The 59,693-nt window shown below is 44.7% G+C and overlaps 2 protein-coding genes and 1 long non-coding RNA gene across 3 annotated transcripts; 1 reads left to right on the top strand and 2 right to left on the bottom strand.

Moving 5' to 3' along the window:
• Positions 1 to 740: 740 nt before the first annotated feature.
• Positions 741 to 2,353, bottom strand: LOC120227431 (small integral membrane protein 10-like protein 2A). Its single transcript, XM_039225547.1, has 2 exons — positions 1,729 to 2,353; positions 741 to 893 (listed from the first exon to the last, which is right to left on the bottom strand). The coding sequence occupies exon 1, from the start codon at positions 2,332 to 2,334 to the stop codon at positions 2,101 to 2,103; it is 234 nt and encodes a 77-aa protein (XP_039081478.1). The 5' UTR covers positions 2,335 to 2,353; the 3' UTR covers positions 741 to 893; positions 1,729 to 2,100.
• A 7,245-nt stretch (positions 2,354 to 9,598) lies between these two features.
• On the top strand, positions 9,599 to 27,033 carry CT55 (cancer/testis antigen 55). Its single transcript, XM_039225545.1, has 5 exons — positions 9,599 to 9,692; positions 12,270 to 12,451; positions 17,616 to 17,760; positions 25,756 to 25,868; positions 26,629 to 27,033. The coding sequence occupies exons 1-5, from the start codon at positions 9,599 to 9,601 to the stop codon at positions 26,821 to 26,823; spliced, it is 729 nt and encodes a 242-aa protein (XP_039081476.1). The 3' UTR covers positions 26,824 to 27,033.
• A 26,107-nt stretch (positions 27,034 to 53,140) lies between these two features.
• LOC120227432 lies at positions 53,141 to 56,529 on the bottom strand. Its single transcript, XR_005527253.1, has 3 exons — positions 56,477 to 56,529; positions 56,204 to 56,281; positions 53,141 to 53,521 (listed from the first exon to the last, which is right to left on the bottom strand). It is a non-coding gene; the product is annotated as an uncharacterized LOC120227432 (long non-coding RNA).
• Between the last annotated feature and the right edge of the window lie 3,164 nt (positions 56,530 to 59,693).

The raw sequence follows: 59,693 nt of genomic DNA, 5'->3' as shown, positions 1-59,693 counted from the left end.
GGGCCTGGGGTCCTTCCCGGCTCCCCTCGGGGCCCAGCCTGGCCGTCCTGGAACACGAGGAGCAGCGCGCCCGGGGCCTCCAGGACCGTCCAAGCCCGTCTAGAGGAGGTTCTCCCGTGCGGTCCTGGCCTTGGGGGGCCACGCCTGGGGACAGAGAGATGGCGTCATGCGTGGGACCCAGCCCCACCCCACCCCCAGCTTTATCCCTTCACCCTCCTGGTCCCATCGTGTTCCCAGGAGCCACGCCCACCCCCCCCCCACCCACGCTGCCACCCAAACCGTGGGGCTTGTGCCCCCGGACTGCTGAGGAGTCGTTGGTCAAGCCTGGGGTGGGGCAGCAGGGGACGCCAGGCCGTGCGCATGAAGCCCTCGGCTCCACAAGGGTTCTGGGCCCATTTCAGCACCGACTGTCTCCCCTGTGACCTGCCACCCGCTCCAGGGAAAGCCAGGTCCCCGCAGTCCCTACCCTGGGCCTCTTCTCCCCCTCGGTCCCCTGGGGGCCTCGAGCTGCCCTCCCCCACCCCGACCTGCCCAGGCCAGGTTTTCTGGAAGACTGGGAACAGAGTCAGCCCCACCACTTCTCATCTGTGTGACAAAGGCAAATGAAGCCCGCTTTTCCCATCACAAGGCGGGGAGAACAGCACTCCCTCAAAGTGACGCTACGAGGTCTAGTGTGGAGGTGACGGTCTCGTCCTTCCCCACGCCAGAACTGGACCGCTGGGCACCCCACCCCTCCGTGCCTCTGCCTGGGAGGCCCTTCCTGTCCTCCTGGACCAGGCCCTTCACCCAGCAGCTCCCCAGGCAGCCCTTGGGCCAGAGGCGCCCCTGGACGGGGATCTGAGTCTCTTGACAAGGCCAGAGAAAGGGCGGTCACCACCTACAATCACTGGTTCCTGAAAGACAGAAAGAGATGGAGACTTGACAGTGGCATCCTGGCCCAGAACAGCCCCTTTCCCCAAGGGCTGCCTCCTCGCCAAGCCCCTCCTCCACCTGCCCGCCCCGCCCCAGCCTGAGAGCTGCCCGCTGCTCAGGGGGATCCCACCTTCCCCAGTTCCTCTGGGTGCCCAGGGGCTGCTGGAGGAGGCACTGGCTGGCACCTGGCAGGCAGAGGTAGGGGCTGGAGGGAGCCGGGCTGCGATGGCCGAAGAGCCAGACTGTGGGGGCAGGGACAGGGCGGAGCAGCCTTCAGGTCTCCAAACGTCCGATGTCCAGCCCCGAGGATGCCTGGCCTCAGAGGGGGAGGGGAGCGGGAACAGGCCGAGAGCGGCCCCCCAGCCCCCTACACAGGGCAGGAGGCAGCTCTGCCAAGGGCTGGGAGGGAGCTGTCGAGACCCCGGGGGCCCGAGAAGGGGACTGACCAGGGGTTTGGCCAAGAACACAGCCACCCTTCCTGTCTGGCCTCACAAGGGGGTGAAAGATGGCAGCATCTTTTCCTTCTAGAGCCTTCCCCGGCGCTTCCCCTAGCCCATTCTCTGAGGTTCAGGTGGCAGCCCAGGGGCCTCTAGGGAAATTGGCTGGGATGGACTGATCCTCTGAGATGCCCAGGCCACCGCCGCCCCCTCACCCGTCTGGGAATGAGGACCAGGGAGTCCTAGGCGCCCGTGCCCCCCCCCCACCTGGGCAGCTCAGGGGCTGGCTCCCTCGGATCCCGTCCACTGTTCCTCCCAGCCACCAAGATGTCATAGCAATCGCCCCCGCCGCCCATGGCTCCAGCCTCTGGCCTCCTACCTTGCTGATCGGGGCCACTCAAGTCCCTGCTGCAGAATTTTTCCTTTCTGCTTCCCCCACCCCGGCCAACGTGAGGCAACAGGTCTGCCGCAGTCAAATGCTTTTTTTTTTTCTCGAGCCCGACGAAGAGGACCCGTTTGGTGAGGTTCTGTGCAATCGGCCATCGGCCGCGACGCGTGTGGGCGGGTCGGGGCCGGGCCGGGCTGGGTAGCTCGGTGGCCCGCGTCCTCCCGCCGAGGACTAGGGTGCGGGGGGCCCGGCCGCGCCGCCTCCTGCCCCCGCCGCGCGCTGGCCGCCGTCCTCCATGCCCGCGCCGGGTCCGTCTCGGCCGGGCGCGCGGGACCCTCTGGCCGGGGCTGCGGCGGCGCGCGCTCACTCGATCCGCACCTGCAGGCGGACGTTGAGCATCACCGAGGCCACCACGTAGAAGTAGGGGAAGTTCATGCGCAGCCGCCAGGCCAGATCGAAGAAGGTGATCAGCGTGCGCGTGAGCCCCCTGCAGAAGGCGCCGTACGAGCCGCGGGCCGCCGCCGAGCGCGACAGCCGCACCGCCAGCCCTGACAGGGCCGCCGCCGCCGCCGCGGACAGAGCAGCGGATGCCGCCATGGGCCCGGGCCCGCGCAGGCCCCGCCGACTGACCGGAGTGCGAGCGGCCGGGCAGGTGGACTAGAGGCCTGCAGTGCCCCGCCAGCCGCCGGCGCCCTCCCGCCCCGCCCGCCCTCGGTCACCTCTCCACTTGCTGCACCCGGGATACACCCTCTGCCACCGCCGCCGCCTCCGCCACCGCCCCTTCTTAGCAGCTCACCGAGAGCTCCGCCCACCGAAAACTCCGCCCCTCGCCTGCTGCCGGAGCGGCCCCGGCCACTATAACCCCGCCCCTCTCTTGGCCACACCCCTCCCGGGCGCTCGGAGCGGCGGCCGCTGTGTTAGACCCGCCCACGGGACCGCCCCGTCTGCAAGCCCCTCCTCCTCCTCCTGGGCTCCCAAGGGCAGAGCTTGAGCGCAGGAGTGCGTTGGAAGGTGTTGCTCCCCAGGGACTGCTTTTGCGGTGTGCCCTTGAGCGGAGCGGAGGGCCAGGGGGTCTAGACCGCTATACTGATTCTGTATTGAAGGCCCACTGGGAAGACTCCACCGGTTTACCTTATCCTCCTGCCCCACTGTCTCCTCAGAAAACCCCGCGGGCAACCCATTGCACCTTTCGTTAATTCACATTTCTCTGCTAACTCAGCAGTTTCCCCAAACTACAGGTGTATTTTTTTCCTGTCTGGTGTATTTGCTGGTCATGCATATTTCTTTATTGAATTGCCTTGTTGTTGTTTTTTAAGTTTAAAAAAATTATTTATTTTGGGGAGCCTTGGTGCCTCCGTCTATTGGGCGTCCGACTTCGGCTCAGGTCATGATCTCACGGTTTGTGGGTTCGAGCCCCGCATCTGGGCTCTGTGCTGACAGCTAGCTCAGAGCCTGGAGCCTGCTTCTGATTCTGTGTCTTCTTCTCTCTCTGAAATAAATTAACCAAATGAGCCAACCAGGTGCCCCTGACAATTTTCTTTTTAAGACAAATTCTCACACTGTCTCTTTCTCTCTCAGAAATAAATTAAAAAAACGTTAAAAAGTTAAAAATAAATTATTAATTTTGAGAGAGTGAGAGAGAGAGAGAGAGCATGAGTGGGGTAGGAGCAGAGAGAGAGGGAGAGAGAATTCCAAGCAGCCTCCCCACTGACACAGCACAGAGCCTGATGTAGGGTTCGAACTCTTGAACTGCAAGATCATGACCTGAGCCAAAATCAAGAATCGGATGCTTAACTGACTGAGACACCAAGGCACCCCTCTGACATGTTGTCATTCTTTTACCTGTAGGGAAGTAAAACTTTCCCTATATACTCTTAGATTCTATATGTACACACCTCCTAGGTGTATGAAATAAATCGGCAGTAGGCAGATTAACAGCGAAAAGGTATACACCTTTATTAATTTTTAATATTACCTGCACGAGGACATCACAGGTAGAAAAAATATGAACACCCTGAAAGGCAATGTAATTTGAGAGCTTATATACCATTTTAATAGGGGAAGGGCAATGGAGCTACAGGCAATTTAGGGGAGACTAAGTGATTTTTAGGAAACACGAGTGAGTTCTTAGTAAAATAGACTGGAGATTGGATAGTTTGTGAAAGATTTCGGATGTGGTGTGGATTTCTAGTTTTTCCCCTTGTGGTAAGAATCAATTTCCCTGGTTGATGAAATTTCTTAGGAGGGGTTTTCTGACAATTGAGTTACTTCTGGAGGATTTGTCTTTAGGCCCATAAGGGAATGTTAACCTTAAAAAGAAAATTGTCAGGGGCACCTGGGTGGCTCATTTGGTTAAGTGTCCAACTTCAGATCAGGTAATGATCTCGAAGTTAATGAGTTCAAGCCCCATGTCAGGCTCTGTGCTAAGAGCTCAGAACCTGGAGTCTGCTTCAGATTCTATGTCTCCATCTCCTCTGCCCCTCCCCTCTTTGTGCTCTCTCTGTCTCCCTCTCTCTCAAAAATAAATAAACATCAAGAAAATTTAATAAAAAATAAAATTATCAGTTATTTAGCAGCAAAAACATGTTTATTTGGGAATAGGAGAGAATTACAACTCAGGACAATTAAGCAATGTCTTAATGGTAGGCATGTCGGGAGAACAAAGGAGAGGAAGGCTCTTGTAGAGGAAAGGGGGAAGGCTGTTGTAAACAAAAGGCACATTAGAGTAAACTGGGAGTTTCAAGTATAGTAGTTTTTCGTTGGCTGAGTTGTGACTGTCTTTCATTGGATGGGTTGTTGGGGGGGCAGTGAGGGAAGGAGAAACACCTTTCTTCCTGCTTGTGTAGTAATAGCGAATGTAGTATCTATTTGAAAGATAGGTCTCTTCCTCTTAGGGTCTGCAATATACAAGGAATGGTAGGACAGAAGATCTCCCCCTTCTGGTCTCCCATGAGGTCTCCTTTTATTAATTTTCAAGAGATTTCAGAGAATGCCTCTCCTTGCATTCGCTGTGCTTCAAGTGCTTCTAGCTCAAAATAATATACCAAAGTGGCATATTTTGGCATGGTATGTACTGAACTTCAATTACATAGTGATTTCTAAACACTCCTCTTAATCCATTGTTTTTCCTGGATACTGTACAGGATCTTCTCAGGTTTTCATTTGCCCTTGTTCATGGCATTTCTTAATGGCGCACTTGGAAACACTTCTGTGGTTTCATCTAATCTTTATTCTAAGGCAAATCCAACTCAAACTTGATCATTCGTTAAAGGCGATTTAATAAATTGTGGAAACAGTCATGCTTGCTTATACCATAACTTTTATTTTATTTTCTAATTTTTGAAGTTTATTTTGTGTGGGTGTGGGGAGCGGGAGAGGGGCAGAGAGGCAGGGAGAGAGAGAATCCCAAATTCTGGATTTGAACCCATGAACTGTGAGGTCATGACCTGAAACCGAGAGTCAGATGCTTAACCGACTGAGCCACGCAGGAGCCCCTATACACATAACTTTTCAAAAAAAATCTGTCTGGGGGTGCCTAGGTGGCTCACTTTGTTGTCTGTCCACTGTTGATTTTGGGTCAGGTCATGATCTCAGAGTTGGTGAGAGAGAATCCCAAGTAGGCTCTGCACTCTAAGTGAAGAGCCCGACTTGGGATTCTATCTCTCTTTCCCTCTGCCCCTCACTCACTCACACATGCACATGCTCTTCTTTCTCTCTTAAAATAAATAAACTTTTTTTAAAAAACTGTCTGCAAGAAGTAGATTCACAATGATCCCATCTCAGTTTCACAAGGAGGGCTGGCTTGAGTATTTAGACTCTCTCAAAATGCCTGTTCAATACCACACTTGAACATCTCTGTGGCATCTCTATAACTGTGTAAGGAGCTCAGCAAATTGATATATACTGATCTGGCAATTCCTACCTACATGACAAAGGGAAAAAAGGGCAAACCTGAAGCATCAAAGAAACTGAAGGAGGCAGTAAGGAACAGGACTAATGGGTGGTTCACTTTACCACCCAAGCACAAATTCTATCTCTGTTAATACATCCTTCAGAAATAAAGGGGAAATAAAGACATTCTGAGATGAAAAAAATTAAGAGAAATTTTGATCAGCAGATATATCCTTAAAGAATGGCTAAGGGAGGTTTCCTAAATAGAAAGGAAAAGGTTACCTGAGGGGGATGGCACTTTAGGAAGGAAAAAGAGTAATTGGAACAGGTAAAAATAAGAGAAAACATAATAGATTATCTTCTTGAGTTTTCAAAGTTATTTTGATGGTTGAAGCAAAAATTATAATTTCATCTTATATGGAGGAAATACTTGACATTTATATTTAAAAGTGAAAAGGTTAGGGGTGCCTGGGTGGCTCAGCCAGTTAAGCGTCTGGCTCTTGATTTTGGCTCAGGTCATGATCTCACAGTTCGTGAGTTTGAGCCCCACTTTGGGCTCCGTGCTGACAGTGTGGACCTGCTTGGGATTTTCTCTCTCCTCTCTCTGCTCCCCACTCTCTCAAAATAAACAAATACGTTTTTAAAAAATTATAAAAGTGAACAAGTTAAATAGCTCTAAATGGAGTAAGATTTCTACACCTCACTGGAAGTGCTTTAATTTGTCAATGGCAGTAGGCTATGGTCAGTTATCATGTATATATAGCATCCCGTTTTCTTACTGTTGCTTCTTACCTTATTTTCTCCCTATCATTCTTGGAAAAATAATGCTTTTATCCACATTTCCCATTCTGTTACATAAGAGGGAAACCTTTCTGCCTTCTTGATCTGTTCATGGTGTCAGAAACCCCTTTGTCTTACCTTTAACCAATTTGTCCTTAGTTCCAAATATCACTTTCAGTTAAACCCACAAGCTTATGGGTGTTACCTATCAAGTTATGCTACTGTGGCCCAGTGTCCCCATACCTTGTCTCCCTCTTTCTTCAGTCATAACTGTACTAGCTCAGTGAAATCCCTCCATCTTTGCAGATTGTATAATCTTCAACACCTTCCCTCTTCTTTTCCTTATCTAACTGTGTCCTGTCTCCCTGCGCCCAACGGAAATAGAAATCAGATGAATCCTCTTTGCAAGACTTTTAGAAAGGACTGTTTTAGGATGAGATGACCTCTCAGAGGATGTTCTCCCAACTCCTCTGATTCCTGGCTTGAAAGTGTCAATCAGAAAATTCTGGCTAATGGATCTATCAATAACCAGACCCTAGCTAGAGTAGTCTGAGTTCCAGCTGGTTTCATTTTTGTCTGTGGTGGATGGCATTTCCCATGGACCTAACTGTTTAGGTAGCTGGTGAATTGGAGGTGAATGTTTATTGGGATGTTTGGCTGTCCCTGTCAACATCCATAGCAAATCAGAAGTTTCCCATTGGTCCATCCCATTAAAACTCTACAGTTGCCTTAAATGGGAACTTCCAGGAGATGAATGTGACTCTGGGTTTACCTCCATAGTGAGAGCCTTTCTTCCTTGGGTCAGAATAAGTGCCAATGAACACATGATCAGAAATCTCTTTGTAACATTAGGAGAGGTAGCTGATTCCACAGCCAATGGAGTGGTAGCTCAGCAACGATCACTTGACTCACTGGCTAAAATAGTTCAGTATAATCATGCAGCCTTTGATCATCTACTTGCTGAACAAGAAAGTGCTTGTGTGATAGCCAATACCACCTGTTACACTTGGAGAAATTCCTCTGGGGAAGGAGAAGCCCAATTGCATAAAATGAGAGAACGAGCACGTTGCCTACAATGAATTTAACCTAAGGATCCATGGTCCTTTGATCTCTTTTAGGTAATCTCTGATTACCTTTGGGTTGGGGTTCCAAGTTTAAAACCATTGCTGAAGCAGGATTTGTCGTGTTACTTTCAATTCTACTTTGTATAATTATTTCTAAGCTTTGTATATGAGCCTGATAAACCTTTGTAGAAACTACATGTGGAACAGGGTGATACTACCTCAGTGCTTTGAGATGATCTCCAATGCTTACAACCCTGATATGATATACACTTTAGATGTGAATGCTTGAGAGTTTTCCTACCTACCCTTACTTGCTATTAATGTGATCTCAACGTTTTTCCAACCTGTGCACTTTTCTTCTGATGTGATATGGCAACCATGAAGGGCCCTTCCTGACACTGAGGGACAAAATCAGTAAATGTGGAAAACCTGACTCTTGATCAGTGCTGCTTTAGAGGAAAAGGATCAAAAGGGGGAAATGTGAAAATGAATCCTCATTTAAAATGGAGTGGGAAAGCCCTAAAGGGAGAGCTTTCACACACTACTGTTTGTCAACAACATCTGTAGACCCCAACAGGAAGAAACTTACTTTCCTACCCCAGCAGGAGGAAGGATGATTTCCTCCTTCCTCAGCAACAACTCAGCCAATGAGAGGCCATCACAACCCTGGACTCTCACTCTCCTCCAGTGACTTTCCTTCAAAACCACACACCCCAAATTCCTCTCCTCTATAAAAGAAAGCTCTTGCGTGTACTCTGTACTTGCTTACAGTTCACTATAGTTCATGTGTCCTGAACTGCAATTGGTAAACTCATTTTCTTGTTATAATAACTGGCTACTTTATTTATTTTTTTAAGTTTATTTATTTATTTTGAGAGACCGGGGCAGCACGAGTGGCGGGGGGGCGCAGAGAGAGAGAAGCAGAGGGTGAGAGAATCCCAAGCAGGCTCTGAGCTGCCAGCACAGAGCTTGACCGGGGCCCGAACCCACTAAACCATGAGATCACAACGTGAGCCGAAACCAAGAGTCAGACGCTTAAGTGGCTGAGCCACCCAGGCGCCCCACTGGCTATTTTAGTTTTAAGGTTGACAAAGACAACCATAAGTCTCATTTAAAATTCTTAATATGGCATCTGCATGATCTCCAAAAGAAAATAGTAGTGGTGCACCTGGGTGGCTCAGCCAGTTAAGCGTCTGACTCTTGATTTTGGCTCAGCTGATGATCTCACAGTTTGTGGGATTGAGCCTTGAGTCCAGCTCTGCACTGTCGGCACGGAGCCTGCTTGGGATTCTCTCTCTCCCTCTCTCTCTCTGCTTCTCTCTCTCTCAAAATAAATTAATAAACTTAGAAAGGATTTAAAAAAAAATAAGTGGCTCCTGGGACTATAGTGCATAGTGAGTGCTTTGGCACCGTTGGCTCCTTTCCAAGAGCAAGACACAGCCTATATTTTGATACATATGTAGACGTGCAAGTTCAGCTTTCCAACAGTATCTGTGGTATCATTTAACATTGAGCAGAAAGCCGTTGCTTAGAGCTGCACACTGATCTCTCCGTGGAGTGAGTGTAAGGGTGAGGTGGTAATGTTGGTGGGGTGGGGGCCAGAGTGGGGGTGGTGGTGGTGTGTGGATGGCGCCTAGAGAGAGACAAAGGAAAAGAATTAAGGTCGTGAGGAGTGAGGATTACACATCTGAGAGCAAGGTCCTGGGGCAAGTTGCTGTGCCACCTTCCAAGACAGGCATCAGTCCCTCCCTACAGAAGCCCACAAAGACCCTCTACTCGAAGAGGTGCAAAAAAGGGTCACACTGGAAGTGATTACCCATCAGCCACCGCATTTCTGCCCTCGCCTCTGATAGGGGGAGCCCCATGAAGTCCCGCCCATCATCTTACGGCTTCTCATTGGCTTCCACTGAGCCCGCTACGCTCCCATTGGCTGGATGGTGGGCGCGCTTAGGCTCCTCATGTGGCAGCCGGAACGAAGGCTCTCCGAGGCATCTGACTAGGCGTGTGGCGGTGCCGAGGAGCGGGCGCGGCGTCCCAGCAGCTCTGTGATAAGAGTGCGGCTGGGAGGCCGAGAAGCCAGCTTGGTGCAGTGTCTGGGGGGCACAGGCTGCCCTGACAACGGGACCATGCTTCGGTTTATCTCCAGGGCTCTTGCCTTCTTCCGGAGGAAAATGGACTCTTCGGAGGCCGAGAGGGAGCAGTATATGAGCCTCCTGGAAGGTACTCAGTTCGTCTCCCCCCTCCCAGGGGGATGCGCCTAAGGGTGCTCCCCTATCCTGGTTCAGAGCCCCAGGGGCTCAGAAGGGCAGGCACCGCATGCCTGTGGCAGCGCCTCCTTTGGCAGAAAGGCGTCCTCGAGTCCCTGAGCACGCCCCGAACTCTCCTGCCCAAGGTGACGGTGGTGTAGACTGGTGTAGCTGTACCCCACCCTTGCATTTCCCCAGATGCCCTTGGAATTTACATTGTGCGTATGCTATGCAAATGTCAACCAGATGCCTTTTCATATGTCCAGTAGTAGCGGGTCTCCCCAATTTGAGGGCGCATTTGATCTCGTTTCCCAAACACTCGTGTACTTGAACCCAAGCGGTCAAGTCTTAAGTCGGCTGCTGCTATACGGCCAGGGGCCCCATTTAACATGCTCACAGTTGTGTCCTGAAACCCTGCCCCGGAGTCTGGCACTGGGGGGATGACTCAGGGGACACCAGCGCGGGCGTCATCGTGTTGAGGGGCCCCCGTGAAAACGGACAGGGTTTGCTGGGGTGGACGGCGTCCTTGCTCTGAAATGCGCTCACTGAATGAGCCGAGCGCTCGTCTGTGCCAAGAACGGGGCTCTGGGCCTCAGGGACATACGTGCCATCTGACGCTCGGAAAACCCTCACGAGGGAAGTCAGGGGACTGTCACGTCCACTTTATAGCCGGGTCAGGGCCACATGCCCAGGGGGGAGCGGGCACGCGGCTGACGTGTGTGCTCCCACCTCAGAGGCACCTCCTTCCACAGGATAAGTGCATCTTAGGTCCTCACAGTCCTCCCTGCTGGGACCAGGCCTCCCTGGTGGCCGCACCTCATGCAGCTTCTGCACGCAGAGCCCTGGAGAGGTGGCGGAGTCGCGGCGAAGTCGGCCTGTGCCCGCGGCTTAGCCTTAGCGGGAAGCTCTCCTTGCCACGTGCGGTCGATGTAGTTTTGCCCGTGGGACAACGCAGAAGAGTTTCTGACATATTTTCATGTGCCTGAGCGCAGTTGTTCCCTTGTCGCTTCCCCTTTCTTGTGATATATATATATCACATATATATATGTTTTTATATAAATTTATTATAAACATGTATATTTACTTTTAAGTAATCTCGAAACCCAACCAGGGGCTCAAACTCACAACCCAGAGATCAAGATTCTTATGTTCTGAGCCAGACAGGTGTCTCTTTCTTGTATTTTATCATTTCACTTGATAAATTTGACTCATTTTTTTTAAAAAGGTTTTCAGGATTTTCTTAGCTTCTGAAACCATACTCTATTTTTTTAAGTTTATTTATTTTGAAGGGGGGAGAGAGAGAGAGAGAGAGAGAGAGAGAGAGAGAGAGAGGATCCCAAGCAGGCTCCTCGCTTCCACCACAGAGCCCGACTGGAACACACAAACCGTGAGATCATGATGTGAGCAGAAACCAAGAGTGGGGTGCTTAAAAGACTGAGCCCCCATGTGCCCTCCCCGAAAGCATCATATATTATAGTCAATATTTCTCCCAGCCTCACTTTGGGGAGGCACCTAATGCGTTGTGGTTCATAGTGCGGACTCTGCAGGCTTTGTCTCCAGGTTCAGATCCCAAATTATGGCTTACTTGGTGTGTTTGTTCTGAAAAAAATAAACCTGAGTGTTTTGGATGCACATTTGGGCTAGATTTAAACCCCCAGATCTCTGTATGCGTGTTTTTGGTGAGATGTTTGAATAATCTCCAGATGCTGCTGCTGCTGCTACTGCTATTGTCGATAATGATAAAATTCTATAACAATATGGCTGTTTAAAGACTCTCTGGATGCAGAAAGCATGACAACACCTAACATGTAAACTCTAACCTGTGGGAGAATTCACAGTGTTAAGCAGTTGACATGTACCTGTCGGTACATAATAATTAATTATATAATTAATATAATTAATAATTATATATTATATATAAATGTATATATTATAATAATTATATAATTAATAATTATAACAACCCTTTGCCCCCCCCCGCTTTGTTGAGACATAATTCACACATTGCACTGTAAGTTTAAGGTGTACATTATGACTTATTATATGTATATATTGTGAAGTGATTACACAATAAGGTTCATTAACACATCCATCACCTTATATAGTTATCCTCTGTGAGTGTGTGTGTGTGGGGGGGGTGAGGACATTTAAGATATATTCTCTTAGGCAGACATTAATAATGTCCTGGTTTTACAGATGAAAACAAATTCAGAGAGGTTAAGAAATGTGCCCAGAGTTACACAGATGGTAAAGGGAAGAGCTGTGTTCACAGCCAGTCTGGTTCCTGACTCAGGGCCCTCTATGGCAGGGCTCCACCACCAAGGGCATTGGGCCGCTGTGCCTTACAAAGAAATGGTGGAACCAACCTTTTCACATGGGCATTCCGCCTCCCAAACACTTAATCACTCTGCCCCTCTGTATCTCAAACTACGCCTGGTTTATTTCTAGATCTAGATCATTGTCTACCATACCTTCCTCCAGTCAGGTTTGTTTCTCCTGTGTACTTACTTCAGAGACTGATTAATGAAATGTTTTTCTTACCATCTCTTAGGTGCCACCAGGTTAAAAACTGTGCAGGGAGCTGTGACGAAGGTCTGTAGAGATCACGGCTTGATTGATGACTTGATCTACTTTGATAGTGATGCTGTGGATGGCAATGTGTTTCTGAAAGTGGGACACAAAGTCACTGCCACTGTGGAAGAAGATAAAACATATGGATTGAAAGCGATCAAAGTAAGATTAGTATGTGTCTGGGGACCATCTTTATTTCTGGGGGGCTTTCAACCTTGCTTCTATTTATTCAGTGTCACTAAGGCGACCTGGAATGGCAGAGGTAGAGTGGAATTTGAAATCCAATTCACTGTATTGTGTGGCACACTTGTTCCTATCTATGGAGTGCTTTCTGTTTATAAAAGTAGGAATCGTATATCTATTCTTCAGCATTAAAAATATGGTTAACAATAATAATTATTAGAGTCTATATTATTATATTGCAACTTCCTTTTCTCACCCCAGTACAAGATTTTTGATTTTGTTGAAATGTAATTGCTAGGTGAACAGACATGCATTTTATTTTTTTAAGTTTATTTATTAATTTTGAGAGAAAGAGAGAGAATTCTAAGCAGGTTTAACCAGGTTCCATGGTTAGGACAGAGGCATGGGCTTGATCCCATGACTCTGGGATCATGACCTAAGCTAAAATCAAGAGTTTGACACTCAACTGATTGAGCCACCCAGGTGCCCCAAGAGTCTCCATTTTTAAGGACATAGTTAGATGACATTTTTAGTAAGTTTTACAGAGTCACCCAACCATCACCTCAATGTAGCTATTTACCATTTTAATAGATACTGTCAAATTTTGCTTCAGCTTTATTGTACTAATTGGCACTGTCAACAGCAGGCTGTGAAACTGCCTGTTTGCCAAAATTGACAAGGATGGAAATATCTCAGTCTTTGAAATCTTTGCCAATCTTTAAAAAAGGCAGTCTCATAATTTTATTTTGCATTTCTTTAAGTGTTGGGGAGAGTACAACAATGTTTTTTTTTTCTTTGAGCTATTTCTATAGTAGGAGCCTCAGAGCTGTTTGTATGTTATGGAAATTAGAGCTTTAGGAAATTTACCATATGAACATTTTGCCAGTATTTCCTCCAAGACTGGTTTTTCAATTTTGTGGAGTTTAACTCTTATATACTAAAATGTGTCCATCTTGTCTAGGTAAACTGACTTGCCATTTTCTGAGACGGAGAAGATGAGGGATGCAGGGAAGTTCAGGATAAGTTAACTTTTGTCCATGCTAAGCTTGAGATGCTGATGGGACACCACGTCTGTAACTTGGCGTATTCAGTTCAGGGACAGGAAATAGGAAGGGGATGTAACCTGAGGTTTAGATGGAGTGTCTCCAGGAGAAGATGCTTGCACAGAAGCCGGGCAAAGTTTTTCAACTGGATCCAAAGCTAAGAGGTTGAGTGCTGAGAGCAGAGAAAATTGACCCCTGGGTTTGGCAACTTGGAGGTTGCTGGTGATCTTAAGAGCAGTTTTATTTAAAAAAATTTTTAGATGTTTATTTATTTTTGAGAGAGACAGAGAAAGAGAGAGAGAGAGAGAGAGAGAATCCCAAGCAGGCTTTGTGCTGTTATTGCAGAGCCAGATGTGGAGCACGAATTCACAGTGTGAGATCATGACCCGAGCAGAAATCAAGTAGGATGCTTAACTGACTGAGTCACCCAGGCGCCCCTTAAGAGCGGTTTTAGAGGCATGTTGGAGATATAAGGCCTAATTGGAGAGCAGTAAGGAGGGAATGGAAGATAGGAAAGTGAATGTAGATGATTCTTTAAATATCTTTTGCTGGGAGGAGGAGCAAAGAAATGAGACTGAAGGAGAAATGAGATCAGGGAGGTTTATTTTTTTTAAGATAAGACTAAGACTACACTTATTGTGATGAGCAGTGGGTAAAATATAAAATTGTTTTTTTATTTAAATTTCTTTATTGTTTTATTTATTTCTGAGAGAGAGAGAGACAGTGTGAGCAGGGGAGGGTCAGAGAGAGAGGGAGACACAGAATCTGACACAGGCTCCAGGCTCTGAGCTGGCAGTCAGCACAGAGCCCGATGCGGGGCTCGAACCCATGAACCGCGAGATCATGACCTGAGCCGAAGTCAGATGCTTAACCGACTGAGCCACCCAGGCGCCCCTAAAATTGTCGCATCACTATATTGTACAGCTGAAACTAATATAACACTGTATGTCAACGATATTGGAATTAAAAAATAAAAAAGTAAAAATGAAGGCAGCTACAAAAAATTCCTGATGGCAATAAAAAGAGAATTGATGCAATGGAAAGCCAGACCATGCTTCTGGTTGGAAAGAATATTTAATAACTTTTAGTTCTTAAATTGATCCATAAATTTAAGCTAAAGTGAATAAAATTCACAAAGATACTTAGCAACAAAAAAAGATGGGAGCAGCTAGAGAGTGTTTGTATGTTGATTCATTAGAAAGAGAAAAATCGTCTATGTAAGAGGAAGAGAAGCAAAACTTAGTAGGGGCTAAGTCTACATGGAGAAAAGAGGGACTAGTACCATGTGCCCAGTGCGGGGGTGGGGGGGCCGCTATGCCTTGGGTAAGGCGCTTGGAGGACCCTCCATTATTAGAGGAAGGAAGGCAGAGAAAGCTAGGATAGGGTGCCAGGAGGTTGATACAGGAGGTCCTACCCAGTGGCCTTTATTTTCTCAGAGAAAATATCAGGGTTTACTAATTTTGCATTAATGGACATCAAATATTTGTGTAATTAAAAAACAACAGTGATGTTTTAGTCTTGAGGTGTAGACAGATGGTTTCAGATTGTGAGAAGGCACGTTTACTAAGTATAGTGGTTAGTGTAGAGACAGGCAACAGGGAGGTCTTATAGATCACACATTTGGATATTGACAGTAGTGGTAGTGGATAAATAGTTGGGAGCCTGGTGCTTCATTCCTCAGTGAAAGTGAATGAGGGGGAAATGACCATGAGATTGGCACTGGAAGCTGGAAATACATGGATAGATAAATGCAATTAGGCCATGAATTAGGCTACTCAAAAAAGAAATATGAAAAAGAATTTACACCTCCATGGATCAAGTTTCCATTAGAAGTTTTTCAACATGAAATTCCACTACAAGGAGGTTATCCTACAGAAATAAATCAGGCAAGTAGGCTACGTATCAGGATATAAGCCAAATGTTCAACTATGTGGAATTGAATCAATAAATTATGGCACTTCCATTCAATGGCATGTCATATTAAACATTTTTCAAACGTTTTAAAATAAACTTGCAATATCTATTGACGTATTTGTGATCATTTGGTAATACATTAATAATACATGTATAATATTAAATTTTTTCTTAAAATAGTTCACAGATATTTCTGCATAGTAAAAACATCTGGAGTGGGGTAAGTATCAGAATGTGGTCAGTGTTTACCTTTAGATAGGTAATAGATTTATGGATTATGTGTAGTTGTTTTTTGCTTTTGTCTCTGTGTCTCATATTTTTTCTGTAATGAACATGTATCATTTGTATAATTAGAAAAGCAAAATATAAAATAAAGGCCACTACACTTCCAATAACAAAGGTCTTGAATGCTTCCCTATTGTAGAAAATTCAGCCATAATTTTGTCTTTTTAAGTGTCTTTTGAAATTTTTGTCTTTTTAATGTTTATTTATTCTTGAGAGAAAGAGACAGAGCACGAGCAGTGGAGGGACAGAGAGAGAGAGGGAGACACAGAATCCAAAGCAGGCTCCAGGCCCTGAACTGTCAGCACAGAGCCCGATATAGGGCTCAAACTGAAGAACCGTGAGATTATGTCCCGAGCCAAAGTCGGATACTTAACCAACTGAGCCACCCAGGCGGACCTATTTCTTTTTAGATCTTCCCCCTTCCCCCATTATCTTCCCAACCTTATCTCATGCTCTCTCTCTCTGGGTGGACTGATCTGGAATCTTTTCGTTTTCTTCCTTGTTCCTCTACACTGAGATGTGTTTTGCTCCTCCCTTGCCATCTCCCTGCTTCTGTCCTCAACCCTACCCCCATTTGCCAGGTAAAAGTCTCTTCTCTCACAGCCTATAGCAAATCCCACTCTCTCCAGGAAGTTGTCCTATATTCTTCTTTTTAAGTTTTTAAAATTTATTTAAAAATTTTTAAGTTTATTTATTTATTTTTGAGAGAGAGAGATAGAGTGCGCAGGGGCGAGGGAGAGAGAGAGAGGGAGAAAACCCAAAGTGGCTCCATACTGTCAGCATGGAGCCTGATGTGGGGCTCGAACTTACAAACCGTGAGATCATGACCTGAGCTGAAACTAATAGTCAGATTCTTAACTGACTGATCCACCCAGGTGCCCCTAAATAATCTCTACATCCATGTGGGGCTCAAACTCACAACCTCAAGATCGCAACTGAGCTAGACAGGCACCCCTGTTGTCCTATATTCTTTCAGTCTGAAATTTTCTCCCTACTGGGAATTCCCAGAAGCCAGCATTTGCACTTGGTTTTACCATTTGTCACAACTTGCACTGAATTAGGGATTTTTGTCTTTTACTCCCCTTTGATTGTGACTTGCTGGAGGGCAGCAACAGTATATCTCTTACCTTCAAATCTAGTACTGCCAGTGCATGAAACCTGGTTGGTACACAAATCATGTTTTTAGACATATTTTATTTTTTTTAATTTTTTAATGTTTTATTTATTTCCGAGAGAGAGAGAGAGTGAGAGAGAGAGAGCGAGCAAGCGTGAGCTGGGGAGGGTCAGAGAGAGAGGGAGATACAGAATCTGAAACAGGCCCCAGGCTCTGAGCTAGCTGTCAGCACAGAGCCCGACGCAGGGCTTGAACCAACGAACCATGAGATCATGACCTGAGCCGAAGTCGGACGCTTAACTGACTGAGCCACACAGGCATCCCATTTAGACACATTTTAAAAATATATGACACTGGGCGCCTGAGTGGCTCAGTCGGTTAGGCCTCTACATGACAGATCAACACAAAGACTGAGTCCTCATTTAAACAATGGACTTTAGTTAAAATTTACTGTGTCTGTCTTGGTTCATCAATTGAGCCAATATGCCAATCAAACAAATGCAAGATGCTAGTAACAGGGCAAACTAAGGATAGAGGAAAGGAATATATGGGAAATTTCTGCTCAATTTTTGTAAACTTCTCTAAAAAATAAAGTAATAAAAGATATAAAGCTCATTCATTATTTCATTTTATCATCATCTCGTGTCTATGATGTTTGTCAGGTGAAATCTATTCACCACTGTTTGTTATAGTTGTTTAAACCACTTCTTGAACAACACTGATTTAAACATATTTCTGCCTTTTAAATTTGTGTTCTGTCTGCGGTAATTGTTTCTTTATTTCGCAGGTGATTCCTTTCTGTGATAGTTGCCATGGCAATGGAGTGTCCGACTCCTACGCTAGAGTTACATTTGCCTGTATTAACCCTGAAGTGGAAGGAGCTTACTACATTGATCATACAACTTACTTCTTGCTAGATGTTGTTTGTAAAGGTACAATTTACATCTTTTAAAATTTAATATTAGGTTTTACCTACTTTTTAATTTTATAGATTGGATTTGGAGATGGTTATAGGCATCATTTCCAGGGTCAAATTTGGAACACACTATTTGGCAAGAGGATTTTCACACATTAGAACTACTTCTCCAGCATCCTTGGCTCCAATCAGAGGCTCTTTAATACTTGAGGTGAACCTTTAGAGTTGAAAATAATGTGCAGCAAGGGACAGATACATAATGTTCTTAAAAACTCATGCTATCATTTGTTACCGTTTCATTTATTGGATGCAACGGCTAGTATTTTTGTAATTTTTCCATTAATATAGGCATCAAATTTCTAATCTAACAGAAAAGCCTTAAGGGATGCTCTTTTTATTTTTTATTTTTATTTATTTTTAATGTTTTATTTATTTCCTAAGCGATATGACCTAAGCGAAAGTCGGACACTCAACCGACTAAGCCACCCAGGCGCCCCAAGGGATGCTCTTTTAAAAAAATATTTAAATGCTTTAAAATAAGGTTTGGAGGGGCGCTTAGGTCATGATTTCGCGGTTCGTGGGTTCGAGCCCCGCGTCGGGCTCTGTGCTGACTGCCAGCTCAGAGCCTGGAGCCTGTTTCAGAGTCTGTGACTCCCTCTCTCTCTGACCCTCCCCTGCTCATGCTGTCTCTCTCTCTCCTGGAAATAAATAAAACATTAAAAATAAATAAATAAAATAAGGTTTGGAGATAGCCTTGTACGTTTCTGTTGGCTTGCAAACTGGCTCCTGTACATGGAGGGTGAGGAGAGACCGAAGAAAGAGGCAGACCACTCCCACTTGGTAGGTGGCCAGTATAATAACCAAGGAACTGACATACGAAGCTTGTCTTGAGTGGACACCAAGTGAGCAGATCTCTGCACGCACCTGCCAAAATCTTAAACACTTACATAGATGCCTTGGGTTCAGTCACACATGCTGTCCAGGCGGCCTCAGCAAAACCTTAATGTCTAAATGCTATGTCCTCCAGCTGTGGGAGTGGTGAGCAGAACATGACATTCCAAGGGCAGGGGAGTGGGTGAAGAGCCTTCAGCCACCCCAGGTCCAGCTCATGGGTCAATTAGTGGTCACGTTCTCTTGATGACCTCCTCTAGCATTTTCTGTGTGTGTGTATACTGTTGTTGAATTCTATTTGGTAATTATTTGGTATAACATTTTACTGTTGTTGTTGTTATTTTAGTTTTTTTTTTTTTAACGTTGATTCATTTGAGAGACAGAGAGAGACAGAGCATGAGTGAGGGAGGGGCAGAAAAAGAGGGAGATGCAGCATTTGAAGCAGGCTCCAGGGTCTGGGCTGGCTGTCAACACAGAGCTCAATGCAGGGCTCGAATTCACGAACCGTCAGATCATGACCTGAGCCTAAGTCGGGTGCTTCACCGACTGAGCCACCCAAACGCCCCAACATTTTGTTGTTTTAGGCCGAAAGCAATATTTGTTAATTTGTTGCTGCTATTTGAATTTAACTCAGCACATGATAGAGTGCTTGGTATTGGCAGGACCGAGATAGGTAAGACTTTATTAAACCGTGCCTACAAAGAGCTCACAGTCTAACTGGGAGAGACAGATGCGTGGATACATTAAAAGAACATGATGAAAACAACATTACTGAGCAGAGGAGAGAAAATGACTGCTGTGGGCAGACTTGGGGAAGGCTGTCTGGGTGAGATGCTTTCCCACCAGGGCTCCATAGCCCTGCAACCTCCTGCCAGGCTGGATTTTGAAAGACGAATACAAGTAAAAATCTTGTACCTGTTTAAGGCCAACCAGCTGCTGTTTAATTTGAATATAAAAGGGGAAGTTAGTTCAGCCACACCAGGCAGCTTTCCATTTGATTTTTCTTGGATTTAAAAGCCAGGACTTGACCTTAGATGGTAACCATGGAAGTCCCCAAAGATGATTATCTGGTGGCAGCTAGGATTTTAAGACACATTTAGTTAGAAATACCCAATTCTAAGAGAAAAGGCCCCTGTGATTGCTAAGCTCTAAAGTCAATTTCCTGGTTCCTATAACCATGCCGACTGGAAGTCACCGCCCATAGTAGTAGCTCTTGCTAGGGGGATTCTTGTCAACATGGGAAACACTTGAACATGTCTGTAATGTCAAGGGGATTGATTGAAGGTGCTGGAGAGAGCCCGAGGGACTGATGGAACCAGGGCCCTGAGGCATACAGAATGGCCGGGACCCAAAGCACAGGTGAAGGGATTTATCGCTGCAAGATAAATCGAGTGAATCAGAGTAATAGACTTCCCTAGGGTAAAAAAGAGGGTGGATTAAAAAGACCTGAGCACCTAATCAGTCATAGTTAGAATTGTCAAAATAGCTGCTGTTGATGTGATTATGAAACCCAATGAAAATGGCAAAAGACAATTCCAATTTAAAAGCATAACGGGAATCTAAAAAAAGGAAAAATTGGGTGAATTTTTTCGGTCCCATACAATGGGAAGTCATTGTGCATTCTTTTCTTGTTGATGTTCATGCAACAGAGTAAATATTTGAGTGCCTGGTTCTGTTCCAGGTGCTATTTTCCTAATACTTGCATTTTAATGAGCTATATCACAGGCAATCAGCAAGTATTCCCACCCTAAAAAAGAGAGAGCTCCAGGTTATTCTTTACTCACTAGGACTTGAACTAGGAGCTGAGAGTGTGTGTTCTTCTTGGCATGGCGTGAACGCGTTTATATGTCAGTGGGAGGCGCTCTAATGTGTGCTTTGGGGCTCAAGATCCCATTTGTTTTGACTTGCCTCACAGGATGGTGGTGATCAGCCTCATTAGGCACACAGGATTTGAGGGTTTTGGTCCATGGGTGTTGCTCATGGGAAATGGTTAACATCAGTAATGGGTCCAGTATTGTGTTTTGTATGTGAATAAACAATAAATCTTAACCACTTTGGTGAAGGATGCCAAAATGGAATTGAGCATTCACCTCAGGGCAGAGGTGGAGGGGGGGTCTACCAAGTGCACAATGTTGCTATTTCATTCCCCTTTATTTTTCAGGTTATGGGTTAATATAGTCCTATATCCTACATACCCTTATGTAACCGCAACCTGAGTTAGAAGCCTGGGGTCACAAAGAAAGTTATTTCTTTAAAAAATATTTATTTATTTTTGAGAGAGAGAGAGCGCGAGCAGGGGAAGGGCAGACAGAGAGAGAGAGAGAGACAGAAACTGAAGCAGGCTCCATGCTCTAAGCTGTCAGCACAGAGCCCATCGCGGGGCTTGAACCCATGAACTGTGAGATCATGAACCCGAGCAGAAGTCGGACGCTTAACCAGCTGAACTGCCCAGACGCCCCAAGGTTATTTATTTTCCAAAATATATTGGTTTGAGTGCCCACTTGAAAGATTAAAAGCAAATTCTATGTAGCCTTCTTATCCCTTTTTGGACTTTCCCTCATGCCTTGAAGTGTCCAATTGTACAGCATCTTACTCAGTTCAGAGGTAGTTTCCCTGTTTCAATATGCCACTGTAATGACCAATAGTCACTACAAACCCCTGTTCTTCAGCTTCTGACATTCTTATGATTTAATTCAGGGGACTGGAGTGGGCAGGGAGATGTTGGAATATTTATTCCCCTAGATACCTCATTCCCAGGCTGCATGTTGGCAATGACTTTATGCATCTACCAAAGGCCATAGCTTTTGTAGAGCAGCCCTCTCCTTCAGCTATAGCTATAGGGTGACCATATCCTCTATTGTTCAATCTGAGTCATTAAAATTTATTTTAATGTTTATTTGCTTTGAAAGAGAGAGAGAGAGTGCACGCAAGCAGGGGAGGGGCAGAGAGAGAGAGAGAGAGAGAGAGAAAATCCCATGCTGCCAGCCCAGAGCCTGATACAGGACTCGAACTCATGAACCATGAGATCATGACCTGAGCCCAAATCAAGAGTCAGATGCTTAGCCGACGGAGCCACCCAGGCACCCCCAATCGTAGTCATTCTTGAGACTAAAATGGGGTGTTAAATGGATTAAAATTAAATCAGCTTTTGAAGTGTTTGTCTATGACTAACAAATTATTTTAAATTTGGACATTTAAAATAGTATTAATACAGTTTTCAAAAACAAAATTAGTTCTAAAAAAAGAATGTCTCTGAGTACATCAACGGAAACGTTTGCATGCTTCATCAAATTGCGATCCAGTGTCCAGTTTTGTAGGTTCTCTTAATTTCCTTCCATTCTGCGATGGAATAGAAATGTCTCCAATACAACACAAGAGCTGCATATGAAGATTTTGGCCACACCATGAAATGTCCTTAAGTGTAATCATCTAATTTCAGTTTTGTACAGCAGTGGAGCTCTGCTGGTTCAATGTATTCACTTCTTCCATTTTTGAGGGGAGGGAATTTTTGACCTCTCTCCCTGCAAACGTCATATGGACGGATAAATATCATTCTCTAAAAGCTTCCAAACTTGAATTTTGGCACTATGTTGGTTGACTTTTTTCAATTAAAGGTTTTCAACTGATTTTAAGCAGACTGTAACCAAACTTGAAAGGACTCGTTTCCAAAAAAAAAAAAAAAAAAATCACTACCATAGACAGTTGGGCTGATTTCACAGTCCTTCAGAGGCTCACGTGTGCCTAAAATCCAATTGGTCTGTGTAAGAAACAGAAAAAAGTAGTAAGAAAAAAAAGAGAAAAGTAACCATTCTGAGTCATTATTATTATTATTATTATTATTATATTACTAAGTAAACTCTACCCCCGGTGGGGCTTGAACTCATGACCCGGACCGAGATCAAGAAACATGTGCTCTGCTGCCCGAGCCAGCCGGGTGCCCCCTGAGTCATTATCCTTTTGTATTCAATATTAACGTTGTTCCTTGTCTCGGAGGTTTGTAGTTGATATTTTGAATATGTAAATACATCCAGGTATACACACGTACATGCTTGTCTTCTAAATTTTGATTACTACAGCTTTGGTTTCAGTTGGTTGAACGTCATGGATGTTTAGATGTGGGTATGAATTATGCTTGCACCACAACCAATTCCAATTCCATTTCTGTTCCATCAGTTTTCTAAATTTCCAAGAACATTATGTTTACTATGATACTTTATTCCAAATTTGTATTTATGTTAGCACTGCCAAAACAAGGGCACCTGGGTGGCTCAGTCTGTTAAGCGTCTGACTCTTGATTTCAGCTCAGGTCATGATCTCAGGGTCATGAGATCGGGGCCCACGTTGGGCTCAGCATGGAGCTTAGTGTGTGGAGCCTACTTGGGATTCTTTCTCTCTCCCTCTCTCTCTGTCCTTACCTGACTCGTACTCTCTTTCTCTCAAAAATAAATAAATCTAAAAAACACTGCAAAAACAAATGATTATATTCCTGTAGCAGGATTCTTGCACAGAGAGTTGTGACACCGAAATTCCACACATGAATGAAATCATATGGTGTTTGTCTTTCTCTGACGGACTTATTTCGCATAGCATAATACACTCTAGCTCCATCCATGTTGTTGCAAATGGCAAGATTTCATTCTTTTTGATGGCTGAGGAACATTCCACTATACATATATACCACCTCTTTATCCATTCAGCACTTGTTGGACATTTGGGCTCATTCCATTATTTGGCTATTGTTGATAATGCTGCCCCATTGTAGGACTTTTATACTGAATTTATAACAGCGTTTATACTAATATTAGCTATTTTGCCTCTGCCAGAGAAAACTTGCACAACTTTTGTCAAAGCTCTTCAGCCAAAGATCAGGTTAGGCTTGGTACCTGTTTCAGAGGGGAGAGCGCACACCGTGGTGGAGCTCAGTTACAGGGTTCAGTTACAGGGTGTCAGGAGGAGCCCAGTATAGGCTTTGAGATTTAGTTGGGTGTTTGGGGGAAGGTGTAAGGAAGCAAGGGTTAGCCCTAAATTGGATGCTGTCAGAGAGTGGGGCAATTCTATTGTTGGTTATTTTGTGGGTGGCACAGCAGCCTTGCTTTTTTTCATGTTGAGACAAAATTATGAAAAGGCTTTGTTCTGTTTCATTTTTTCAGAGTCTCAGTGTGACTTTATCTGAGGTTGTATCCTATGAGATTGTTTATGTCTAACAGGAAAACGAAATGGCCTGGCTGTGAGTGTCAGACCACACTTAATAGTTATAATATTGAATTCTAATTATCATAATATAATATTATTTTATAGTTATAATACTGAGGTCTAGCTGTGACTAGTTTTGGACATTAGAGGCTGATCTTTTTCTCTCTCACTTTGATTCCATGATTCGGATGGAAGGAATCAAACCATTACTGGAATTCACTTAACTCTTTCTTCTTTAAAGCATCTGGCATCGTTTGATCATTTGTGAAGTTCTTCTCGTAATGGAGCTAAGACCTGAAGAGCTATTGTTTCACTCTTGCAATGTACCTAAGAATGTATGTCAGTGTACCTTTTGTAACTTCTTATGTTAACTTGTGGTCTTTGTGCACTGTTCCTTAAAATATCTACTAAGTTGTAAACTGAAAGCCTTAGGGGATCTGGTCCTCTGGTTTCTTGTGGATAGTGATATCCCTGTGGCCCCCATGGCGGAGAGTAAATGTTGACAGACCTAATGTTGTTTTGGTCTATTTGGGCCGCCATAACAAAACACCATAGGCTCAGTGACTTAAACAATAGAAATTTATTTTCTCACAGTTCTGGAAGTTGGACATCCAGGACTGGGGTTTCAGCCAATTTGGTTTCTGGTGAGGGGTCTTTCTAGCTTACAGTTTCTGGCTTCCAGCTTCTGGCTCACCAAGTCCTCATCTGACCTTTCCTTGGTGTGTATGAGGAGGAGAGAGAGAGCACCAGCTCTCAGTGTGTCTCCTTACAAGGACACAAATCCTACTGGGTTAGGGCCCCTTCCTTATGAGCTCATTTATTTATTTATTTTTATTTATCTCTACACCCAACGCAGGGCTCAAACTCCCGACCCCAAGATGAAGACTCACATGCTTTACTGACTGAGCCAGCCAGGTGCCCCTCCTTATGAGCTTATTTAATCTTAGTTACTTCCTTGGAGGCCCATCTCCAAATACAGTCTCACTGGAGGTCAGGGCTTCGACATATGAATTTTAGGGGGACACAAACACTCAGTCCACAGCGCAGATGAATTACATAATTCATATATTCATCAACTTCCTTGGAAAATTAACTCATTACTCATTTTTCCCTAAGCATGCATTCATTCTTTTGCTCATTGCTGCCAAAAAGGTTTATTGAAAACTAAAAAAAGGAGTTATCAAACTATTAAACAAATAAGTACTTATATATTTATACTATAACAGGAACATTCACTAATCTCTCCACTGTATGACAAGACATCTGAGCTGAGGTTTCCTATTAATGTTTCATGAAAACGTAGCCTAGAGTGTCTCACATCTCTCAGTGAGCCTCCCAACTTAACAGCCTGGGAGAATCTTGCCATTTTTAGGCTGTGGCATGTAGTTGGGGCTGACTTTTTGCCAGGCACTATTCTATGAGTTTTATATGTACTGGTGACTTGTCCCTTCACCTCTGTGTGGTAAGTACTACTACAATTATGCTTCTCCTTTTATAGATGAAGAAATCAAGGCACAGAGAGGTCAAGTAACTTGATGAAGGTTGCAAGCTGAGTAAGTGGCAGCATCAAGGTTTGAACCGAGGCAGCCAGAATCATAGTGGGGCCCTGACTTACGTGCTTCTCTGCCTCTCCAGAAAGCCTTGTGAATGGGACCAATGGTTTAAGAGATCCCATGCTGCTCTCAAAGAGATTGCCCTGTGATGCCCAGTTGACGCTTTTCCCCAAGAGACTTTGTTAAACCAGGGAGAAAACCAATGCATAAAGGATTATAAACATCCTTTCTGACAGAATTACTTATAGGTTACTTGTCTTAAAAGGTTCAAGATGTAATAGAAACTATTTTAGGATATTGCAACGTCAAAGTAACACTGAAGCATAACATTACCAAGGATATTCCAACTCGACTTCTCTCTGTGGCTGTTTTAGGTTTTGAGCCTTACCAAGGGGACCGAGTAGAAGTTGAGCTTTGCACCCAGTCCGACACATTGGGCAGAAGGGCCATGTCGGTGAAGCCTCTGAGACATAAGCATGTGCATGAGGTATAGTTTGTTTGCATGTTGCTCTTGTTATTTGTTTCTGCTTCTCTTCCCACTAGTGATCATTGCTGCTGCTCGCGATTCTGTTGGGGTGTGTTGGGAAGCCGTTCTTTGCCAAAGAGGGTTCTATTTTCTTATTGAATGGACCGTGCTTCTGAAGGGAAATAATTCAGGAATAATGTAGGACACACATGTAATTAAAATCTAAATTAGGTAGTTTACTTGGGAGGTATTAAAATGCTCTGAGAGCAACCAGAATAGTAAACAAGTCGTGTTGAGGGAATTGTTGGGCAAGAATGAATGGAGAGGTTGTGGGACCAGAGCTTGCAGTAAATGCTGGGTGTGATTTGGATAGTGGAGATGAGAAATGAGTGGGAAAGTCAGTTTGCACAAAGGGACAGATGGCGCATGGGATGTGACCCAGGAAGTAAGGCAATGGCATTCGGTTGGCCACCACATTCCTTTCTCACTTTACCCCTTTCACTCTCTCAACCATAGAGAGGTTAATGGACATTGTGTGTTACATTTAGAGCAGAGTTTCTAATCCAAGACCAGGGCCCCATCTGCAGGGATACGGACTTGGCTGCTGTGAGGTGGGGTCTGGGTAATTTTCCAGAGTGCTCTAGGTGTGACAAGCATGGCGGCCAGGCTGGGAATCACTGATTTAGAGTGACCTACAGATTAAGGCCAGATTAAGGAGGTGTGGACCTTGTCACAGTGTACACTGCTTTTACATACACATTTTTATTATCTGTACTTACAGGTCTACATTACTAGCCTACATGGAAGAAAGGGGGTGATAGACGACAGCATCTTTTTCACCTTGGAATCTCTGAAGCTTCCTGATGGATACATACCTCAAATATATGACATTGTTAATGCTGTCGTGGTGGAGAGCATTCAGTCCTGCTATATGTGGCGAGCAATCTCCATGACTCTAGTGAAAAGGTGGTACTGAGAAAACAGCATTTGTATTCGCTGTGAAGTGTCTCTTCTCTTGTCAGTGAAGGGCCTGGTTTAAAAATGTTTTGTGAGAAATAGCTTAGTAAACCTCAAGAATTAGTTCAAATACAACCTTTTAAGTCCTGTAGGGGTTGGCTAAATGGAGAGTACCTTCTGGATAGTGGTCAGCATTTTTCATTGTTGATTAAAGACATTTTCATCTTAATCCTTTGTGATAATCTTTTATTTGTGATTTTCTCCTTTTAGCGGATCTGTTTCTTTTTTAAGTTAATCTGCATCCTCTGGCGTTTTTTCATCCTTAGAAGAGTTTCTCCTTGAAGAACCTTTGTTTTTAGGACATAATGTGCATCACGTTTTTGTTTTTTTTTTTTTTTAATATTCTGAGTTTGCATTACAGATCCCTGAGATCATCCAACCATGTTGTGGTTAGTTCCCCAACTTTATGGTTAGTAGGTGGAGTCAATATCTTTTAGATTTTAGGTATTCATTCATTGATTCACTCTAGAAATAGTGATTGCCTTCTACATGCCAGGTGCTGGGGTTACAGCCTTGAACACAAAGGTTATCCTGATGGAACTTGCCTTCTGTTAATGCCCACCTGGCTTCCCCGGGTCATGGGGTCACAGGACAGAAAGGAGCAAGTGGGGGCAGTGTCGACTTTCCCCATGAAAGTCATCCTGCTGAAGCAGCACCACATCCTGTGGGAGCTACAGAGAAGCCCACGATTGTACTGGAGAGACACAGGGGCTGTGGTCTCTCCCACTTCCCCACCGTATTCACCCACTGGTTTGATGTGAGGGATCGTGTTCTTGACACTGACAGTGGCTTCTGGTGGTCCTTGATCATCTTTCTCACCCCCATCAGGGCATCACCCTGGTCTCCCTGAATGGGTGGTGTCTTGGCACTAGGACCAGGGAGCAGGAAGTATCCATCTGGGCTGTGTTGGAAACAAGGTTTTAATAAATCACATGAAAACCCAGGGACCTGCCACCCCAAGTTTCTGGGGCTCTGGTGTTCTGTGGTAGAGCTTCCCAGCCAGTGTGCTGGGAGTGAGGAGCAGATGTACTGATGTGCGGATTCCCCTTGGCTCATGTAGAGGTCAGTGTAGCAAAGGAGAGGAACCATGACAGTCGTCTTGAGCAACACCAGCCCTTGTACCAAATCTGACCTGTGCTATTTTAAACCACTTTATTGAGAGGTAATTCACATAACATGCCATTAACCCATTTAAAGTGTTCAAGTCTGTGGTTTTTGGAATATCTGCAGTGGTATGCGGCCATCACCACTATCTTAATTTTAGTACATTTCCACTCCCTCTTAAAGACACACCATATCAGGAATAAAAATCAGATTGCACATTTCACCTTTTTTGACAGAGTCACATACACATTTTAAAGTCAGCTCCTCAAGCGGTTCTGAAGCCCCATAGACATTGAGACCCAACTGCATTCAATTGGTCACACATATGGCATCAGATGCTATGTGCGATCTGGATTTCATCATTTATTTTATTTTATTTTTTTATTTATTTCTAGGAGAGAGAGAGAGAGAGAGCGTGAGCAGGGGAGGGTCAGAGAGAAAGGGAGTCACAGACTCTGAAACGGGCTCCAGGCTCTGAGCTGGCAGTCAGCACAGAGCCCGACGCGGGACTCGAACCCACGAACTGCGAGATCATGACCTAAGTGAAAGTCGGAAGCTTAACCGACTAAGCCACCCAGGCGCCCCAACGATCTGAATTTCAAATTGCCATCCCCACCCAGGCGTGCTGCTTAAGTTTTTAAAATGTGTAACCATTAGCCAGATGCAGTCCATCTTCAGCTCAAACTCAAGTGTCATAAGACCATTGTTCACCATCTATCTCTGGAACTACACCTTGGATTAGCTATATTCCATGTCCTAGTGAGTAGGACCAGCAAACATCATCCAAAGGGGACATGAGCTGCTCTTACAACTTGCCTTATGCTTTCCTTATGCTTTATTCTTGTTGATGCTATTCACTCTTTTCTAAAATTTCATTTCCATATTCTTTTTTTAAAAAATGTTTATTTATTTTGAGAGAGAGCAAGAGCATGAGCAGAGGAAGGGCAGATAGAGAGGGAGACAGAATCCGAAGCAGGCTCACACTCAATGCTGAGCCAAACGTGGGGCTCAATCTCACAACTGTAAGATCATGACCTGAGCTGAAATCAAGAGTTGGACGCTTAACCGAATGAGCCACCCAGGCTCCTCTCATGTCTATATTCTTTATAACTCCACTGTTGCTTGTAAAAATCCCATCTGTTCCAGGCCAAAGGCAAACCTAAATGTGAAATAGAGGCTTAAACAGAATATCATTTAGGGAAGTAAGTGTTCATTAGTTCCAAGTTCTGTACATTATATTACCTTCCTATAGTACCTAACACCACTATTTTCATGACATCAACAAGAAAATATGACTCTAAAATGCTGGCTATTTTCTATGAGAATGGTACTAGGACTCTGCTCTCAGAATGTATAGACAGCAATATGTCATGAATTTGGACTGCCCAGTATCCTTATAACATTGGGCTAGCAACTTATATCCACTATCTCATTCAATCCTCAAAAGCATGGTCAGAGTCCTTCCCTTGAGATTTTTTTTAAAATAAAGATTTTATTTTTAAATAATCTCTACACCCAATATGGGGCTCAAGCTCACAACCCCAAGGTCAAGAGTCGCACGCTCCACCAACTGAGTCACCCAGGTGCCCCATCTCACTGAAGTATTTTATTATTTCTTTTTTATTTTAGAGAGAAAGAGTGCATGAGTGAAGGAAAGAATCAGGAGAGGGAGAGAAAAAAAATTTTAAACAGGCTCCATGCTCGGCGCAGAGCCTGACATGGGGCTTGATCCCACGATCATGGGATCATGACCTGAGCCAAAATCAAGAGTCAGCCACTCAACTGACTGAGCCACCCAGGCACCTGTTGACTGAAGTATTTTATTTTATTATTTTTTTAGGTAGAAAGAGTGTTTATTTATTTATGTATTTATTTATGAGTAACATTTTGTTTTATTTAATTAATTAATTATTTTACAAATAGTTTATTGTCAGGTTGGTTTCCATATAACACCCAGCGCTCATCCCCACAAGTGCCCCCCTCCATGCCCATCTCTCCCCCCACCCCCATCAGTCCTCAGTTTGTTCTCAGCATTCAAGAGTCTCTCATGGTTTGCCTCTCTCCCTCTCCCCCACCATTTCTCCCCTTCTTCTCCCCCTTGTTCCTCCGTCAAGTTCCTCCTAATCCTCCTATACGTGCAAACATATGATATTTGTCCTTCTCTGCCTGACTTATTTCTCTCAGCATAACACCCTCAAGGTCCATCCATGTGGCTACACATGGCCAGATTTCATTCTTTCTCATTGCCATGTAGTATTCCATCGTATAGATAAACCACATCTTCTTGATCCATTCGTCTGTTGATGGACACTTAGGCTCTTTCCATGTTTTGGCTATTGTTGAGAGTGCTGCTATGAATATTGGGGTACATGTGCTCCTATGCATCAGCATTCCTGTATCTCTTGGGTAAATTCCTAGCAGTGCTATTGCTGGGTCCTAGGGGAGTTCTATTGTTAATTTTTTGAGGAAACTCCACACTGTTTTCCAGAGGGGCTGTACCAGTTTACATTCCCACCAACAGTGTAGGAGGGTGCTGTTTCTCCACATCCTCGCCAGCATCTAGAGTCCTCTGATTTGCTCATTTTAGCCACTCTGACTGGCGTGAGGTGGTATCTCAGTGTGGTTTTGATTTGTGTTTCCCTGATGAGGAGGGATGCTGAGCATCGTTTCATGTGTCTGTTGGCCATCTGGATATCCTCTTTGGAGAAGTGTCTGTTCATATCTTCTGCCCATTTCTTCACTGGGTTGTTTGTTTTTCGGAGTTTGGTGAGTTCCTTATAGATTTTGGATATTAACCCTTTGTCTGATATTGACTGAAGTATTTTATTTTATTTTTTTATGTTTTTATTTTTATTTCTAGGAGAGAGAGAGAGACAGCGTGAGCAGGGGAGGGTCAGAGAGAGAGGGAGTCACAGACTCTGAAACAGGCTCCAGGCTCTGAGCTGGCAGTCAGCACAGAGCCCGACGCGGGGCTCGAACCCATGAACCGCGAGATCATGACCTAAGCGAAAGTCGGATGCTTAACCGACTAAGCCACCCAGGCGCCCCTTGACTGAAGTATTTTAAAACAAATTCAAGACACATTATTTTACCCATGATTACCGTATTATGTGTCATTAAACCATAAGGATATACCAATCCTAATTAAATAGTAATTCCCAGGCCAATTATTAGAAATCAACTAATTTCATCTAATTCTAATTTCATGTTCAATTTTTTTCTCCATTATTTTGTTCAAATGAGGATCCAAATAATACCCACATATTTAGTTTGCTTTTATATCTCTTAAGTATCTTTTATTCAGTAGTCCCCTCTTGACACCCCTTTTTATTGATTTGTTTAAGAATAAGTTGTTGTTGTTTTTTTCTTGAAGAATCTTCCACATTCTGGGTCTGGTCAGTTGCTTCTTTGTGCTATCATTATATTTGTGCCTCTCTTTCATGTATATCATAAAACCTAGGAGGAGTTACAGATAGATGATACTTCTTTTTTGCTCTATTCTGTTGAATATACAAGGGGAGCAAGAAGAATCTATGAGAATCCTTTCACCTCACAGACAGTGAGAAAAACATATCTTTTGACCCAAACTTTCCTTACCTCTTCTATACTATGGATTCTCTGATTACTTTGCTGGTTTATGCCTCTACCAAGGTATAGGGGCCTCTCCTGATATAGGGACCCTCCCATTTCCTGAATATGTACCTTTGCTGAAGAGCATGTAAGCTCTGAGAAAATACATTCCACATCCTGCACTGAGACAATGTGTATGGAATCATCTAGCACACTAACTAAGATGTGCCTAGTTCATAGCCATTAGTTGATGCCAACACTAAATGAATCCCTTCCTCACTCGAAATAATTGTATGTCTAGTTATTTAAATAAATAATCATATTCTGGATTGTGGTAAAGTAAACCCTCTGGAATCCACCACAACATAACCTAAGACATTTTCTGTATTAGGTGTGGAATAGGAATACCACTTCCTATTCATTGGCACAGACAGTTTCAACTTCAAGAGACTTTTGTGATTGTCTAGTACCCAAAACTTGATAGTAAAAGCCAACGAATAAATAACCAAACAACAACAAATATAGCCAAAAAGCTGAAAGCCCAGCACACACCTTAGGAGAGTGAAGTTGATATCTCAGTTGGCTCACATATAACAGTTGTAGGAAAAATTACCACTCCATGTAATTACCACAAGTTTGTCATGGCACTTGCTGGCCAGCTGTATTCTGAAACACACAGTGAATACCACACTGTGAGGCACACAATGTGAAATGCATCTTAGAGTAGATTACCTTTTTGACCTGAAGAACATAAATAGAATGGATATTTTCCCTCTTTTCTTAAGAAGAGTCAAAATTTGCTGCTTGGAGAGAACTAAGGATTACTATTATTATTACTTCATAGACAAAACCCAGTGAACCCTGATGTGAGGAATGCATTTGGCAAACTATAAGCACTTCAGGCATCAGCATCTAATTTTGCGATTCATCGACCTTGTGATATCTCTTTTATTCTATTTTCTTTTGTTTCAGTTTTTGTGCTCCCCAAGCATATTTCTAAGCTCCTCGAAAGCAGAGACTGCTACGGTTGAGTGAATGAAGGAAGACAGGGGCTGTCTGAGGATTCATTAACTTTTTTAAATAAGTAGGCTCTATGCCCCATGTGGGGCTCGAACTTGCCACCCTGAGATCAAGAGTCACATACTCAATGACTGAGCCAGCCAGGCACCCTCATTTGTTAACTTTTAATTTTTATTTACTTTTTAAAGTTTGTTTATTTGTTTATTTTGAGAGAGAGCGTGCGAGTGTGCATGTGCAAGTGGGGGTGGGGGTGGGGGAGTGGGGGAGAGAGGGAATCCCAAGCAGGCCCACACAGGGCTCAATCCCATGATCTGTGAGATCATGACTATGGCCAAAATCGAGAGTTGAGTGCCCAACTGACCGAAATAGCCAGGTCTCCCTCATTTGTCAACTTTTTAAAGCAATATTGTTACATGCTCAGCTAATGCTGGTGAAACAGATGAAAAGGCATAGTTCTTGTCCTAACTGGGCTCACTTCTTCGAATCCTTCATCAACCCATTTCTGGGAGCCAAAGAGAAGCCCCAGAGCTTCATGCACTCTGAGCCCAAAGTAAGAGCCCCCAAGACTGACTCTGTCCAGAGGGGGTCTGCTCTGCCCCAAGCCAGTGAGGAGGATGCCTGAGAACTCTGTATGTTTCTGGCAAGTACTCCTGCCCTTGCTTTACATGCCAACACTCCCTGCCTTACCACCATGATCTGTTTTGAGACCTTCAGATCAATCACCACAAAAGCCCTGAGAATCCTGGGACCTCATCAGCCCCTGGACCATCATCCCCATAGGACTGTACATATCCTCTTTTCCAAATCCATCTTCTAAACATCTCAAGTCCTGTCACCCTTCCACTGTCTTCTCTTTTGTTGTGTTTATAGAAAGACTGAGAAAGAAATTCCAAAGATGTTTATTAAGGACAGCATGAAAGAAAGGGCCTTGAAATACAGGTAGGAATGTCATGGTCAGAAATGGAGGCAAAGTGTATTCCACGCAATGGTACTACGATGGCTGGGTATTGGGGAAATGAATGCATACATCCAAGTGTATGATTTGTATTTTAACATCAAGGATGGACTCAAACAACAGTTTTAAGAATCTTCAAAGTATATGAAAGATTAATTGATATATGGATTATTATATCCACCTCAGAAATAATCAGTGAACAAAACTGTGTAAGGCAACATGAAGCCTATACATCCTAGCAAGAGAGCATTTACAAGCATTCACAGAGTGCAATCGGATCTCAGTAAGGCTTGCGCGTGCCCCTTCAGCAGCCACGCGAGACAGCCTGCAAGTGTTGTGAGTATGGGGAGGCCACACCTTGTCATGACTCCTTCACATCGAGTGTTTGATCAAGGTAAGCTTAGTGCAAGTTACAAGGCTTCATTTCTTTATGTATTCTGCTCTGTCAAAACCAAATTATGACTATAAACTCTTTACTTCTTTTTTATTTTAATGTTTATTGAATTTTGAGAGAGAGAGAGTATGTGTGAGTGAGTGGGGGAGGGTCAGAGAGAGAGGGAGACACAGAATCCAAAACAGGCTCCAGGCTGTGAGCTGTCAGCAAAGAGTACCCCTGTGGGGCTTGAACTCACAGAGTGCGAGATCGTGACCTGAGCTGAAGTCAGACGCTCAACTGACTGAGCCACCCAAGCACCCCAACTCTTTACTTCTTCTAACATATCACATCTAGTTTAAGAATAGGATCCTCCATATTAGGAGGAACTTAACGGAGGACCGTGGGGGAGAAGAAGGGGGGGGGAAATAGTGGGGGAGAGGGAAGGAGGCAAACCGTGAGAGACTCTTGAATGCTGAGAACATACTGAGTACTGATGGGGTGGGGGGGAAGGGGGGTGGTGGGCATGGAGGAGGGCACTTGTGGGGATGAGCACTGGGTGTTATATGGAAAAAAAACTTGACAATAAACTATTAAAAAAAAAAGAAGTGAAAAAAATGACTATACTATTACCTCATCCTGAAGGATAATGTGAAAATTAATTAAAGAAAATCTCAGTTAGAATGGAATCTGGGGGTGAGTAGGGAGAGCTCTCACGCCCTATCACTGATCAGTTGCAGACTCACAGGAAGAGACGGGCCTTGCGCATGGATGCTGCTTTACTACCCCAGCAGGAGGAAGGAAGGCTTGCTCCTCCCCTGGCAACAATCCAACAAATGAGAGACAGTCATAGCTCAACTAATGAGAAGTCACTATACTTCCAACTCCTAGTTTACTCCAATGGACTTCTTGTTTACAACCGCCCTCCCAACTGCTCCCTTTCCTCTATAAAAGACCATTCCTCTGCTTTGTTCCCTGGACTTGCCTATGGTTTTGCCATAGGTTTCTTGTTCCAGATTGCAATTTGGTGCTATTCTTGAATAAACTCATTTTTGCTGCTAAAATAACTGGCAGTTTTATTTTTAAAGTTAATAATGATTATCATAGTACCAAAGATAAATTAAAAAGCATAAATACCTTTCAATTTAGAATCAACACACCCTGGGAGATAACTATTTGTAACTTTTGCATGAGAATAGGAAAACTATATAAGGTGCAAGCAGAGAATTTGATTCTCCCCTCCTGCATTTCACCTCCAAATTTGCTTAAACCGTCTCTGTGGGTACAAACTGGTTCTCCACTTCTTGGATAGTGATGATGATGGTGATGATGGTGATGATGATGGTGATGATGGTTACTATTATTATTTTTATTACTTTTAGAGAGTGAAAGGTTCTATGGTCACTATTAATCATACAAATAAGATAATTTCAGTAATTAACATGTCCAGTCTCTTTTAACAGACTACTTTTTATAGGCACTATTGTATAATCCCAAACAATTGTAGAGGCCAAAGGCAGACTTCCCCAAAATGTGCCACTTTGGCATATTGATTAGTTAAAACAAAAGAGACAACCTATACAAGAAGGACACTCAGAATCTCCTCTGTCTTCCCAAAAGCGGATATAAATTTCTCATGTGAAAGATGCCCTTCCCATACCAGGAGGTAAAGAGACATACTTATCACCGGAGGTCGGAAATTCAGAACCCAGAAGGATCTAGAAAAAAAAACCCTTGTTACTTTTTACTGATGTACTACCCCAGCCCAAATTCTGTTTAGAATTGCTTACTAACTGAAGCTCCCAAAGTTTTCTTTGTCCTGTCAATTCCTCCCAGGTTTATTGTCTCTTTGTCTAAAAGGAAAACTGCCTATCTTGGTCATTTGGTGGGGGGGGGGGGTCTCAATTTCAATATGGGCCTTTGTGTGCATGTAATGAATCCTGGGATCAAGACCTGAGCTGAGATCAAGAGTCCAATGTCCAACTGACTGAGCCACCCTGGTGTCCCTCATATAAATTTAATTCTTTTTTTAAAAATGTTTGTTTTCAATGTTTTTATTTATTTCTGAGAGAGAGAGAGAGAAAGAGAGAGAGAGAGTGAGCAGGGGACGGTCAAAGAGAGAGGGAGATACAGAATCTGAAACAGGTTCCAGGCTCTGAGCTAGCTGTCAGCACAGAGCCTGATGCGGGGCTTGAACCCACGAACTGTGAGACCATGACGTCGTGAGCCAAAGTGGGACGCTTAACTGACTGAGCCACCCAGGCACCCCTAATTCTTAATCCAGCTGGAAGACCTGGAGGGTAGAGAAGAATTTTTCTTTCCCTCACTATATATAAAATTCAGTCATGTCTCTGTACCAGTGTGGAACTACTTAAGTTGGAAATTCTATAGTAGCAAAGTGGAGATGTGGTTGGCTTCTAACCTATTTTCCTGCTTTGCAACCATTTTCTTTACACCTTTGCTTGCTGAATGGGGTCTCACATCTCCAGGGTCAAAGTGGGATGGGGGAAGGGTGAGTGTTGGGGGTTGGCAGAGTCTTATTGGAAGAGTAATGTCATCACGTGGCCTTGATGCTACCAGGTCCGGAGGGATGTTGAAAGTTGATTCTTTTGTTTGTGGGACGCGGTTCATGGATTTCCTTGAGATTCTTCACTAGAAACATCTGATGGCCCCTCCTTCAACAGGGAACCTGGGCCAACACCTCTCCTTTATTCCTCCCATAAGACACACCTCCACTCCCTTCATCTGACAGTGCACGTTGAGCCTTTTTTTTTTTTTCCTAAGCTTTTCCTCCTCCTGGAAGTTCTCAGGTGGGGTCCTTTCCCAAATGACCCAGTAAGGCTCCCACTCACATTTGGCCCAGGCTGGGAAACATCTCTCTTTTCACCCTGCAGTCCCAAAGGCAAGACAATTTTTCCTTCTTGTGACCCTCCCCTCTGCGGCTGACCCTTTTCCCCAGTTTCTTGGCTGGAGGCCTTGTGTAGGCCCGAGGCCGTGTATAAACTGGTGGAATATTTATGTGAAAAGAAAGTTGATCATTTTATGAAGACTAGGTTGAAAGCCTTTGGAAAGTTTGTTTACTAAGCTGGAATTAAAATTTTTAAAAATAAATAATAAAAAAAGAAAGTCTTTGGAAAGTCATCATCTGCAACTATTGAATTGTGCGACAAAGAAAATGACCAAAGATGGAAAGAATTTAAAAAATCAAGAAGGTCTTTGTATTTGAGTTGTTTCCCAGGGGCTGTAAGGTCTGCTTCCCTTTAAAGAGACCCACGCTGGAAACGGAGAGGCTGTATTATGAATGCTGGCTACGCAGACAAACAATGAGGAAATGCATCTGCAGGTCTGCAGGCACAGAAGTGATCTTGGCTGCCTAGCCAAAAGTTGGTAAGTAAACGAATATTTACATGTTTCATGTTAAAATAAAATGCTTAATGGGGCACCTGGGTGGCTCAGTTAGTTAAGCCTCTGACTCTTGTTTTCAGCTCAGGTCATGATCTCGCAGCTCCTGAGTTCGAGACCCATGTGGGGCTCTGTGCCGACAGCTCAGAGCCTGGAGCCTGCTTCAGATTCTGTGTCTCCCTCAGTCTCTAGCCCTCCCTTGCTCAGGCTCTGTCAAGCTCTCTTTCAAAAATAAATAGACATTAAAAAAATTAAAATAGAATGCTTAATGTATGCAGGTACCATTATTTATATGATTTCACTTTGCATAGAATACCCTTCCCTCAGGCTGTAGAATCAGAAAAAAAAAATCTGTGAAGATGGGCATGGAGGAGGGCACTTGTGGGGAATGAGCACTGGGTGTTATATGGAAACCAACTTGACAATAAACTATTTGTAAAAAAAAAAAATCTGTGAAGCAACAAGAAAAAGGCAAAACCTTCTCTTCCATTTCAGCCTCTCCCCTAAGCCATCCTCTTGTATCTGTTTTTCTTTCCATGCTCAGAATTCTGAAGTACAGTTGTCCCTTGAACAACATGGGTTTGAACTGTGTGGATCCATTTATATGCGGATTTTTTTCTGATAAATACAGTACAGTGCTGTGAATGTATTTTCTCTTCCTTGTGGTTTCCTTTTTTCCTTACTTTAAAAAAAAATGTTTATTTTGAGAGAAAGAGAAAGCACGTGAGCAGGGGAGAGGGGCAGAGAGAGACCGAGCAAGAATCCCAAGCAGCCTCCACGCTCAGCATGCAACCTGATGCACGGATCCATGTGGTGCTTGATCGTACAAATTGTGAAATCATGACCTGAGCCGAAGTCAAGAGTCGGATGCTTAAGCAACTGACCCACCCAGGCGCCCCCTTGTGATTTCCTGAATAACATTTTCTTTTCTCTAGCTCAGTTTATTGTAAGAATACAGTATATAATACAGACAATATACAAAATACGTGTTGACTGTTTATATTATCGATAAGGTTTCCTTCCAGTCAACAGTAGGCAATTCGCAGTTACATCTTGGGGGAGTCAAGAGTTATACATCGAATTTCCACTTCACAGAGGGGTGGGTGTCCCTATCCTCCATGTTACTCAAGGGTCAACTGTATATTAGTTTACATGTCTTCACGTTTGCCCTTCACATTCTCTTAAAAAGTCATGATAAACCAGTTGCTAGGCAGATAATGAAATTACAACAAAAATTAGAAAACTTAACAATTCTTTTCAATATTCTTCCATTGAATTATTTTCTGGACCACTTGACAGAGTTGGCCACACTTTCCTTAGTTCGCTTGCCACCTGGATCGAGTTTTCTTCCAATTTCCCTACTTATTTTTCCTTATCTTGAGTGTTATCTGCTCATGTGCCCAACCCAGGATTCTTAACTTCAGCCTCTTCCTATTGCTCACACCCTTTGATTCAGGTCCATTACTTTAATTTTCACTTCTAGGGTCATGCCAATGGCTTTTGTGTACTTGAACTCAGGGCACTGTACTTGGACCTTGGCAGGAGTTCAATAAAGGCTTATGGGATAAACTTCCAAATTTACTTTGTTGGCCCTGACTTTTCTCTCAAGCTCCAAATCTACATACGAGGGAGCTAATACAGGGTGGTGGTCAATAGGGTGGGCCATATGGTAAGATTGCTTAGGTTTAAACCTTGTTTCAATTTGTAGCAAAGATGTGGCTTAGAGAATGGTACCTAACTTTTTTAAAGCTCATTTTCTTGATCTGTAAGAAAGAGATGATAACAAACCCTACCTCATAAAGCTAACATGAGTTTTGAGCAATGTAATGCACGTCAAGGGCTTAGCAAACTGCCTAACACATAGTAAACCCTCTATAAATAGTAGCTTTGGTTAACTGCTTGGTAAATATTGCCTCATTGATGTCTGTCCAAAACTTTTATTACCTTAAACTCAAAAATGGTTTTCTCTTTTTCTATGCCCTACTTCAGTCAGCAAAATTTCTACTGTTTCAGCCAGTGAGGCCAAGAATTGATTTCTTTTTTTTAAATATGTTATTGTCCAGTTGGTTTCCATATAACATTCAGTGCTCAACCTCACAAGTGCCCTCCTCCATGCCCGTCACCCCCTTCCCCTCTCCCCCACCCCCATCAACCTTCAGTTTGTTCTCAGTACTCAAGAGTCTCATGGTTTGCCTCCCTCCCTCTCCCCAACTATTTTTCCCCTTCTCCTCCCCTATGGTCTTTCGTTAAGTTCCTCCTAATCCACCCATAGGTGCAAACATATGGTATCTGTCCTTCTCTGCCTGATTTATTTCGCTCAGCATAACACACTCAAGTTCGATCCACGTTGCTACCAATGGCCAGATTTCATTCTTTCTCATTGCCATGGAGTATTCCATTGGATAGATAAACCACATCTTCTTGATCCATTCCTCAGTTGATGGACACTTAGGCTCTTTCCATGTTTTGGCTATTGTTGAGAGTGCTGCTATGAACATGTGCCCCTATGCATCAGCACTCCTGTATCCCTTGGGTAAATTCTTAGCAGTGCTATTGCTGAGTCATAGGGGAGTTCTATTGTTAATTTTTTGAGGAACCTCCACACAGTTTTCAAGAATTGATTTCTGAGTCATTATATACTTCCTCATGGATCATCACATCTAATGAGTTGCTAAGCCTTGTCAAAAAAAAAAAATCCAAAAGTTAAATCTTCAAACTGAGCTGTGCTTTTCTTTCTTTTCACACAGTCATCAACATAATTTGGGCCCTCATTATCTTTCATCTGGACCACTCCAATAGGCTCCGAACTGGGATAGTTGGGAAACGTGGATTGCTTCATAGAGTGCTAGCTCATATAGTTTCCCTTTGCCTCTCATATATCCTTTGTTAACCTTAAAAACAAAACTACCAGTTATTTTACCAGCAAAAAATGGGCATATTTGGGAATAGCAGAGAATTGCAATTTGGAACAAGTAAGCTACAGCACCACCCTAGACAAGTCTAGAGCACTAACGAGAGGAAGGCTCTTTTATTAGAGGAAAGGGGGCAGTTGGGAAGGCTGTTGTAAACAAGAAGTCCATTGGAGTAAACTGGGAGTTCTAAGTATAGTGGCTCCTCATTAGCTGAGCTGTGACTGTCTCTTATTGGCTAGGCTGTTGCCAGGGTAGGAGGAAGCCTTTATTGCTCCTGCTGGGATAGTAAAGCCTATCCATATGCAAGGTCCTTCTCTTCCTATTGGATCTGCAATTGCCTATGAGTGGTTGGGAGTCAGAGCTGCCCTTGCCAACCTCTTGACTCGTTTTAGCGAGATTTCCCTTTATTAATATTCACACCATCAAACTGTTGCCAATAATGTTCCTTTTTAATATTTTTAAATGACTCAAACTTTCAGTGACTCCTTACTGCCTAGAGAATCGAGTCCAGGTTTCTAGACACTGAATGATCTTACCTCAACCCACCTTTTTTAGTCTCCAGTCTCACTGTGTAGGCTTCTCAGGTGCAGGCAAAAAACTGTGAGACAGTCAGAGCTCAGCCAATGAGAGCCACTATACTTCCAACTCCCAATTTACTCCAATGGGCTTCTTGTTTACAACGCCCTCCCAACTGCCCCCTTTCCTTTACAAAAGAGCCTTCCTTAACATTGTTCTTTGGATTTGCCTATGGTTTGGTTGTAGCTTGTTTGTCCCAGATTGCAATTCTCTGCTATTCCCAAATAAATGCATTTTGCTGGTAAAATAACTGGCACTTTTATTTTTTAAGGTTACCAGGACAAAACCAAGAATCTGTCTTTTTTGTTTAAAAAAATTTTAATGTTTTGTTTATTTCTGAGAGAGAGAGAGAGAGAGAGAGAGAGAGAGAGAGCATGAGCAGGGGAGGGCCAGAGAGAGGAGAAACAGAATCTGAAGCAAGCTCCAGGCTCTGAGCTAGCTGTCAACACAGAGCCTTACATGGGGCTCGAACCCACGAACCATGAGATCATGACCTGAGCTGAAGTCGGATGCTTAACCGACTGAGCCACCCAGGTGCCCCTCAAGAATCTGTCTTGATATGTTAAAGGTTCTCTCTTGCACACATGCATTTGAGTACAAGGATTTAGGCTGCTGGGTGACCTGACTTACTTGCACTTCTGTTGATGTTCTGCTAAGCAATTACCATGTCTGTGAGACTTCCTGTTGAGACAATAGATGTATAACAGAGAGGAAAGGTGCTTTTCCTGCTTCTGATATGATCATGTAGAAGAGAAAATTGATTTTCTTTAATGTAGCCCCAAATATAAAACAGAACACTATCAAATTAAATACTGACACTGCTTGGGTGACTTCATACCGAGTTATAAATTGCTATTTAACCATGGATAATCAGAATTCTCAAAAAATTTAGAGTATATATTTATAACATGGTTCGTGGGTTCGAGCCCTATGTCAGACTCTGCACTGACAGTGGGGAGCATCCTTTGGATTCTCTTTCTCTCCCTCTCTCTGCACCTTCCCTGCTTGCTCTCTCTCTCTCTCAAAATAAATAAATATTAAAAAAGAAATGGATAAATAAAATGTAGTACTAAAAAAAACCAACCATCATCTAGGCAAACAAATAGGAAAGGTCACTTTCCTGTCATTCCCAGTGCTGGCAGTCTCAGGCATTTCTACTCATTTTCTCCCTCCCAGCATCATGGATAAAATGAAACGTAGATGAGCTTTAATAAAAAAAATCACAAATATAATGGAGAAACAGCTGCAAAAAGTCTGTGTGGTGTTTAAATGGGGTGTCTCTCGATCACATGGGGGCCCCCAAATGTGAGGCAATGATCAGGTGGAAGCCAGTGGCATGGGACATGAAAGAAGTCACCTGACACAGAACAAAGGAGATAGAAGTTATTGAATACGCTGCAAGGGAGAGGCGGGCAGAGGAGAGACTGCATACCACGAGGCAGGGGTGGGGGCTCTTTTTATTTTTATTTATTTTTAATTTTTAGTTTTTACAGTTTATTTATTTATTTTGAAAGAGAGGAAGAGAGAGAGAATCCCAAGCAGGCTCCGCATTGTCGGCACAGAGCCTGATGCAGGGCTCTAACTCATAAACTGAACCCATGAGCCATGAGATAATGACCTAAGCCGAATTCAGATGCTTAACTGACTGAGCCCCCAGGTGCCCTAGAGGGGATGTTTTTAAAGAGGGAAAGTGAACAGGTATGGGGATGCATGGAATTTTCCCTTTTGTGGTATCTATGCCTATTTGTGAGTAGTCCATTGGTTGGATAGGGCCTATGGATATTTAAGGTGGGTTGCCTAATGTGCTATCTATATTCAGCCAAGGGGTATCCATGGGGCCCTTTGGCCTTAATCAAGTTTCTATTGATCAAGCCTGTTGTCTAAAATCGGCCTCATGGTGTCTGAGTGGCTTGGTCGGTTAAGCATCTGACTCTTGTTTTCTGCTCAGGTCATGATCTCATCGTTCGTGGGTTCGCGTCCCATGTCAGGTTCTGCTCTGCACTGCTAGCACGGAGCCTGCTTGGGATTCTCTCTCTCCCTCTTTTGCTGGGAGCTGCACCGGCCTCATTTCATAGCGAGGAAATGGCAGCGTTTGGACAGCTCCTGCTATGAGAAACGAAAACTGGTATCTCCTTCTGCTACTACTGGCTCATGTTGGAAATGAGGCTGCTGGTATTGACCAGGCCTCACAATATTCCAAATCAGACCGATATTCCTCACACAGTTTGCTCATAAGGAAAAGCATATTCCTGCTTTTTCAAAAGAGACTTCAGATGAAAGCACTGCGGATGATTGTCAAAAGGCTCTTCCTATGGGCCTTGCAGATCCAAGACTTACATAATAAAGGGGGCTAAGAACCCCAGTTACAATTGAGTCTGGCCCTGAGACAAAGAGCCTAATTAAGGACAGATATCCACCCCCACCCAATTGTTTCTGCTTGGAGCACCGGCCCCCCTCAAGGCATTTGGGATCAGTATTTGGAGTTACTTATTCTGGCCTTGAATATGCTGATTGCTCCCTGTGAAGGAACCTATTGAGGAACTTCTTTTTGATTATGGGAGCAAAGGTGTTTCCTGAAAGACCTGTTTTTCTTAATACTTCTCCTTAAACAAACAAGCTATCAACCCCTGCCCACAAAGAACTAACTTCACCCTTTTTATGCTAAAAACATTTTCTTGTATGCTAAAGATACCTTCCTTCCCCATAGTATAAGCATCTAAATCACCTACCTCAATCACTATTGATAAAGGTTATGCAGAAGTCTTCTACAAATCTATGTTCCGGGAAATTCTTACATATCAAAGTTTGTCATCAGGGATCATTGTCTAAGGCAAATGACACTTCTGTGCCATCCCCCAAACACCTAATTATAAAATAAAGTTGAGCCCCAGTCAGAGCGGAGATGCCTGCCTGGTGACCAGAAAGACTCTCAGGGCTCTCTCTCTCTCTCTCTCTCACTCTCTCTCTCTCTCTCTCTCTCTCTCTCTCGCTTACATCGTCCATCCTTCAGGGACCCCTGGACCCCGACCGGAGCCAGCCTCCAACACTCTCTCTCTGCTCTTTCCCCACTCCCACCCTCCCTAAAAATAAACAAATAAATATTACATTAAAAAAAATTGGCCTCTATAGTCACGACAATGAATTAGCACAGCTTCACATCTGCTTTCATTCATAAGCGGTTTAAGAGAGAATGAATTAAGGTGCATCAGAGACCCCGCCAGCCAAGTGGTCGCTGTCTTAACAAAGGAAAGACTAGATTTCAGCCAGGCACCAAGTCTCCATGACAATACTGAATTTAGACCTCCATCAGCATCATTAGTATGATGTTTATCACAAAAGATCCATCCTACTAGCCTGTCTAGCACATTCTAGTTTTCTAATCTTCCACTTCTTTGCCCAGAATTTGTATCTAGATCCTCAGCCACCTGCATGTTTTTATTTTAAAAATCTCAGAAAATTGTATAATAACTTAAAAACTGGATTTATGGCTTCATGTCCTTGGTCATTCAAAGGTAAGAGATTGAGGGGCACCCAGGTGGCTCAGTCGGTCAAGTGTCTGACTTCTGCTCTCAGGTCATGGTTCTGAGTTCAAGCCCTGTGTGGGGCTCTGTGCTGACAGCTCAGAGCCTGGAGCCTGTTTCACAGCCTGTGTCTCCCTCTCTGTCTCTGTTCCTCCCCCACTTGTGCTCAGTCTCTCTCTGAAAAATAAACATTAAAAAAAATTCAAAAATAATAAAAAATAATAAAAACAAGCAAACCGAGGTAAGTGGTAGATTCAAGATTGTTTAGAGTTCCTATTTAAAACCACTTAGGATGAATGTGACAATCTCCAGCTCTCCCTAGCCAGGTCTCCGTGTCAGACAAGGGACATTCAAGGGAATAGGACCACTCTTCTCTTTCTGCTGGCCAGTCCCACCTCAGCCCTTCCTCCCTGCCCATGGGCAGTGTGTGGAGGGTGTGGGAAGGGGGGGAGTGGGAGGCTCTGGCCAACCGGCCCTCTGCCTTCAGCCTCAGTGCACCCTGGGAACCGTAGTGACACATTGCACTCTCTCACTGGCCCCCTGTGACAGGGAGAGCCGCTCCCGCCCCCCAACTCTTTGAAGCCACACTACTCACCCCAGGGGCCTGCTGAGTGCTTCGAACATTGCAATTCAGCGGAAGTAAAAATTATAAAATCTAACGAAGGAAAACGCTCACCAAAAAGAGAGCCATTGTTTGGATGCTAATGTAAAGTTAAATTATATACTGATGTCCACCCACACCTACATCTGCCACTATTGTAAAATTCAAAGAACTCCTTTGAGTGTTCTTTTCAACCAAGACGAACTCTATTTTATTTTATTATTTTTTTAAAGACTCACTTATTTTAGTCAAGACTTTCACAATTATTATTCAGGAAAATATTTTAAACACATTTTCATGAACTGTGTACTAAATGGATTCCAGGTTCATATTTTATAGCTAGATGGTCTGAGGCAAGATATTTGAAACACAGTTCACATACACGCACCAAAGTAACTAGGGTGGCATTGAATATTAATATGATATTGTAATTACTTTTAAGCTGCTTGTCTAATATTTGATGTTGTTCAAAGGAAACAGTAATAGTGCTCATTTGAAAAGACCTGTATTTAGTATTATTAACTCAAATAGAACTGAACAAAGTGATTTTAAAAACAAGGTTTGGGGACACCTGGGTGGCTCAGTTGGTTCAGTGTCCAACTCTTGATTTTGAATCAGGTCATGATCCCAAGGTCCTGGGATTTGACCCCACGTGGGGCTCTGTGCCGAGTGGAGCCTGCTTAAAATTCTCTCTCCATCTCTCCCTCTCTCCTTCCTTCTCTCTCTCTCTCTCTGCCTGTCTCTCTTTCCCACCCTCTCTCTCTCTCCCTCTCTTTCTCTCTCCCTCTACCCCTCCCACCACTCACATTCTCTTTCTCTAAAGAAACAAAAACCCAAAACACAAGCTTTCGGTGATAAAATGATACAAACTTAGTATAAAAATGTTGGAATAGCGTATACTTTTATAAAGTAAAAGATAGTTCTTGTTCCACACACGTCCAACCACAATCCTACTCTCCTTTTGATATAATTGTTCATCTAGTCCTAAATTGTTTTCCTTGATTTAGGTCATGATTGACTCTACTTTGCCTTTTTAAAAAAAAATTATACTTTATTTTTGAGACAGAGAGAGACAGAGCGTGAGCAAGGGAGGGTCAGAAAGAGAGGGAGACCCAGAATCTGAAGCAGGCTCCAGGCTCTGAGCTAGCTGTCAGCACAGAGCCCGACGCAGGGCTTGAACCCACAAACTCCGAGATCATGACTTGAGCCGAAGCTGGACTCAACCGACTGAGCCACCCAGGCACCCCTCTACTTTGCCTTTAAGACCATGTTGCAAGATGGGTGTGTAGGTACCTGCATTTCCCGCGTCAGTGCGTGCTTGAGAAGATTTTCTGTTGCCTACAAAGTAGGCAAATAATCCTGTCATGTAAGCCCAGGGGACATTGTTCACGTAGAATGGTGAGGGGATGTGTGGACAGCTATGTATACAGGGAGACTGCCATGTGAAGGTGATGGCAGAGATCATGGCGACGGAGCAGAAGCTAAGTGTGATGGTTAAGGTTATGTATCAACTTGCCCGGGTCACGGGGTACACAGATGTTTGGAGAAACATTATTCTTGGTGTGTCTGTGAGGGTGCTTTGAATGAGATTAACATTTGAATTAGTAGATTGAGTAAAACAAATTGGCCCCTAATGTGAGTGGGGCTCTTTCAATCAGTAGAAGACCTGAAGATCACAAGAAAGCTGAACGTCCTATGAATATCAGGGAATTCCTCCTGCCTGACTGAGCTATGATATGGATCTTTTCTGGCCTTCTGAATTGCACTGAAACATTGGCTTTCCTGCGAAATCACACCTGCCGGCTTTCCGACTGCAACCTACACTTACACTGCGGGCCCTCCTTGCTGACGGAAGACCTCGGGACTTCCCAGCCTCTGTAAGAACACAGGCCAATTCTGTTTTTTTCTTTTCCTTTTTTGTTTACTCTTTTAATGTATGTTGTTTTAAATTAGGCTTCATGCCCAATGTGAGGCTTAAACTAAGGACCCTGAGATCAAGAGTTGTACGCTCTTCTGACTGAGCCAGCCAAGCACCCCATAAATACTGTTTTATTAAGGCTCCCCACAAGCTAATTCTTTTTTATATGCTTATTTATTTATTTTTGAGAGAGAGAGAGAGAGAACAAGCAGAAGAGGGGCAGAGAGAGGGGAGTAGAGGATCCAAAGCAGGTTCCTCCCTGTTAGCACATAGTCTGATGCGGGGCTCGAACTCATGAACTGTGGGATCATGATATGATCTGATATCAGAAGCTTAACTGAGCCACCCGGGTGCCCCCCCACGAGCCAGTTCTTTATGATAAATCTGTCTCTATCAACCTACCTACCTACCTATCTACCTACCTACCTACCTATCTACCTGTCTGTCTGTCTGTCCATCGTATTTGGTCTGTTTCTTCAGAGAACCCTGACTAATCCTCTAAGAATCGCCACATCCTGCCAGCACGCCAGGCAAAGACCCAGAAAGCATTCCCCCTCCCAGCCCTCAGAGGGAACAGCACGGCCCACACGTGATCTCTGACATGACACCATACATTTCTGTTATTTACTCCACTGAGTTTGAGGCAAACTAATAAACCTTCTGCCACTACCAATCGGAGAAGAGAGTGTAAAAGGCAGCCGCTATATCCCCTTATAAAACAGTGATTTCTCCAGTTCTGAATTGTTGGAAGGATCACAAACATGCAGAGGTTAACGCATTGCTCTTCTTTTCCACATTTACACCCTTTTTGTTAATGGCTTTTATTTCTTAGGTGTTTTTGGTTTCCATGTTATTTACTTATACCAGTCCATTCTGATCCCTGATGTTTCTAATGTGGCTTCATTTAAGCAATGGCTTTATTTCTTACTATTTTTTTAAAGAAGTATTTTTAATTTGATATTATTTATTTTTATCTTAGAGAGAAAGAGAGCATTGTGGGAGAGTGAAAGGGACAGAGAGAGAGAGAGAGAGAGAGAATCCCAAGAAGGCTCCATGCTTGGCACGGGGCCAGAGTTGGGATTTGACACCATGACCCTGAGATCATGACTTGAGACAAAATCTAGAGTCCGACACTGAAACACATTGAACCTCTATTTCTTCCTATTTTTACATGAACGTGGCCAGTTCATTGTTATCTGTTTATTTCCTTCTTTATTTTATCATTTATTCTTTAATTTCACTTTTTCCATTATTTAAAATTTCTGAGTATTATTAAAAAAGAGTTCTTCGTACACTACCTGGGAGTCATTCTTTTCCCTAGAATTATACTTTCTCTGCCTTTGGTACTTGTGTTTGTTGTGTTACCTTGTTCTGGTTCTTACTTCTTTGTTTCTGACTTTTGTTAAGAGAGCATCAACCCACCATCTCATTTATTTAAACTCCTGCTTACTACCTGATTACAATGACAGCAACCTTAACTCACCTTTAAGGTGAGTTGCTTCATAACGGATTGGGGGGAAGTGTGAAGTATGGACAAAGGGAAGGTCACTGGTAGTTAAAAAGGTGGTTCTTACGTGATTCCCACTTCTGATTTGACTCCTTTTTATTTACGTTTTATTTTTGAGAGACAGGGAGAGCACTTCCGTGCATGAGTGGGGGAGGGGCAGGCCGAGGGAGACAGCATCCAAAAGGGGTTCAAACTCACACACTCTGAGATCATGACTTGAGCCAAAGTCGGACACTTAACTGAGTCACCCAGGCGCCCCTGATTTGAATCCCTTTGGTTGACGCTAGAATCTGCAGTGCTTCTCTGCCTGACTTATTTCGCTCAGCATAACACCCTCAAGGTCCATCCATGTTGCTACACATGGCCAGATTTCATTCTTTCTCATTGCCATGTAGTATTCCATGGTATAGATAAACCACATCTTCTTGATCCATTCATCTGTTGATGGACACTTAGGCTCTTTCCATGTTTTAGCTATTGTGGAGAGTGCTGCAAATATCATATGTTTGCACGTATAGGAGGATTAGGAGGAACTTGAAGGAGGAACAAGGGGGAGAAGAAGGGCGGAAATGGTGGGGGAAAGGGAGAGAGGCAAACCATGAGAGACTCTTGAATGCTGACAAAAACTGAGGACTGTTGGTTGTGGGGGGGTGGGGGGATGGGCATGGAGGAGGGCACTTTGGGGATGAGCACTGAGTGTTATGTAGAAACTAATTTGACGATAAACTATTTGTAAAAAAAAATAAATAAATAAATTACTGTCATCAGGTGAGCAAAAAAAAAAAAAAAAAAAGAATCTGCAGTGCTCCCGGCCTGCCTTCATGTCTTCTCCTGGTTTCTTTTTTTTTTTTTTCAAAACAAATTTTTTTGTAATGTGAATGTTTTCTTTATTTTTGAGAGAGAGACAGAGCACGCACAAAGGACGGGCAGAGAAAGAGGGAAGCAGGTTCCAGGCTCTGAGCTGTCACACAGAGCCTGACGCAGGGCTGGAACGTGTGAACCACAATATCATGACCTGAGCTGAAGTCAGATGCTCAGCGACCGAAACACCCAGGGGCCCCTCAGAGTGTATTTACTTAAGTCATCTCAACACCCAACGTGGGGCTTGAACTCCCAACCCCAATCCAAGACTTGCACGCTTCTCCAACTGAGCCGGCCAGGGGCCCCTTTCTTTTGTTGGATGAAATCTGCACATTCTATCATATCTGAAAAGACGAGTCACAGCTCTGCATTCTTCCTCTATATGTGGTTTGTGTCTCATTCTATTCCTACGATTGCCAATGGAATTTTCTTCCCAAGATTTTAACTTTTGGTTCACAGCTTTAACAATGAGTTTCTAATCTCTAGTCTACAAAAAGCCACTTGGAATCAAGTTGGGTAAACGAAAGGTATGTGTTGAAACATCATGGAGAAACACAGTGTACAGCTCTCGGCAGCACGACCCAGGGTTCCCATCAGGCTCTGTGAACAATGGACCAGGGACAGCTCTGGGTCCCCGTGCCCTGCTCATGTCTCAGCGTCCTTAGGTGTAGCACGCAGGGGTTAGTGGAATCGGCTCTAAGCTCTCAACAGTTCTAAAATGTTAGTTAGGACAGTCAACGTGATTTCATGCACCACAATTGAATTATTTCAGGGAAGAGGGACCAGGTTTGGAAAGGGTTCTCTAACTGGGCTAGGTGCAGGAGGCTGAGCAGGCAAAAGTATATTGCCGATGTTCGTTCGGTGGCCTCACGTTGACCAGTGGCAGTGAGAACAGTCTGTCCAAAGGAACAAAGTACTTTGTACGGCAGTTTTGCCGTTTTGCCTTCGGAGAGGAGTAACGGTGTTAGCATCTGTACTGGATGCTACCAGAACTTTGGTTCCCGGACAGATGCATGTTTCCTTTGGAAAGGTCCCTTCCAGTTAGAAGCGTATTCGTAATACACAAGCAGTGTGTCCGTGTAGCCTGCTGTCCGGGGCTGTCTGGTATCCCTCGGAGCACAGGCCCCTTTACACACATCAGGGAGCCCTTTCCTCCTCTTCCCTTCCAGCTGCCTCTAATGGGGAGGGGGGGCAAAGAGAGGAGGGCAGGCAAGTGAAAGGAGGGAGAGAGGCGGGCCCCAGCCCTTCCTTGTTACATTTGCACTTCTTGTTCCCGTCCCTGTCCCCACCGCGGGAGGCCAGAGGAGGGGTGGGCATCGTGTCCCCTCTTGCAGAGCCTTCGGGATGACAGGCACCTTCCTTGGCGACTTGGCCCTGGCTGCCCAGGCACTGGGCAGGGGATGCTGCCACGCTCCATAGGAAGGACTCGTCTCAGAAGAGGCTCTGAGCCCCGGATGAACCCAGGAGGCAGAAGGTCCCTGTGGAGGATGGGTGTGGGCGTGGCCGGCCCTGTGCATGGGTGGGGGGGGAGGGGCAGGACTGACTTCTGAGGCCAATCTCTCTTTCCTCCCCCCTTTCTGGCTCCCTCTCCCACTCCGTCTCTGGCTCTGTGTCTCTCTGCCAACCTCTGCCTTTTGGGATGTCTTCCTTGTGCTTCGGACTTCTGGAGGCACGAACGGAGCCCTCCAGATGTGGCTGGAATGCAGCCCCCCAGGAAGGCTGCAGGGCAGGGACGTCCTTGCGGTCCAACTGGCAAAGGATGTTGGGCCGTGAGGACGCCTCTCCAGCCTCCAAACACACCTTTCTTCCCCCTCCGCGGTCAAGAGCGGGGCCTCATGGGGGAGCACTCCGAGCGGCACTGCGCATGGCACTGCCTGGGGGGGGCCTGTGCGCAGGGTCAGGCACCCCTGGGAGAGGCAGGGTAGGCGGTGTCAGCTGCTGGGGACAGTCCCAGTTGTGGGAACCTCAGTGCCACCCGCAGCGCCGGGTCGGGTCTAGGCCACATGTGTGCCTGGCGCCAGAGGGTGCATCGCGAAGTCCCTCTGCGCTGCCCGTCCCGTCGCTCAAGGCGGTATCTGTGAGATTAGTACCCATTGGCACGGACCCTCTAGGGTCTTTTTTCTTTTAATGTTTTATCTGTTTTTGAGAGACAGAGACAGCGTGAGCAGCTGCTGGGAGCAGTACAAGTTCTGGGAACCTCAGCGCCACCTGCAGCGCCAGGTCGGGTCTAGTCCACACGTGTGCACCCACACTGCTGGCCACCAGAGGGTGCATCGCGAAGTCCCAATGCGCTGCCCGTCCTGTCACTCAAGGTGATATTCGTGAGATTCGTCCTGGTTAAAGGGGCCACCTTGGTCCCAAGCATCACGGCCCAAAGTGCCTCCGTTTCTGTGAGTGGTGAGGGACAGGGTGCCGGAAGCCGCCCCTCCGGGGACACCAGAGGCTGAATCAGATTGCACGTGGGGAGGGGACAGGCTCAGGGAGGAGGTGACGGGATGCAGAGGCCTTGAGTTGTCCTGTTAACCCAAGGCTGGAGGGGCGGGGAGGAGCGGGCACCCTGAATGGCGGGCAGGTGGGGGGTGGCGTGGTACCGTCCCAGCCAGCAGTGGGGTAGGGGTCAGGCAGCCGCCTCCTCTGCCCAGGACAGTCATGCCTGCAGCCGTGCTGTTGCTCCCACGTCTCCACCCTCTCTCGCTGTCCCCTGGCTGGTCCCCTAGGCTGGCCGTGAAACTGTCTTCCCTTGGCTTAAGCTTGTTTCTCAATGCCCAATGTCCTCACGCCCATTGTGCCTTTCCCGAGGGACTGTGGCACCCCAGAACTCCAGAGGTGGGCTGGGGCCTTCAGTCTGGTACATTCTTGGCTTCCCACCACCGCTGCCTGCCAGGTTTTCCCCACCCGGCCGGATAAGGGCTTGGCCGGCCCAGACTTCGGGGACATTGAGAAGAGCCATTACCTTCAGAAGGCTTTGAGGTTATTGGTACTGGACAGAGAATTGGTTTCCTAACCTCAGTTCAGCAGCTCGCCAGTGAAAAATCAATACTCCAGAGACAAGTGATGGTGGGAAAGGAAAGGCTGCTTTGTTCAGGAGGCCAGCAACCCGGGAGGATGGTGGGCATACGTCTCAATGACCATCTTCCCATCCGGGGGCAGCCTGAGGGTTTTAAAGGGGAAGGCCTGGGAAAAGGGAGGGGGGCTGTGCACAGGAGAAGCAGGGACCTGGGTGGTGAATCGTATGTTTACATGTCCTTGAGCAGACTTGCTGGCATCCTCAGTGGCTGTTTTCGAATGCAGTCAGGCCTTATCTTCTGGGAAAGTCTGGTCCTTCACTCCTCAAGGCAAGTGGTCTGTGAATCTCAAGGAAAGCAGGTTAGTTCCACTACAGACCAAGGGACTCAGGTCAGTAAGCAAGAAGTGCGTGAGCTTAAAGCAAGTCAACCCTTTAGGTTGGAGTCAACCCTTTAGACCGGTTGGGGTGCTGTTTCAGTACGATGGTCCCATAGTATAATGCCTTGTGCTCTGATACTTTTAGATGAAATGGACCCATCAAAGATACAATGTGGTAGTGTCTCAATGATATTCTCGTGAGCGTCAGAATAAAAACAGGGGTATCCTAAATTTCCCAACCAACTCGAGGCCTGTTCCTAAACAATGTCTTTCACCAGGGTAGCAGCTAAGTTTTCCAGGGGAACACGGTGGGCATCTCCACAAATGCCAGGGAGAGGAATCTCGGTTCCTGGAGGGACCTGCTTCTACATCACTGTCCCCTTACTTTTGTTCCAGGTTAACGGTGGGAGGGATGTGACATGCAGTGTGATCCCACCACCCGCCCGTATGTGAGAGCTCCTGCACACAACGTTACCCGTGGTCCCATTCCATTCCGTTGAATGCAAGGCCCTGTCCAGTGTAACCAACCCAAGAACCCTGCTTGGGCATAAGAACGTATCCAACCGCTGGAGTGAAAATTCAGCTTTTATTTTAACAGCTGAAACAAGGCAGCAGTGTGTCATTCTAAACCATTCTTTTTGCCTTTTCCAACATTGTGGGTAGGCATAAGCAGGTAAGTTATGTGATTTTTTGGCAGGGGCCACTGCCACCCTGGTGTGGCTCGGGTCAGCATCCACAACCACTTAGACAGATTCAGGTCATTTCTGTGGCTGCCTAGTTGCCTACCAAGTAGAAAGCTCAGCACATTTTTGGAGGCCTGTTTGGGTTTTATGTATTCGTCCGCCTTCCTCTTGATGCTCGGTATGGGCGTGCTGGGGCTGACTTCAGAGTGTCCTTTCTCCATGGCTGGTTAATGCTACAGATGGCTTTGGAAGGAGCACAACTGAAGGAGCCTGAAAAAGATGATGGAACTCAGTTGAACCCATGGCCCCAGAGGCCTCTTCCCTACCAGCTCCCCACCACATACACTTGCTTCCAAAAGAATCAGAGGATGTTGCTTTGTAGAAACCTGGGTTTTCAAATGCCAGCGTTATCATTTTTTCCATTCTGTTACGCACACAGTTCTGTGTCTAGAATCTCTGATCTGCTCCGCTGACATAGTTTCAGTTCCTGTTTTAATTACTAAGTGTGTAGTGTAGATTTTCATATCTTATGTGGCAAGCTCACCATAATGGCTACTCCCACATAGGTTCTCTTCCATTTAATTGAATAATTAGCTCATCTTATCTCATGGCAAAATCCTGTTCATGACTGTGCTTGCACTGAATTGATAGCTTTATTTGGGAGATAATTTATAGGATCACAATAATGAATTTTCCTATCCAGCAAGAAATGGTATTTTTAGCATCAAAACAGTTGGCTCATAAAACAGTTTCATGCATATTTCCCTCTATTTTGTTTAAATGTTTATTTATTTTTTTTTGAGAGAGAGAGAGAGAAAGAGAATGGTGAGGGGCGGAGAGAGTGAGAGAGAGAATCCCAGGCAGGCTCCTCACTGCCAGTGCAGAGCCTGAAGCAGAGTTCTATCCCTCAGGTCATGATCTTATGGTTCATGGGATCGAGCCCCACGTCAGGCTCTGCACTGGCAGCATGGAGCCTGCTTAGGAATTCTCTCTCTCCCCCTCTCTCCGCCCCTTCCTATGCTCATGCTCTCTCTCTCTCCCTCAAAGTAAAATAAACATTTAAAAACCTATGAAACATAATAAGTAAATAAATAATGAAGTTCACATGTGTTTTTTGGCTAGTGCGAACTGGATATATTATTTCACATTTTATTCTTGGAGAAATATACAACATCTTATGTCTTTAGTTTGTACCTAATCTTACAGTTCTGTAAAACATCTAGATGAATGACTTGGCTATTCCAGAGACACTGACTTGAAACAAAGGCAATTTTTCAAATTTCCTTCTGTAAAGAAGCTCTAATATCTCAATAACATGAAATAAAATTTAGCTCTTGAAAAGGGTAAAAGGGATCCTCTATGTACCAACATGGAAATGATTTCCTAGAAGTGGTAATTGAAGAAAGAAACTTGAAAAACAATGTGTATTTTATCCCCTCCGTCTTTCCTTCACAGAGTCATCTATAAACATAAACGCAAAGGATAAGATCTAAAAAGTTTATAGCAAACTGCATATGCCAGATCTTCTGGTATGGGGTGTGAGACGGTAGAGGATAGGAAAGGAAGGGGTCATGTGATCTCTATAAATGTAATTCTTGTATTTCTTTCCAACAAGAATGCAAAAATATGTGGAAGCAAATTCTGGAAAGTTCTTTAAGTAAAACAAGATTCCTCAGAAGCATAAAGTAGAGACAGAGAGAGGTGCAAACACCAAAGTGAGTTGACCCCCTCTCATTAGCTCAGCCTGTTTCCTCCCAGGGAAGGGCACTGAAGCTCAGAAGAAAGGCACCAGAACCCAAATCAAAGGAACAGTGAGCCAATCTGTAAGTGGAGTTCAAGGCAAGAGAGCCAACTTGGCCAGGAAAGATTCTCCACCCTTGCCGGTGACTTTAAGAGGTTCTCACTCAGGAGGGAAAAAGGAGGCGCTGCCGCCCACTCTCTGGTCTCTGACAAATTACAGTGGGCTCAGGGTATCTGCCTTCTAGGTACCTCCCCAAGAGCTTTACATACAACAGCTCATTTAACTTCTCACAGCTACGGTGGGTGCCACAGTCACACCCATTTATCCAGGTCAGGGAACCGAGGCACAGGAAAGGTATGTAATGGGCCCAAGATCACAGAGCTAGTATATGTCACAACCAGGATATGAACCCAACCTGTCTGGTTTCAGAGCCCCATCCATCTACCCATTCAGGATTCTTCCCCTTGATCCTTGTGGAAGTCAAGCAAACAGTTCTCATCCTTCTTTTGGTCATGGAACACAGTGTCTTTGTGGCTTTAGATGGTTCTATCCGGAAAAGGGAGAAACCCAGATGGCTGAGCATTTCCTGCCACTCAAGAAAAGCAATGTGTGACTGGGTCCCTCTTACAGGCATCTGTGCCTCAATTTCCTCCGTTGTTTCAGAAGACTGAGTGGGGGCAAATCATATCTCATGATACGATAGTACTTTCTGTTCCTCAGGAGAGGAGCACTATAGCTAACACAAAACCCCGTCCTCGCCACTAGACCTCCAACATCCTGTGAAAATCCACATCCGTCTCTAGACAGTACCCACACGGGTCACACTTTAATGTTAACGATATCGCTGTATGACTACTCGGCTGAAATCATTGCAGTTAAACATGTCATTTACGTGAGCTGGGATTTAAAATTTTTTTTAATGTTTTATTTATTTCTAGGAGAGAGAGAGAGACAGCGTGAGCAGGGGAGGGTCAGACAGAGAGGGAGTCACAGACTCTGAAACAGGCTCCAGGCTCTGAGCTGGCAGTCAGCACAGAGCTCAACGCGGGGCTCGAACCCACAAACCGCGAGATCATGACCTAAGCGAAAGTCCTACGCTTAACCGACTAAGCCACCCAGGAGCCCCACGTGAGCTGGGATTTAAAAGGCGGGCACCCAAGAGTCATGGCCAAGCCTGGATCCAGAGCTCGGGGAAGAGTAGAGAATCCTACCTGGGACTGAGTTCCCTTGCTGTTGTCACTGGGTGATCTTATCTTGAGGCCAGAGTCATTGACCATTGCCCAGTGGACCTGTTGAAATGCAACGAACACCATTAGTACACTTTCCGTGATCCCCCCAGGGAAAGTTTGAATGGAGGGATTACATCATCCAGCAAAGGGCTCTAAGACAAGATAGCTGAGTGTTCGGGGAGCAGATATAGAGATGATACCCCCTCAATATATGTAATTAGCTGCCCCCTCTCCCAGCACCTCTCACCCACTCACCGTCTTTGGCCATGAACTACAAGTAAACCAGGTGGTGTGAGCTGGTGTTCATATGTTGCCATGATCACAAAGCTCTGAGAACCATTATGAGTCACCATGACTCCTCTTGGTGCTTAACCAATCAGGTCCTGAGACTTAGAGAGAAGTAGAGGTGGAAAAGGGAAAGGGAATTTTTTCCCCTCCTTTGCTCTCTCTTCCACACCAGTTGTTACTGCAGGAGGATATGTGGCTGATGAGGGACCATAAGGCAGGCTGAGGGCGAAGCACAAGCTAGCACACATGTTCCCCCTTCCCCGCCAGGTGGGGATATGTGTGATATCCCTCAGGCACTCCTGGCTGCCCAAGGACAAAGGAAAGGAAAAAAAAAAAACAAATGGCTAACTGATAGAGATCACAGTCATACAGGACCTGAGTCTCCATCAGTTGACAAATATCTTAGGAAATGACAAGAAAAAGGGCAATCTTATCAATAGCCTAATCTCCAGAAACCTGTACACTCAGTTTCCTGGAGCTCCGACATCACCCACCCCACTCCCTTAGTGATGTGGGGAACAAAGGCAAGAAGGGAATGGCAGGTGAAATTAATTTCATTGTAACCTGCAGCCCATTGACAAATACTTGAGGCAAATACAGAGTATGACATTTCTCCAGGAACCCCCTACCATTCTAATGTTAATGCCTTACTAGAGGGAAAACAGCCTTGACTTGACAATAGCCAAGCCTCTGGTGTCTTTGAGTCCTCTTGAGCATATCAAAGTCCTTCTGGAGGCTTCTCCTTTGACTTTACCTCCCCCAACTCCATAGTATAAAACCAGCCATTTTTCACAACCCCAGCGCAGCTCCTCCTGCCCATGGGTCCTGTCCCCATGCTTTAATGAAATCACCTTTTTGCACAAAAGACGTCTTCAAGAATTCTTTCTTGGCCGTCAGCTCCGGACCCCCATCATCACCCCAAAACCTCATCATGGCTACTCAAAATAGCTCCTGTGGTCTGGGGAAAACACAGCTAGCTAATCTTACATCTGCCGTCACAAAGTGAATTGACTTGAGGAGCCTCAACCACGCTGGGTAATAGTTGTGAGGAGGACTAATATTTGCCACAGCAGTAAACTGCTGCTGCGTGAGGTGGTTAGGAGCATGAGCTCAAGGTCCAAGTTAGTGTGACCTTGGGCAAGTCCTTTAGCTTCTCTGATCCACAGGTTCCCCCCTTTGAAAGTGGGGATGACAACCAGACTTCCTCCCTTAGGAGTCTGTGAGGATGAACGGACATGGTAGTAGTAACACACTCAGAACCATATCGAGCATCTAGGGAGTGCTCGGGGGACAGCATTTATCACTGTCCCCATCTCAGTCAACTCTCTGATTTAAACAGTCTCAGGTGGAGATATATTCAGTCTTGCAAAGTTCACCACCCAAGTGGCACTGTTCCACTCCTCCCTCCCATTTCCAAAGAAGAGGGCTTGGGCTAAGACAAGGCTCATGATCCTCACAGTATCAGAAGACACAGGGCTCCTGAGTCTTAAGCTAGTCTACACACCATGGCTGATGGTCACATCTTTGGTGATGTAGTTATTCGTGTTCACTAGAGAGAACATTCTATCCGTGTCCCTGAAAGTTCTGCCAGCATCTGCCATTGAGAAACTTAACTGGAACCACTCAGCATGTGTCATATTCCCAGAGAGGTAGGAAACTACCCTTGAAGCCATGCATGAGCTCAATTCCAGTGATGGGGACTGGGGATCTTGAAGTCTGCCTGTGACCCAGGCAGGTACCAGTCTAGGCAGTGAAGCACCAGCTGGTGCTGGTGATACTGATGGTGCTGAGGGAGTCATTACCTCAAGTCAAGGACAAGACCATGACATTCCATAGCCTACAGACACATCAAACTTCACCCTCGTCTACAGTGTCACTGGTGGCTGAGAGGTACATGTGGGTCCTCAGACAAGAAAATACATTTTTATTAGTGCAATGTGAGGCACTGATAGAAAGTTGAGCCTTAATCCCATTTTTAACCCCATTGGAGTCATGGTTAATATACTAGCAACCACACCTCAGCACCCACAACATAAAAAACAAACAAACAAACAAACAAACAAACAAAAAACCCAACCCTGCAACATCTTTTAGTCATTTTTGGTTTCTGGAGACAGCATATTCCTCATTTTAAGATTTCACTTGAGGGGCATCTGGGTGGCTCAGTCGGTTAATCATCTGACTCTTGATTTCGGCTCAGGTTATGATCTCATGCTTCATGAGACTGAGCCTTGCGTGGGCTCCACACTGACAGATGGAGCCTGCTTGGGATTCTCTTTCTCCCTCTCTCTGTCCCTCCCCTATGCATGTACATGTACACTCACTCTCGCGCTCTCTCTCAAAATAAACTTAAAAAACCATATTCATTATTGCTATTAAAATAGATACATAAGTAAATAGATAAAAATAAAAAATAAAAATTTCACTTAAGCCTATTTATGCTGGATAAGCCCACATTGAATGGAGTGCCCTCCAATACAAGGGCCTAGAATCTGTCCAAACTGTGATACAACAGGTATTCCTATTAGTGCCCCCACCCCCCAGGAGGTCCTTTCACTGTAGAAGCTATAGAATACTTTTTTTTTTTTTTTTTGTTCTGCTGGGAGTCTCTGGACCATCTGTGAGTCTGTGATCTTCTGATGCAAGCACTTGACCCCATGCTAAATTCCTTAAGAAGGGCAATCAGTGGCCACACACTGGCTGTCCTGAAAATAGGCCATGAGCCTGTGACTATCCATACCCAGCTACCGATGATGCCTTGGATCATGGAAGGACCACCATAAAAACTGGGCACAGATACTAAGATCTCTTTGCTACATGGCAAAGCCCAACCTGGCCCCTCTGGCTTATCGTAACTGCAGGACAGAGCAGCATTCTCTGCCTTCACTCTCTTGCCAGATGCCATCGTGTGGATGTAGATCATCCTTATCCTGGAACCCTCGAACTAATGGGGAAGCCCATGGGATCAACTGATTGAAACGCAAAGGCAGTTGGTCCACTTTATCACCACCATCATATGCAATGGAGCTTGACCAAGAAGTTTCTAAAAAGGATAGGACTCAAGGCTCAACACATTTGATTGAATTTTAAATAGTTTCCCTAGGACTCGATGACCTTGTCAACAATCTCCTGAATCTGCAATTACAGGCTCTGTGGCCACTGACAGTAGTCGGGCCATCTGATC

This window comes from Hyaena hyaena, unplaced genomic scaffold (assembly GCF_003009895.1).
Source record: "Hyaena hyaena isolate Hyena2069 unplaced genomic scaffold, ASM300989v1 scaffold_2320, whole genome shotgun sequence".
NCBI lineage: Eukaryota > Metazoa > Chordata > Mammalia > Carnivora > Hyaenidae > Hyaena > Hyaena hyaena.
The sequence above is the reverse complement of the archived record's forward strand: the minus strand, read 5'-3'. Positions and strand labels throughout refer to the sequence as shown.

Excerpts from the sequence above, each read along its gene's own strand:
- LOC120227431 (XM_039225547.1), bottom strand. The coding sequence starts at position 2,334 with ATGGCGGCATCCGCTGCTCTGTCCGCGGCGGCGGCGGCGGCCCTGTCA.
- CT55 (XM_039225545.1), top strand. The coding sequence starts at position 9,599 with ATGCTTCGGTTTATCTCCAGGGCTCTTGCCTTCTTCCGGAGGAAAATG. Across the intron at positions 9,693-12,269 it reads GTATATGAGCCTCCTGGAAG|GTGCCACCAGGTTAAAAACT; the intron begins GTACTCAGTTCG and ends ACCATCTCTTAG. Across the intron at positions 25,869-26,628 it reads GACATAAGCATGTGCATGAG|GTCTACATTACTAGCCTACA; the intron begins GTATAGTTTGTT and ends CTGTACTTACAG.